Source organism: Nomascus leucogenys, chromosome 6 (genome assembly GCF_006542625.1).
Source record: "Nomascus leucogenys isolate Asia chromosome 6, Asia_NLE_v1, whole genome shotgun sequence".
Lineage (NCBI taxonomy): Eukaryota > Metazoa > Chordata > Mammalia > Primates > Hylobatidae > Nomascus > Nomascus leucogenys.
This window is the reverse complement of record NC_044386.1, coordinates 84,329,615-84,391,949: the sequence shown is the minus strand read 5'-3', so window position 1 is coordinate 84,391,949 and position 62,335 is coordinate 84,329,615. Positions and strand designations below refer to the sequence as shown.

Genomic DNA, 62,335 nt, shown 5'->3' with positions numbered 1-62,335 from the left:
AGGCAGGAGAATCGCTTGAACTCGGAGGGCAGAGGTTACAGTGAGCTGAGATTGCTGCGCCACTGCATTCCAGCCTGGGCGACAAAGTCTCAGGGCGAAAAAAAAAATTGGACCAGGTAGTTTTCAAGTAGTTAAACATTTCATTGAAAAATACCCTGAAGAACTATATTTTGATAATTGGTTTAGCTGTATTCCTAGTCTTATCTGCTAATGCATGACACTAACTTCCCAATTGGTTCTGTAAAAAAGGCCATTTTCTTACCAAGTTGTCTGATTTATTTACCATCTTTTTTTTTTTTTTTTTTTTTTTTTTTTTTTGAGATGGAGTCTCGCTCTGTCGCCCAGGCTGGAGTGAAGTGGCGCAATCTCGGCTCACTGCAAGCTCCACTTCCCGGGTTCACACCATTTTCCTGCCTCAGCCTCTTCGAGTAGCTGGGACTACAGGTGTCCACCACCACGCCCGGCTAATTTTTTTTTGTATTTTTAGTAGAGAAGGGGTTTCACCGTGGTCTCAATCTCCTGACCTTGTGATCCGCCCGCCTCGGCCTCCCAAAGTGCTGGGATTACAAGCGTGAGCCACTGCGCCCGGCCTTTTTTTTTTTTTTTTTTTTTGAGCAGAGTCTCAACACTGTCTCAAGCTGGAGTGCAGTGATGCGATCTTGGCTCACTGCAACCTCCGCCTCCCAGGTTCAAGCAATTTTCCTGCCTCAGCCTTCCAAGTAGCTGGGATTATAGGCATGCACCACCACACCCAGCTAATGTTTGTATTTTTTGGTAGAGACAGGGTTTCACCCTGTTGGCCAAGCTAGTCTCTAACTCCTGACCTTGTGATCTGCTGGCCTCAGCCTCCCAAAGTGCTGGGATTGCAGGCATAAGCCACCACACTCAGCCTTATTTACCATCTTTAATCCATTTTAGTATTATGGGTGAGTACATGGAATTGAAGTCTGGCTTAAATCTTCAGAAAGTTATATATCTATTTTATTTTATTTTTTTGAGACAGAGTCTCGCTGTGTCACCCAGGCTGGAGTGCAGTGGCACAATCTTGGCTCACTGCAACCTCTGACTCCTGGGTTCAAGCGATTCTCGTGCCTCAGCCTCCTGAGTAGCTGGGACTACAGGCATGCACCACCACACCTGGCTAATTTTTTGTATTTTTAGTAGAGACAGGGTTTCGCCATGTTGCCCAGGCTGGTCTCTCCTGAGCTCAGGCAATCCGGCCACCTTGGCCTCTGAAAGTGCTAGGATTACAGGCATGAGCCACCGCATCCAGCCAGAAAGATACATATCTAATTCTAGAAATAGCATGCAGTATCAGTCATAGTAACAGCCATGTGCTGACCTAAATAAAATTTCCTGATATTGTGTACTTAACCTGAAGTACTGAGCTAGTTTTTTTGTTTTGTTTTTTGGTGCTGAACATTTTGATCTGATTCTTTGGCTTCTTAGAACATTAAAAAATAATCTATGTTTTGCTATCAGCCAAAGTAAATGTGTTCACACTAACATATAAGTTACTAACCTTCATTATACAGCAAAGCTAAAAAGTGGTGGGATATTTGGGGTCTTAATGAAAATTCTATCATTTAATTCCATAAATATTAAAATATTTGGGTACCTTTTAAGCTTTTTTTTCTTTCCTTCTATAATGGTGGTACAAGTTCTATATTCATTCAGTTTAATCTCATTTGAAATTGTTTAAATCAGAGTACATGTAAATATTTGTTCTTTTTTTTTTTGGTTTATAGACTCTTGAGCTTTCCTTTTACAGAGTTTTTCTTTTAGGGAAAAACTGAAGCTATTAGGAAATTCTAAATCTTGATGAAGAATTGGGCTTTCTATGATGTAATTAATAAAAGGGATGTATGGTATTTATGGCTGGGTAGGACCGGAAATGCACTTTGTATTACAGAGTGTTAAGGCTGGTTGCTATAGTATGGAACAGAAACACCTCTCCTTGGTCTCCCTAGTAATGGTTTAAGTTCTCCCCAGGAAGTCTTGCATATTATAATTTTGTTCATTATCTTTCCCTTATAGCATCATTTTCCTTTTTGTAGAGTGGAAATCAGACTAGCTGCTAAACATATTAAGGGTAATCTTCCAGAAATGGACTGGGAGGCATTTTAGTCACAACAGCTTACTTACATTTGGCTTTGGAAGTTGTTAACAAAGCATAATCAATGTTTTTAAATCAAACACAATTTGTATCTTGGAACGTACATTTTGACATTTGAATAAAACAAAAAGACTAAATGAAAGCCAACGTGGTGGTGTGTCCATACTACAATGGTGCAGGAGCACTCTGCATTGACAACAACAAGCACAGCCAAACAGTGCCATTTTTAAAAGGGCACAGATGTCATATGAGCTGCTTCATTCTAGGGATTGGTTAATCTTTGGCACTTCCATATCAGATAAATTCTAGCTGTAGATTCCACAGACAATGTTTGTTAAACATTTATCAAAAATCCTTACTTAAAAGTCCCACATGGAACTTGACACTAGGGACACAGACCAAGCTTTTCAGGAATCTTACTAGTGTTGTAGGGGAAACAAATACAAACTAAAGTGTATTTTAATAGTGGAAGTGAGATAGGTACCAGGTGTGGTGACATAGAAAGTGATGGCCCAGTAAGTCTGGAAGAACAAGTAGAAATTTGCCAGAAAAGAATAATGAGAACTAAATCAAAATCTCAGAAGTGTAAAACAACAACTAGGAAGCTGTAGGAGGTAAGAAATAAGCAACAACTGTAACTTCTTGTTAATACTCTGAAATGACCATTTAATATTCTCCTCTCCATCTAGCTAAGGACCTTGCTTCACATTTCATTGAAAAACCATTGATGGAATTCATGATCCCACCATCTATAAATCTATCTACTCCATCATTCAACCTTTCTGTCTAGTTTCAACTGAAGTATCCCTCCTACAAGACTCAGTCACTCCACATATGCTCTGGGTCTCATCATCCCCTCTCATTTCTCAAGGCCTTTAATTCTTTTGATCATGTCTCTACTATAGTATCTGTGTCCTTCCTTCTGAATTATTCCCAGTGGCATCCAAACACTGCTTAGTATTTCCTGTCCTATAGCAAATCTCCCAAGCTTATTCACATATCTTTCCAACTACACCATAAGTTCCACAAAGATGGTGACCCAGCCTGTTTTGTTAACTATAACCAGCACCTACCATAGTGCTACATACATCTGGTACTCCATACATTTTTAAATAAGTAATGGAATGGCCAGGCATGGTGGCTCATGCCTGTAATCCCAGCACTTTGGGAGGATGAGGCGGGTGGATCACCTGAGGTCAGGAGTTCGAGACCAGCCTGGCCAAACGTGGTGAAACCCAGTCTCTACTAAAAGTACAAAAATTAGCACGGCGTGGTGGGGGGGCACCTGTAATCCTAGCTACTCAGGAGGCTGAGGACGGAGGATCACTTCAGTCTGGGAGGTGGAGGTTTCAGTGAGCTGAGATCGCACCACTGCACTCCAGCCTGGGCGACAAGAGCGAGACTCCGTCTCAAAAAAAAACAAGAATGGAATGTCTTGTATGCCAGGTTAAATTGTAAGTTTTTACAGAAGGTAGTGGGGGGTTATTGAAAGAGTTTTGGCAGGGGAGTTGAACATGATCAGATGTGCATTTTAAATTGTTGGGGGTAGGCTCAGGAAAATGAATGGAAGGAAACGTGACTGGAGGCCTACTTAAAAACATTTCTCCAGCACTTGCCCTTCTATCTCCTAGTTCAACAATTTCCTCCACTTTTTCAGGTTAGTTCTCATCAGCATACAGACAAAACAACTTCCTTGAACCCACATCCTCTCCATCTGTTGCCCAGCTGCTTCTCTTCCGCAGCACAACTAAAAGTTGGTCTTGCATTTTTCCAATTCCCTTCCGGGATTTGACTCTTCTTTTTAAGAGATGGCGGGGGAGAATGCGGTCTCACTCTCGCCCAGGCTGGAGTGCAGTTGGCACTATCATGGATCACAGCATCCTCGAACTCCTGGGCTCAAGCCATCCTCCCACATTGGCCTCCCAAAGTGTTGAGATTACAGGCATGCGCCACCGTACCTGGCTCCAGGCTTTGACTCTTAAATGAGAAGCTATCAGAAGGTTTTGCACAAAGAAGTGATACTTGGTTACAGTGTGAGAGAACAGACTAAGAGGACAAGGAAAAGATGATGGCTTGGGCTAAAGGAGTGGAAGTGGAAGAAGTGAATGGGTAGGTATTTTTGCAAATCTGATTAAAAGTGTTATCCTGTGTTCAGTGGGGAAATTCATTATTATAAAAATGTGTATTATCCTTAAATTTATAAATTTAATAGTCCAATAGAATGCCAATGTTTTATGTTATACACACACACACACACACACATATATATATATATATATATATTTTTTTTTTTTTTTTTTTTTGAGATGGAGTCTTTCTCTGTCACCCAGGCTGGATTGCAGTGGCGTGATCTCAGCTCACTGCAAGCTCCACCTCCTGGGTTCACACCATTCTCCTGCCTCAGCCTCCTGAGTAGCTGGGACTACAGGCGCCCGCCACCACGTCCATATAATATATTTTTTTTTTTTGTATTTTTTAGTAGAGATGGGGTTTCACCATGTTAGCTAGGATGGTCTCGATCTCCTGACCTCGTCATCCACCCGCCTCGGCCTCCCAAAGTGTTGGGATTACAGGCGTGAGCCACCGCACCTGGCAAGTAATATATACTTTTTATAAATTATAAATAATAAAATTATAAATTATTTTATAAATAATATATATAAGACGCCAAAATTTTACCTTGAAGTCAGGCAAGCTGATTCTCATGTTCATATGGAAGAATGGTGAACAAGCAAAATGAAAAAGTACACTTACATAGTGCTTAATGCAACAACTCCGAGGTGGATACTACAATCAAGTCTTCTCATAGATAAAGAAACTGAAGCCCAGAGGGGTTAAGTAGCTTCCCCAAGCTCACACAAAGTGACAGAGCCAGGATTTAACCCCAGGTAGACCAGTTCCAGAATCCTACGTGTAACAAGAATGAGGAGGGACTGCCTTTACTACCTTTTTAAAAAAATTTAATTTATGTAATTTATACCGGGATACATATGCACAACGTGCAGGTTACATAGGTATACATGTGCCATGGTGGTTTGCTGCATCCATCATCTAGGTTTTAAGCCCTGCATGCATTAGGTATTTGTCCTAATGCTTTCCCTCTCATTGCCCCCTCTACTAGCTATATTTAAAATACAAAGCTTTATAACTAGGTGTGGTGACTCACGCCTGTAATCCCAGCAATTTGGGAGGCCGAGGCAGGAGGACTGCTTGAGCCCAAGAGTTTGAGACCAGCCTGGGCAACATGGTGAAATCCTGTCTCTACAAAAAATTTAAAAAATTAGCCAGGCATGGTGGCATGCACCTGTAGTCCCAGCTACTTGGGAGGCTGAGGTGGGAAGACCCCTTGAGCCCAGAAGGCCACAGTGAGCTGGATCATACCACTGCACTCCAGCTTGGGCAACAGGGCTAGACCCTGTCTCAAAATGTGTGTGTGTGTGTTTTTGTTGTTGTTGTTGTTGTTGTTGTTGTTTTGAGACGGAGTTTTGCCCTTGTTGCCCAGGCTGGAGTGCAATGACCCGATCTCAGCTCACTGCAACCTCTGCCTGCCGGGTTCAAGTGATTCTCCTGCCTCAGCCTTCCGAGTAGCTGGGATTACAGGCGTGGGCATACCCAGCTAATTTTTTTTAGTAAAGACGGGGTTTCTCCATGTTGGTCAGACTGGTTTCGCTCCTGACCTCAGGTGATCCACCTGCCTCAGCCTCCCAAAGGGCTAGGATTACAGGCGTGAGCCATCGCATCTGGCCATGTGTGTGTATTTTTAAAGCTTTAAAAATTTAAATTTGTACCAGTGCATGAATGGACAAATAGAAAAGAATGGGCCAGGTGCAGTGGCTCATGCCTGTAACCCCAGCACTTTGGGAGGCTGAGGCAGGTGGATTGATTGAGCCCACGAGTTCCAGTTCAGCCTGGGCAACATGGCAAAACACCATCTCTATAAAAAATAAAAATTAGCCAGGTGTGGTGGCTCGCTCACACCTGTATTCCCAGCTACACGGAAGGCTGAGGTGACAGAATCACCTGAGCACAGGGAGGCCAAGTGATCGTGCCACTGCACTCCAGCCTGGGTGACAGAGTGAGGCCCTATATATTCTCCTGAGGCAGGAGAATTGCTTGAACCCAGGAGGTGAAGGTTGCAGTGAGCCTAGATCACACCACTGCACTCCAGCCTGGGAGATAAGGCAAGACTCTGTCTTAAAAAAAAAAAATTTTTTTTGAGATAAAAATTAAAGCCTTTGGCCGGGCGCGGTGGCTCACGCCTATAATCCCAGTACTTTGGGAGGCCAAGGCGGGTGGATCACAAGGTCAAGAGATCGAGACCATCCTGGCCAACATAGTGAAACCACATCTCTACTAAAAATACAAAAAAAAATTAGCCGGGCGTGTGGCGGTGCGGAGGCAGAAGAATCGCTGGAACCCGGGAGGCGGAGGTTGCAGTGAGCCGAGATCGCGCCATTGCACTCCAGCCTGGGTGACAGAGCGAGACTCCGTCTCAACAAAACACAAACAAAAAGCCTTTAAATATTATGTAGAGCCGGGCATGGCAGCTCACGCCTGTAATCCCAGCACTTTGGGAGGCCGAGGTGGGCGCATCACTTGAGGTCGGGAGTTCCAGACCAGCTTGACCAACATGGAGAACACCCCGTCTCTACTAAAAATACAAAATTAGCCAGGCATGGTGGCGCATGCCTGTAATCCTAGCTACTCAGGAGGCTGAGGCAGGAGAATGGCTTGAACCCAGGAGGCAGAGGTTGCGGTAAGCCGAGATTGTGCCATTGCATTCCAGCCTGGGCAACTAGAGTGAAACTGTCTCAAAAAATAAATAAATAAGTAAATAAATAAATATTATGTAGAATCACAGTAAGTTTCTGAGAAGTTTGATGGGTCCCTTGGGGAGTGGGGCCAGGCTCTCTGGTTCTTCTTGGTATGACCCAAGAGGTCATCTTACTTGAAGATAAAGAAACAACTCACCTTGCCATCTTCAGCTCCTGGTCATAGAAAATACTTAATAAATGACGAAAATATGAAATGGGGCATGTCCATCATCTAATTACTTTGCTCAGAGTAACAGTACTCAGAAAAATGAAGATCTAAGTGTGATGTTGCAGCAATTAGACATCCATAAGAAAAAAGAGCCTAACTGAAGATGGATCCTAAGCCAGGCATGGTGGCAAATGCCTGTAGTCCCGCCTACTTCAGAGGCTGAGGCAAGAAGATTCCTTGAGCCCCGGAATTCAAGTCCAGCCTGGGCAACATAGTGAGACCTAGCCTTTAAAAAAAAAAAAAATGGATGACAGACTTCAAAATAAACCTACAAATGGCCTGGTGCGGTGGCATGTGCCTGTAATCCTAGCACTTTGGGAGGCCGAGGCAGGTGGATCACTTGAGGCCAGGAGTTCGAGACCTGCCTGACCAACATGGTGAAACCCTGTCTCTACTAAAAAATACAAAAATTAGCCAGGTGTGATGGTGCACGCCTATAATCCCAGTTAATCTACTCGGGAGGCTGAGGCCCGAGAATCTCTTGAGCCAGGGAGGCAGAGGCTGCAGTGAGCCAAGATGGCGCCTGGGCGACAGAGCCAGACCCAGTCTTAAAAAGGCTGGGCATGGTGGTTCATGCCTGTAATCCCAGCACTTTGGGAGGCCGAGGCAGGCGGATCACCTGAGGTCGGGAGTTCGAGACCAGCCTGACCAATATGATGAAACCCCATCTCTACTAAAAATACAAAAATCAGCCGGGCATGGTGGCATGCGCATGTAATCCCAGCTACTTGGGAGGCTGAGACAGGAGAATCACTTGAACCCAGGAGGCAGAGGTTGCAGTGAGCAGAGATCGCTCCATTGCACTCCAGCCTGGACAACAAGAGTGAAACTCTGTCTGAAAACAAAAAAAAGTGGCCAGGCGCAGTGGTTCACGCCTGTAATCCCAGCACTTTGGGAGGCTGAGGTGGGTAGGTCATTTGAGGTCAGGAGTTGCAGACCAGCCTGGCCAACATGGTGAAACCCCACCTCTACTAAAAATACAAAAATTAGAGGCCAGGCGTGGTGGCTCACGCCTGTAATCCCAGCACTTTGGGAGGCCGAGGCAGGCGGATCACCTGTGGTCAGGAGTTCGAGACCAGCCTGACCGATATGGTGAAACCCCGTCTGTACTAAAAATACAAAAATTAGCCGGGTGTGGTGGAGGGCGCCTGTAGTCCCAGCTACTCAGGAGGCTGAGACAGGAGAATTGCTTGAACCCGGGAGGCAGAGGTTGCAGTGAGCCAAGATTGTGCCACTGCACTCCAGCCTGGGAGACAGAGCAAGACTCCGTCTCAAAAAAAAAAAAAAGAAAGAAATTAGCCAGGCGTGGTGTCAGGTGCCTGTAGTCCCAGCTACTCGGGAGGCTGAGGCAGGAGAATCGCTTGAACCCGGGAGGTGAAGGTTGCAGTGAGTCAAGATCGCACCACTGCACTCCAGCCTGGGGGACAGAGCAAGACCGTCTCAAAAAAGAAAAAAAGTAAACCTACAAAACTTAGAAAAAAACACAGGAGAAAATCTTCAGGATCTAAGGATAAGCATCGAGTTCTTGGACTTGACAGCAAAAGCACAATCCAGAAAGGGAAAACTGATAAATTGGACTTCATCAAAATTAAGAACTTTTGCTATGGCAAAAGGAAAACCCTGGCCAGGTGCAGTAGCTCATGCCTGTATTCCTGGCCTTTGGGAGGCAAAGGTGGGAGAATAGCTTGAGGCCAGGAGTTTGAGATCAGCCTGGGCAAGACCCCCTATCTCTACCAACATTTTTTTAAATTAGGGTATGGTGGTGTCTGCCTGCAGTCCTACCTACCCTGGAAGCTAAGGTGGGGGCCAGGCGCAGTGGCTCACACCTGTAATCCCAGCACTTTGTGAGGCCGAGGCAGGGGGATCACCTGAGGTCAGGAGTTGGAGACCAGCCTGATCAACACGGTAAAACCACATCTCTACTAAAAATACAAAATTAGCCTGGCATGGTGGCGCATACCTGTAATCCCAACTACTCAGGAGGCTAAGACAGGAGAATCGCTTGAACCCAGGAGGCAGAGTTTGCAGTGAGCCAAGATCACACCACTGTACTCCAGCCTGGGTGACAAAGCAAGGCTCCATCTCCAAAAAAAAAAAAAAATTATAAAAGTAGAGGATAGATTCATGGTTAAGGAGAAGACGGGTTAAGGAAGAGAACTGAATGTGGCTATAAAAGGGCAAATGAGGAATACTGGTAGTGACGGACATGTTTTGTATCAATGTCAATATCTTGACTTTGATAATGTAATAGGACTGCCAGGTTTGTATGCCAGCTACACAGCAATAGACATCTGACATACACTGACATCTGGGTTTGTACTGGAGAGTTTAATTTTTTTCCTTTTTTAAAAATTAAAAATAATTTGCAACACACAACTTTGCTCATGTAGTGAAGAGTTTAATAATCTCAAGATGCCAAACAAGGAAGCAGGAGGAATTCTCAAGCTTGAAATCTGTTTCCTTAAAGGGTTCTGGGCAAGGATTTTTAAGGGGGTTGTGGAGGGTGAGGGACTAGAAAATTTGGGGTCATCGATTGGTTGAGTAGGGTGGACGATATGGTTTTGCTCTGTCTCCATCCAAATCTCATCTTGAATTATAATAGACCCCACATGTCAAGAGAGGAACCTGGTAAGAGGTGATTGGATCATGGGGGCAGTTTCCTGCATGCTGTTCTGATAGTGAATTCTCCCGAGATTTGATGGTTTAAAAGTGTTTGGCAGTTCCCCTGCTTGCTCACCCTCTCTCCTGCCACCTTGTGAAGAAGGTGCTTGCTTCTCTTTTGCCTTCTGCCATGATTATAAGTTTCCTGAGGCCTCCCCAGTCATGCAGAACTGTGAGTCAAACCTCTTTATAAGTTACCCAGTCTCCAGTAGTTCTTTATAGCAGTGTGAAAATAACTAATAGGCCAGGGGCAGTGGTTCGTGCCTGTAATCCCAGCACTTTGGGAGGCCAAGGTGGGTGATCACCTGAGGTCAGGAGTTTGCAACCAGCCTGGCCAACATGGTGAAACCCCATCTCTACTAAAAATACAAAAATTAGTCGCACATGGTTGGCGGGCGCATGTAATTCCAGCTACTTGGGAGGCTGAGGCAGGAGAATTGCTTGAACCTGGGAGGCAGACGTTGCAGTGAGCCAAGACTACACCATTGCACTCCAGCCTGGGCAACGAGAGTGAAACTCTGTCTCAAAAAAAAAATAAAAAAGAAAATGAATTAATACAGGGGATAAAATCAGGATGTAGAAATTATTCTTTCGTTAGTCAGCTTTTTGCTGGGTCCTTCAGACTAGCTGGCATGGTAATTTTGTTGGTGTATAGAATCTAAAGGAGACGCTCAATGGAAAAATGTATCTAACAATGTCTTAGATTTTATCTATAGAAGAGGAAAAGAAAAAAGACTTTTGTGACAGGGGCTAGTTATCCTTGGGTAGTAAGAGTAGTGACCAACTACCAGGAACTGGGACAGAAGGCAAGCCGACTTAATGATTGTTGTTGATTGTGCTATAAGCCTACTTAGATTTTATTTTCCCTCCTATTGATTTTATAAAGCATTGCAGGTGAGCAGTGACTATCTGAGGCCAGTATCAGTGTGGGCAGTAAGAAGAATTTACCAAGACAGTTGTAGGTAAAGAAAGGCAGATTTATGAAAGAAAGTATGAAAATACATTGCAAGAGTGCAAGGGGCTGGTTAGCAAGAGAGGAGCGAGCTGTGAGGAGACAAAGGCTTGCTGGGGATTTTATAGAATGGTGTTTGTGCTGTGTGCTGGAGGGCTTTGTGCAGTACTGATTACTGCAACCAAGGTTGCAGTTAGCTAACTTGCATTTTTCTATAAGCCAAGGGTCTGGTGATAGCTGGGCACAGGAAGATTGTAAGATATGAGCACAGGAGGGCTATGTGTCCTGAACCACGAAGAAAGGCAGACTTGTAGCTTATCTGCCTTTCCTTTTTGCTCTCCCTCAGTCCTGCCAGCCCCACTCCTTTCCCCTAAACTCCACATAAGGTTTTTTTAGGGATGGTTTTATGACAGGAAAATATCTTGGGCCCCCAAGATCACTAAGGAAAACTCAGGCTGGAAACTGCTTAGGGCAAACCTGCCTACATTCTATTCAAAGTCACTTATCTGCTCACTGAGATAGATGCACATCTGATTTGCCTCCTTTGGAAAGGCTAATCAGAAATTCAACAGAATGTAACCATTTGTGTATCACCTGTGACCTGGAAGCTCCCTCCCTGCTTCAAGTCTTCCTGTCTTTGCTTCAAGTAGTCCCACCTTTCCAGACTGAACCAATGTACTTACAAATACCGACTGATGTCTCATGTCTCCCTAAATGTATAAAACCAAGCTGTGCCCTGACCGCCTTGGGCACATCATCAGGACTTCCTGAGGCTGTGTCACAGGTGTGTCCTCAACCTTTTTTTTCTTTTCCTCCCTGAGAGGAGTCTTGCTCTGTTGCCCAGGCTGGAGTGCAGTGGTGTGATCTTGGCTCACTACAACATCCATCTCCCGGGTTCAAGCAATTTTCCTGCTTCAGCCTCCTGAGTAGCTGGGATTACAGGTGTATGCCACCACAGCCAGCTAATTTTTGTATTTTTTTTTTAGTACAGATGAGGTTTCACCATGTTGGCCAGGGTGGTCTCAAACTCCTGACCTCATGATCCACCTGCCTCAGCTTCCCAAAGTGCTGGGATTACAGACATGAGCCACCACACCTGGCCAGCAAAATAAACTTTCTAAATTAACTGAGACCTGTCTCAAATTTGGGGGGTTTACAGTTTCAATATTGTTACTGGAAAGGGGTTCCAATCCAGATCCCAAGAGAGGGTGATATGATTTGGCTCTGTGTCCCCACCCAAATCTCATCTTGAATTGTACTCCCATAATTCCCATGTGTTGTGGGAGGGACCAAATGGGAGATAATTGAATCATGGGGGTGGTTCCCCCCATACTGTTCTCATGGTAGTGAATAAGTCTCATGAGATATGATGGTTTTATAAAGAGGAGTTTCCCTCCACAAGCTCTCTTTTTGCCTGCTGCCATCCATGTAAGATGTGACTTGCTCCTCCTTGCCTTCCGCCATGATTGTGAGGCCTCCTGAGCCATGTGGAACTGTAAGTCCATTAAACCACTTTCTTTTGTAAATTGCCCAGTCTTGAATATGTCTTTATCAGCAGTGTGGAAACAGACTAATACAGTAAACTGGTACCAGTAGAGTGGGGCACTGTTTAAAAGATACCCAAAAATGTGGAAGCAACTTTGAAACTGGGTAACAGGCAGAGGTTGGAACAGTTTAGAGGGCTCAGAAGAAGACAGGAAAATGTGGGAAAGTTTGGAACTCCCTAGAGACTTGTTGAACGGCTTTGACCAAAATGCTGATAATGATATGGACAATGAAATCCAGGCTGAGGTGGCCTCAGATGGCGATGAGAAACTCATTAGGAACTGGTGCAAGGGGGACTCTTGTTATGTTTTAGCAAAGAGACTGGCAGCATTTTGCTTCTGCCCTAGAGATTTGTGGAACTTTGAACTTAGGAGAGATGATTTAGGGTATCTGACAGAAGAAATTTTTAAGCAGCAAATCATTCAAGAAGTGACTTGGATACTGTTAAAGGCATTAAGTTTTAAAAGGGAAATAGAACATAAAAGTTCAAAAAATGTGCAGCCTGACAATGCAATAGAAAACAAAATCCCATTTTCGGAGGAGAAATTCAAGCCAGCTGCAGAAATTTGCATAAGTAATGAGTAGTTGAATGTTAATCTCCAAGACAATGGGGAAAATGTCTCCAGGGCATGTCAGAGACCTTTGCGGCAGCCCCTCCCAACACAGGCCCAGAGGCCTAGGAGGAAAAAATGGTTTCATGAGCCAGGCCCAGGGTCCCACTGCTGTGTGCAGTCTAGGGACTTGGTGCCCTGTGTCCCAGCCATTCCAGTTGTGACTAAAAGGGCCAAAGTACAGCTTGGGCTGTGGCTTCAGAGGGTGCAAGCCCCAAGCCTTCACAGCTTCCACGTGGTGTTGAGCCTGCAGGTGCACAGAAGTCAAGAATTGAGGTCTGGGGCCGGGTGCACTGGCTCACGCCTGTAATCCCAGCATTCCAAATGATTGTGAGGCCTCCCTAGCCATGTGGAACTGTAAATCCATTAAACCTTTTTCCTGTATAAATTACCCAGTCTCAGGTATGTCCTTTTTTTTTTTTTTTTTTTTTTTTTTTTGATACGGAGTCTTGCTCTGTCACCCAGGCTGGAGTGCAGTGGCGTGATCTCAGCTCACTGCAAGCTCTGCCTCCTGGGTTCACACCATTCTCCTGCCTCAGCCTCTCCAAGTAGCTGGGACTACAGGCGCCCGCCACCACGCCCAGCTAATTTTTTGTATTTTTAGTAGAGAAGGGGTTTCACCGTGGTCTCAAATCTCCCGACCTCGTGATCCACCTGCCTCGGCCTCCCAAAGTGCTGGGATTACAAGCGTGAGCCACCGTGCCCAGCCTCAGTTATGTCTTTATTAGCAGCATGAAAACAGACTAATACAGAGGGTCCTTGGATCTTGCGCAAGAAAGATTTCAGGGCAAGTCCGCAGTGCAAAGCAAAAGCAAGTTTATTAAGAAAGTAAAGTGGTGAAAGAACATCTACTCCATAGACAGTAGGGCATTCCTGAAAGTAAGAGGAGGAACGTGTCCACCCTAGGTAGAATGCTTGCTTATATATAGGATAAAAAAAGATCATGGGGAGATGTGCTCTGCCACAAGGGTTTGTGATAAAGGATTAATTTTTTAAATTACTATATTTTACAAGAATCAATATTATTATCTTTAAAGCAAAATTAGGAATGCTTCTATTCTCAAAATATCAGGATATCAGGACACTCCTAAGTACGGGTCTGTTTAGTAAATGTTATTAGTCTGTTCTCTTAACCATAAACATCTAGAGGCTAGGAATACCTAACTTCCTTGGAATGCAGCCAAGCAAGTCCCAGCTTCACTATTCCTAGCCCTCACTCAAGATGGAGTCACTCTGGTTCAAACGCCTCTGACAATATTCTACTACAGTTTTATAAGATGTTACCCTTAGGGGAAACTGGGTAAAGGGTACACAGAATCTCCCTGTATTACTACTTCTCATATTCCATATAAATCTACAATTGTCTCAAAATAGTTTAATTTTAAAAATCTAATCATGTGGCACAGCTTTCTCTTTACCTCTTGTTTAAAACCAATAGTTTCCCGCTGGTCACAGTGGCTCACGCCTGTAATCCCAGCACTTTGGGAGGCTGAGGCGGGTGGATCACCTGAGGTCAGGAGTTTGAGACCAGCCTAAACATGGAGAAACCCCATCTCTATTAAAAATACAAAATTAGTCGGGCATGGTGGTGTGTGCCTGTAATCCCAGCTACTCAGGAGGCTGAGGCAGGAGAATTGCTTGAATCTGGGAGGTGGAGGTTGCGGTGAGCTGAGATTGCGCCATTGCACTCCAGCCTGGGCAACAAGAGTGAGACTTGGTCTCAAAACAACAACAACAACAACAACAAAAATAGTTTCCAATTGTTCATAAGATAGGAGACCTCAGACATTAGGAGTTCACTTCCCCAGGATCATCAGACTCCTCTCAGAGCTCCATCCATAACTGACATTCTTTTTTTTTTTTTTTTTGGAGACAAGGTCTCGTTCTGTTGCCCAGACTGGAGTGCAGTGGTGTGATCTCGGCTCACTGCAACCTCCACGTCCTGGATTCAAGCACTTCTCCTGCCTCAGCCTCCCCAGTAGCTGGGATTACAGGCACGTACCACCACACCTGGCTAATTTTTGTGTTTTAGTAGAGACAGGGATTCACCATATTGCCCAGGCTGGCCTTGAACTCCTGAGCTCAGGCAATCCGCCCGCCTCGGCCTCCCAAAGTGCTGGGATTACAGGCCAAAACAGGCATTCTATCAGTCTTCCCACTAGACATAGTCCTGTAACCTAAGGCAGGTCCAGTTCCCTGCAGCTTGCAAATTCAAATAACAAGTAAGAGAGTGGTAAAAAGAAAGTGACTGCCACAGGCACGGTGGCTCACGCCTGTAATCCCAACATGATCCGAGGCAGGCGGATCATGAGGTCAGGAGATGGATACCATCCTGGCTAACACGGTGAAACCCTGCCTCTACTAAAAATACAAAAAAATTAGCCGGGCGTGGTGGTGGGTGCCTGTAATCCCAGCTACTCAGGAGGCTGAGGCAGGAGAATGGCATGAACCTGGGAGGCAGAGCTTACAATGCCCCAAGAACACGCCACTGCACTCCAGCCTGGGCGACAGAGGAACTCATCCAAAAAAAAAAAAAAAAAAAAAAAAATGGCAGGTGTGGTCACACTGTAACCCAGCATTGGAGCAAGGATGGATCACTGATGTAAGAGTTAGACCAGCCACAGCATTGAAACCCATCCTACTAAAAAACAAAAATTAGCAGGCGTGGTGTGGCCTATAATCCAGCTACTTGGAAGACTGAGGCAGGAGAATGTGAACCGGGAGGCAGAGGTGCAGTGAGCTGAGATTGTGACACTGCACTGCAGCCTGACAGAGCAAGCTCATCTCAAAAAAAAAAAAAAAAAAAAGAACGGCGCAGTGGCCACGCTTGTAATCCAGTACTTGGAGGCCGAGGCGGGAGGATCACGAGGTCAGGAGATTGAGACACGGTGAAACCCGTCTCTACTAAAAATACAAAAAATAGCCGGGGTGGTGGGGGGCTGTAGTCCAGCTACTCGAGAGGCTGAGGCAGGAGATGGCGTGAACCGGGAGGCAGAGCTTGCAGTGAGCGAGATTGTGCCACTGCACTCCAGCCTGGGTGACAGAGCGAGACAACGTCTTAAAAAAAAAAAAAAAAAAAAAGACTTTATTCCAGAGCTTAGCTGAGGAGAAGCAGTACAGTCTCCTGCCTTAAGGAAACCGCTTCAGCTTTCTCAACAGCAAGTGAAGGCTTAAAAGGGGACCTGGGGTTGGGGCCAGGTGCGGTGGCTCACACCTGTAATCCCAGCACTTTGAGGGGGCCGAGGCAGGTGGCTCACTTGAGGCCAAGAGTTCGAGACCAGCCTGGCCAACACTACGAAACCCCATCTCTACTAAAAGTACAAAACTACTAAAAATATAAAAATTAGCCAGGTGTGGCAGCGGGGTCCTGTAATCCCAGCGACTGACTAGGGAGGCTGAGGCACCGAGAATAACTTGAACCTGGGATGCAGTGAGTGGAGATCGTGTCACTGCACTCCAGCCTGGGTGACAGACGGACTCTGTCTCAAAAAAAGTGGCGGGGGGGGGGGCGTGGGATTTGGTTGACCTGGATGGCATGCAAGAGGTGGGGAGGGACCAAGGAGGTGCTGGGTCTATGGGACTTGCTCCTGTGTATCCATCAGTGATCTGGTTGGCGCCATGGAGGCTGGGGCAAAGGCGGAGGTGGGGGGGGAGGCTAGGCTGTAAATTGACAGTTGTCCCCAGGCAATCCCCTGGTATGGGAAAGTTCCAGAGGTGCCTGGTTTGTTTTAAGCTTCGGTCCTTGGAACTACTAAGCGAACACATAATTAGATAAGCTTACAGTGTAGAGAGTGTCTGGTGGAGAGAAGGTAAAGGTTAATTGGATTCTTTTTTTTTTGTTTGACAGGTGTCACTCTGTCACCCAGGGTGGAGTGCAGTGGCGTTATCGTGGCTCATTGCAGTCTTTACCTCCCAGGGCTCAGGTGATCCTCCCCCCACCTCAGCCTCCCCAGTGGCTGGGACTACAGGCCCATCTTGCCTGCCTCGGCCTCCCAAAGTGCTGGGATTACAGACGTGAGCCACAGCGCCCACCCCTATAATTGCATTCCTAAAGAGTTAAGTAGGAGGTGGGGGGAAAGGAGAAAGGTAAAAATAATTCATTTTTCTAAGAAAATGGGTAGTTGGTCACACTCCTATTTACTAGGGCCTTTGCATATGTTCCCATCTGCACTGTGCTTCCCTCTCTTTTTCTATTTAACTATTTATCTTCCAGATCTCAGCTGCAGCCGCAGTTTCTTAGGATAACCTTCTCCAACTTCTCGAAGATACTCATATGATTAATTGATTAGTGTGTTATACTAGGCAGGTAGTTCCACGAAGAGAAGCTCTGTATCTCTCAGTCTCACTGTATGCGGAGTGGGTAGCTCTGCACCTAGGATGCTCAATAAGAACAGTATGAACTGAACGAAGGAAGGTTGAACGAAGGAAGGTTGAACGACTGCCCACTTATGCACTGAGCCTTCCGGAGGGACGAGTCTACAGGGGTCGCGCGTCGTAACGACGTCACTTCCGCCGGAAGGTTCTCATGAGGAACCACTCAGATTCCTGTCACTTCTCAAGGCATCTCCGTCGTGAACATGGCCCTGCCACCCTTCTTCGGCCAGGGTCGCCCAGGCCCACCGCCCCCGCAGCCGCCGCCTCCTGCTCCTTTCGGCTGTCCGCCACCGCCGCTGCCCTCCCCGGCTTTCCCGCCGCCTCTCCCCCAGAGGCCCGGCCCTTTTCCGGGGGCCTCCGCCCCCTTCCTTCAGCCTCCGCTGGCTCTGCAGCCCCGAGCCTCCGCGGAGGCCTCCCGTGGCGGAGGCGGCGCTGGCGCCTTCTACCCGGTGCCACCACCGCCGCTGCCTCCTCCGCCGCCCCAGTGTCGGCCCTTCCCGGGGACTGACGCCGGCGAGCGGCCGCGGCCACCGCCTCCCGGCCCGGGGCCGCCCTGGAACCCGCGGTGGCCTGAGGCGCCGCCGCCGGCCGACGTGCTCGGCGATGCAGCCCTCCAGCGCCTGCGCGACCGGCAGTGGCTGGAGGCGGTGTTCGGGACCCCGCGGCGGGCTGGCTGTTCGGTGCCCCAGCGCACGCATGCCGGGCCCAGCCTTGGCGAAGTGCGCGCGCGATTGCTAGGGGCTCTGCGCCTGGTGCGGCGGCTGCGCGGCCTGAGCCAGGCCCTGCGCGAGGCCGAAGCCGACGGCGCGGCCTGGGCCCTGCTGTATTCCCAGACCGCGCCGCTGCGCACGGAACTGGCCGAGCGGCTACAGCCGTTGACCCAGGCTGCCTATGTGGGCGAGGCGCGGAGGAGGCTGGAGAGGGTCCGGCGCCGCCGGCTGCGGCTTCGCGAGAGGGCCCGGGAACGCGAGGCCGAGCGGGAGGCAGAGGCCGCGCGGGCAGTGGAACGCGAGCAGGAGATTGACCGCTGGAGGGTGAAGTGTGTGCAGGAGGTGGAGGAGAAGAAGCGGGTGAGAGCAGCGGCCGCGCATGGGGGTAGGAGTGGTGGTGGTTGGAAGCTGGAGCAGCAGGAGGCTTTAAACTTCCATTTCCCAGGGCTAACTCTGTCCTTACGCGCAAAATGAAGCGATAGCTAACCTTCCCAGCTCATACCACCATGTTAATTTTGTGTTAATGATGTATGGTACACAAAACAAAAGTTCCAGGTGCACTGTAAAGTCCTGTAAACACAAAGTATAGGATTACACGGTGGCATTGCACGAATGACAGGTCTCCCCTATCCTGCTCCAACATTGTCCACTTACTCTCAAAACCAGTAAGTGTCTAGTTCCTTGTATCTTGTACTGCCCTAGGTGATTTTAAGAATACAAAATATAGGCCGCGCGCGGTGGCCCACGCCTGTAATCCCAGCACTTTGGGAGGCCGAGGCGGGTGGATCACGAGGTCAGGAGTTGAAGACCAGCCTGGCCAAGATGGTGAAACCCCGTCTCTACTAAAAATACAAAAATTAGCCATGCGTGGTGGCGGGCGCCTGTAATCCCAGCTACTCGGGAGGCGGAGGTTGCAGTGAGCCGAGATCGCACCACTGCACTCCAGCCTGGGCGACAGAGCAAGACTCCGTCTCAAAAAAAAAAAAAAAAAGAGAACTTGGGGACCCTACCTTAAGGAATATATTTACTCTAGCTGATGGGGCAGTAGTGATTTCCCTAGGATTCCTTTGTTTACAAGTTTTAAACCATGTATCCCCAGGTTCAGCAATGATGTTTCGGAGCATTTACTCTCTCTCTATATATACATATATGTATATATATGTATGTATGTGTATATATATATATATGTGTGTGTATATATATGTATATATGTGTGTATATATATGTATGTATGTGTGTGTGTATATATATATAGAGAGAGGTGTGCTAAGGTCATTAAATATACCAGATCTTGAATCTTTGTAACAGCCTTGAGAAGTAGGAAGTATTACGCTAATTTTACAGGTTAGGAAGTTGCATACAGATGTTAACTTGCCAACAGTCACACAACCAGTTTGTGGCAGTTTCCCACATTTGATCCCAAGGTGTCTAATTCCAAAGCGTATTGATCTCAGACTCTTTAAGCAGGGCCAGGGTAAAACTGGAAATTGTTCAGATAGTTCTCTAAGGCATTTTCTTTTTTTTCTTTTTTTTCTTTTTTTTGTGTGTGTGACGGAGTTTCGCTCTTGTTGCCCAGGCTGGAGTGCAATGGCATGATCTTGGCTCACCACAACCTCCACCTCCCAGGTTCAAGCGATTCTCCTGCCTCAGCCTCCCGAGTAGCAGGGATTACAGGCATGCACCACTACACCCCAGCTAATTTTGTATTTTTAGTAGAGACGGTTTCACCATGTTGGCCAGGCTGGTCTCGAACTCCTGACCTCAAGTGATCCACCCACCTCAGCCTCCCAAAGTGCTGGGATTACAGGCGTGAGCCACTGTACCTGGCCGTCTAAGGCATTTTCATTACCTTTGAGTGCCTCTGGGGTTCCCTTTCCTCCTCATTATTTCTATTATTATTACATTGTAATACATAATGAAATAATTATACAGCTCACCATAATGTAGAAACAGTGGGAGCCCTGAGCTTGTTTTCCTGCAACTAGACAGTCCCATCTGGGGGTGACAGGAGACAGTGACAAATCATCAGTCTTTAGATTCTCATAAGGAGCCCACAACCTAGATCCCTCCCATGCGCAGTTCACTTCTTTGTGCTCCTATGAGAATCTAATACTGCTGTTGCTGATCTGACGGGAGGCGGAGCTCAGGCGGTAATGCAAGCAATGGGGGAGTGGCTGTAAACAGAGATGAAGCTTCACTTGCTCGCCTGCCTCATCTTTTGCTGTGTGATCTGGTTCCTAACAGGCCATGGACTGGTTCCCATCTGTGGCCTGGGGTTTGTTGACCCCTGGCTTAGAGATCTGTGGGAGATCATGTCAGTACAGCGTGGTGTGTGTTAGGAATTCAACTGTAGGTGCTGTAAAAGCCCAAAGATGGGACATCTAATTTACTGAGGGAATGCTTCCCAAATGATAGAATGACACATAAGCTGAGCCTTTTTTTTTTTTTTTTTTTTGAGGCAGAGTCTCGCACTGTTGCCCGGACTGAAGTGCAGTGGTGCCGTCTTGGCTCGCTGCAACATCCGCCTCCCAGGTTCAAGCGATTCTCCTGCCTCAGCCTCCGGAGTAGCTGGGATTACAAGTGCACACCACCACTCCTGGCTATAAGATGAGGCTTAAAGGAAAAGTCAACCAGGTGAAGGTAATAGGTGCAGTTCCAGGGAAACAGATAATCTAAACGGAGAAGTGAAACAGCTTGGTGTTGGCTGTAGCTGTAGTGGTGGAATTACAGGCACTACTTATTTGACAGATGGGGGAGAGCACTTTAGGCAAGAGGATTCTCTCCACCACCCACGGTGGATTTTTTATTTATTTTATTGTTTTAAGGAGACAGGGTTGGGGCCGGGCGCGGTGGCTCATGCCTGTAATCCCAACACTTTGGGAGGCCAAGGCGGGCGATTCACCTGAGGTCAGGAGTTCGGGACCAGCCTGGCCAACGTGGTGAAACCCTGTCTCTACTAAAAATACAAAAAATTAGCTGGGCATGGTGGCCGGCGCCTGTAAACCCAGCTAATTGGGAGGCTGAAGCAGGGAATCGCTTGAACCCAGGAGGCAGAGGTTGCAGTGAGCCAAGATCGCGCCATTGCCCTCCAGCCTGGACAACAGTGAGACTCCATCTCAAAAAAAAAAAAAAAGAGGGTTGGGGGCGGGTGCAGTGGCTCACTCCTGTAATCCCAGCATTTTGGGAGGCTGAGGCAGGCAGATTACTTGAGCCCAGGAGTTCAAGACCAGCCTGGGCAACATGGAGAAACCTTGTCTCTATAAAAAACACAACAATTAACTGGGCATGGTGATGCTGTGATCACACCACTACACTCCAGCCTGGGCAACAGAATGAGACCCTGTCTCAAAAAAAAAAAAAAGACAAAGTTTCACTCTGTTGCCCAGGCTGGAGTGCAGTGGGTTTGTCATAGCTTGTAGGTTTGTGATCCTCTCACCTTAGCCTCCTGAGTAGGAATAGCTAGGGACACATGCCATTATGCCCAGCTTCCATGGTGAGGATATTGGTGACAGAGTCTTAATGAGGAGTGGCTTGAGGAACTGGGGTTATTTAGTCTATATGTGAACTAAGTTAAGAGTAGGACAGCAATCTTTGATATTTGAAAGGCTGTCACGTGGAAGAGATCCTTGGGACTTTAGAGCAGTGGTGCACAAACATAGGTTGTCACTAAGAGACCTTTGTAGAGGTCTCAGCCTTTCCAACCACATTCCTTATCCCTCCTGGGAATCTGAATCTTCAGGTCTAGGGAGTCTGCATTTTTAACAAGTCTCAGCTTAACAAGGTAAGTTGGACACCTGCTCTCTGCACTACACTTTGAGAAACACTGAGGAAGAAACAAAACCAGTGCTATGTGGAAGATACAGAGAGGAGAGGTTCTCCTTTAAGATAAAGGTTGTACCATCAGTGGAGGGGGATAACCTCTTAGCTAGAGGGGAGTTGTGCAAGGCCTAGGAAATTGGGATGGAGATTCAATAGAGTCTCTCTTAACCTGGAGACTCTCTGACCCTTTAAAATCTAACCACTGGACAGCTATTCTCTGCTGTAAGTTTGTTCCTAATGTGAGATCTCATGGGCTTTGTTTCTCTTCCAGGAGCAGGAACTCAAAGCAGCTGCTGATGGTGTACTATCTGAAGTGAGGAAAAAACAAGCAGATACCAAAAGAATGGTGGACATTCTTCGGGCTTTGGAGAAATTGAGGAAACTGAGGAAAGAGGCTGCAGCGAGGAAAGGTAACTGTGGCTTTGCATTTCTTTCCTTGTTCCCTTCCCCTTCTTTACTCTAGCGCCTCCCACCCCAAATATTATTGAGGGAAAAATATTTGAAACTTCATGATTTTCACCTTGTAGGGTAACTGGGCTTGTCAGCAAGTAGGTCAGAACTTCTGAAGCAGGAAGCCTCAGAAGATGTTTAGCCTTTGGTAGCCCAGATTGAAAAGAGAGGCAACTGTGGGAACCCACTGCACTGTCTTCCCCTTGACTTACCATTTCTACCCTGGGCATTTCTGGCCACACTCTTCTGAGTGGGCTTGTCATGGCTAGTCAACTTTGCCTTGTGCCAAAGTGAAAGCTTTTCACCCTTACTTGGTGCTCCAGAAAGTGTTGAAAACTTGGCATGCTTCTTCAGATACATTTCAAACCTGAATTATTTCTGTTTGAAGAGGTGTGAATGGTTGGACAGGGCAGGGATTGCAGACTGTGTGGATTTCCCCACCTTCCCTGCATGTCACTGGTCTCTTGCCTCTGGAGGAAGCACCAGACACTATAGCCAGGCAGTTCAAGCTTTTCCACAGAAATTTGTTCCAACCGTGCTGGCTTTCTAGAAGTTACCCAATTGTGCTTTCCATTTGCCTGTCTGGATCTTAGCTGTTGTCATTCTGTTCATCTGGAGGGCCCTCAGTCCCATCTTTGCCATTTTAAGATCTCACTATTCAAAACCAAATACACATGCAGCATCCTTCATCCTTCCCTGATCTGGGCTGAGGTAACCTCCTGTTGCTTCTCACTTGCACCTGCTTTGGACCACATGCTGATTTATTTAGTAGATTGTAGGCTTTTTGTATTCACCAGAGATATTTGAGAGTGTACAAATTAGCAGATGCCACTCTAACAAATGATTTCCCCTGTGTTGTTTAAAATGTAAATGAAAACTGGGATTCTTTTAGACCCTTAAGAAAGTTGTGTTGGAATATGACCATTTTGTATTCACCCAGGCTCATTTGCTAGCTAAGTGATTGGCTTCTGCACACCAGCCTTCAGAGTGGCTAATTCACATCCAGACCTCAGAAACAGATGTCTCCATTGTGATACTCTCAGGGCATTTGTAAATCAGAGGGAAGTTAGCATCTGCTTTGTCTACTCATCTCTCTTTTTCACTAGAAGGCAAAACCTGAGAGCTATTTAATATTTCCCCCACCTCACATCCTCTATGAGGTGAGTGCTCAGTAAACTTCTGCCAAGTGAATTTACCAGCATTTCCCAATATTAATCTTCCTCACTTTGGCCCAAAAGGAGGAGGAAATTTTAGGAAAATCATGATCTATAGAAATAAACAGACTTTGTGGCATTAACTGACTTGAATGTAAAATGATTTGGTAAGTAGGAGCTGGTTGCATGCATACTTAAAATGAGCAGCTAACTTCTCTCTTCAAGATGTGTGCACCTCCAACTAAGTGCTAAATGATGAGGCTTGATGTTTAAGCAGGACCACGTTGCAAATTGTCTTATGGGCTATGCTAGAGTTCTCACTTATACTTAAAGCTTTGGGGAACCACTGAAAGTTTTTAAGTGAAATGATGGCAAAGATCAGTGCCAGTAGAGCAGAGAAAGTTTTGGAGCGTCCAGGAGAGAGAAGAGCAGAGAGACTGGTAAGGCTATTGGGCACGGATAGTATGGAAGCATAAGCTGAGTGACATCAGTGTGTAGGAGAATTGAGAGGTAGTGAGTCATTCAAGTGATAGTGAATAATTCAGTAATTCAAAATTATTAGTGAATAATTCTCAAGTCAAAGAATTGAGAGATAATAAAGGTATACGTGTATATACCCATGTTTGTATAAATAAATAACTTAGGGAACTCAGAGTACAGGACCTAAAGGGAAAAACAATGAAATGTCTTCCGGATTCTAGCCTCATCTACTGAATAAATGAAGATAGCTTTTTTTTTTCTTTTTTTTTTTTAAAGACAGGGTCTTGCACTGTCACCCAAGCTGAAGTGCAGTGGTGCAATCGTAATTCACTGCAGCCTTATACTCCCAGGCACTAGCGATCCTCCTACCTCAGCCTCCTGAGTAGTAGAGACTACAGGTGCATACCACCACACCTGGCTAATTTTTTAATTTTTTGTAGAGATAAGGTTTCACCATGTTGCCCAAGCTGGTCTCGAACTCCTGGGCTCAAGCGATTCTCCCACCTTGGCCTCCCAAAATTCTAGGATGATGGGTGTGAGTCACTGTGCCTGGCCGATACCATTCTGATTAAGAAGGAAAACAAGGGAGGAGGAACAGGTTGAGGGTTGACAAGTTCAGTTGGGGACCTGTCGAGTTTGAAGTGTGTGTGGTACATCCTGGATAAAAGTTCATTAGCATATAGCCATGAGTCAGAATGACCTTAAGGAGATTGTACAGCATGAGATGAGGGCCAAAAAGACAAAATCATAGGGAATGTCAAAATCAAGGTAGAAGATGAAGAGAGCAAAAAAGAGACCAAGAGAGGTCAGAGAGATGGAAGGAAAAGATAGACTCCCTGCTTCCTTCTGGAAAGTGGCAAGTTCTTAGAGAGAGATTGTGTAGTCTTGGTGTTATGGTTTGGCTGTGTCCCCACCCCACTCTCATCTTGAATTGTAGCTCCCATAATTCCCACATGTCATCAGAGGGACCTGGTGGGAGGTAGTTGAATCATGGGGACAGGTCTTTCACATGCCGTTCTTGTGATCATAAGTCTCATGAGATCTGATGGATTTTATAAAGGAGAGTTTCCTTGCACGCGCCCTCTTTACCTGTCACCATGTAAGATATGACTTTGCTCCTCCTTCACCTTCCACCAGCCTCCCCAGCCATGTGGAACTGTGAGTCAATTAAACCTCTTTTATAAATTACCCAGTTTCAGGTATATCTTTATTGGCAGTGTAAGAATGGACTAATACACTTGGACAGGTTACTTAAGCTTCTCTGAACCTTGGTTTCCTCATCTGCAAAAAGGGAGTAGTGATAGTACCTACCCATGGGGTGTCATGAGTATTAAATTAATAAATGTGTGTAAAGTACTTAAAACAGTCCTGGCACATAGTAAATGCTATATACATGTTTCATATTATTATTCTTTTTATTATCAAGAAATAAGGAACATCCATGGGAATTAGTATCCAACCGGTCATTAGTGACCTATGCTAGGGGCATTTCAGTGGAGTGGTGGGGGTAGAAGCCAGACTACAGTTGGTTAGAGAATGAATATGATACAAGAAAAGCAAACAGAGAATTCAACTTATTAAAAGATTGCCTGTGAAGAAAAGGAAAGAGCAAGATCAGTATCCGGCAAGTTGTGTGGTAGTGGTGATGGTGAGGGGTGTTGTGTGTCTTCAGGTCATGGGGAAAACTTAACGCATGTTTAAAATTGCTGAGAGGAGTGAGTAGAAGGGGAAGGGTCAAAGAGAAGCAGAAGAATAGTTGATGGCTCAAGGTCCCATGGAAGGTAGGATGATTCAGATCCCAGGTGGAGGGATTAACTTAAGTGAAGAAGGACCCATCTTACACAAGCATGAAAATGAAGGAGGTGAAGATGGGTAGTGATGCACATGAGTGCAAATGGGGACAGATATTTGAGGGATTTCCTGTCTGCTGGCCTGTTTTCTCTGGGAAACAGGGTAAATGGTTTGCTGAGCGCCAGTAGACAAGTGGGGCTTTAGGAAAGCATTGAAGGTTTGAAATAACTGCTGTGAAGAATGGGTGAGAACCAACAGAGACTTGTGGAAGATGGTTGCAGGGGGTGCTATGGGTCCAGCTGACATATATTGGCAATGGATCACACAATCAAATGACCTCTTCCAGTAGTACTCTAGCTGGCAGGTGAGCACAGAGCATGGGGCTGTTGGGGTTTTGCTTTGTGGGATGACCGTTAGTTTTGTGGCGAAGGAGTAGCAGAAGGATAGAATCTGATACATCAGGTCCGGAGGTTTTGATGAAGCTGCCAAATGCGTCTCTGGGGAGAAGGAAGTAAAAGTACTATAAGGGAGAAAGTTGTAGTCGGATAAGAGAATAATCAAGTTTAAGATTTAAGAGGCAGAAAGTTTTTTCCAAAGACTGAACAAGACTGCAAGCATGTGGCTAAAGGGGAATAGAGGCAAAGGCATTGGTGTCTAGGAGCTGCAGGACTAGGTGGGCAGTGAGTGGTAGAAGTGGAGGGAACCTAGATGGTGCCAGGAGGAAGAATGTGTGAGGAGTGCTGTTTCTTTTTCTTTTTCTTTCTTTCTTTCTTTTTTTTTTTTTTGAGACAGAGTTTCACTCTTGTTGTCCCTGTTGGAGTGCAGTGATGCAATCTCGGCTCACTGCAACCTCCGCCTCCCAGGTTCAAGCGATTCTCCTGCCTCAGCCTCCAGAGTAGTTGAGATTACAGGCATGCACCACCACACCCAGCTAATTTTTGTATTTTTTTTTAGTAGAGATGGGGTTTCACCATGTTGGTCAGGCTGGTCTCAAACTCCTGACCTCGGGTAATCTACCCGCCTCGGCCTCCCAAAGTGTTGGGATTACAGGCTTGAGCCACCACTCCCGGCCCAGAAGTGCCATTTCTGAGGGAATATGTTATGTTGACCAGGGAGTGATCAATGAGGAGCTGAGAGAGATGTGGTTTGGTGGCCCAGGCTCAGCAGCCTACATCTCTTCATGGGGTCTTTAGGCTAACATAGGATGATGGAGTATCTGTATTTCGCCATACACAGATTTTAGTAGTTGCAACAGAGACTGTGTGGCTAACAAAATCTAAAATATTTACTACCTGTAAAGGTAAAGAAATGAAACAAAACCGTTAGATTATTATAAAACAGAATGACAGCTTAAATTTGTCACTGTATAAGAATCATTGTGTATACTTGAAAAACACTGGCCTGGCAACTTAGTAGAAGATAATTTGAGTTGTAGCATTTCTGTAGTTGAGAATGAGTGAATGGAAACCTGTTGAAGCAAAGCAGTTATGAGAAAATCGTCTAGAGAAATGTTAGCCTTGAGAGTGAGTTCCACAACCACTTAGCTGTAGTGGTTGAAGGAGGAAAGAATCCTACCTCCAAATTACAACTTTACAAGAAACAGAACTACTAACCTTGAGAAACCATTATTTATGCCATTTATCAGCCCAAACTGAAAATAGTGCTCAAAGCTGGCACTATTGTGTAACACAAGTTGCAGCATAAATTGTTAAAACCCTGTTGAAGGGCTGGGCATGGTGGCTCATGCCTGTAATCCCAGCACTTTGGGAGGCCGAGGTGGGAGGATCATGAGGTCAGGAGATTGAGACTATCCTGGCCAACATGGTGAAACCTTGTCTCTACTAAAAATACAAAAATTAGCTGGGCATGGTGGCGCATGCCTGTAATCCCAGCTACTCGGGAGGCTGAGGCAGGAGAATCGCTTGAACCCAGGAGTCAGAGGTTGCAGTGAGGCAAGATCACGCTACTGTACTCCAGCCTGGTGACAGAACGAGACTCCATCTCAAAACAAAACAAACAAAACCTTGTTGAAAATCATTCATTCATTGAAGAAGTATCTATTAATTACCTTCTCTGTGTCAAGTGTTTGGTAACTGAGCAAATGTATAGCTTTTTTAGGAAGCAGTTTAGAACACATTTTGTTAGTCTTGAAAGTATTCACAAACATTTCCATTCTTGAGAATTTTTCTTTCTTTTTTTTTTTTTTTTTTTTTTTTTTTGAGATGGAGTTTCGCTCTTGTTGCCCAGGCTGGAGTGCTGTGGTGCGATCTCGGCTCACTGCAAGCCCCGCTTTCCCATTTCAAGTGATTCTCCTGCCTCAGCTTCCTGAGTAGCTGGGATTACAGGTACCCGCCACCAATCCCGGCTAATTTTTGTATTTTTAGTAGAGACAGGGTTTCACCATGTTGGCCAGGCTGGTCTCAAACTCCTGACCTCATGATCCACCTGCCTCAGCCTCCCAAAGTGTCGGGATTACAGGCATGAGCCACCGTGCCCAGCCAAGAATTTTTCTTATAGAAATCCATAGGAAGGAAAAAAGTAACATGCCTAAGAATATTCATTGTATCACAATATAATAACAGGACATTTGGAATAGCTTAGGTGTCCAGGAGTAGGGAACTTGATAAGTATATTATAGTGCATTGATTTGATGAAATAGGATACAGCCATTAAATAATTATGAAGATCAGAGAAGAACATACAGAATCAACAGAGAGAAGTGGAAATTACATGCATGTAACATTGAACTATATGAAGTTGCTAATACATGGACAAAAAGACCTGAAGAGAATGTGGGAAAGTATAAAATGGTTGATTATGGTAATGGGATTAGGATTTTTTTTTTTCTTTTCTTGTATCTGGTATTTTTTTTTTTTTAATTTATTTTTTTGGAGATTTTTTTTTTTTTTTTTAAATTTTTTTTTTGGAGATAAGAATCTTGCTCTGTCACCCAGGCCAGAGTGCAGTGGCATGATCTTGGCTCACTGCAGCCTCCATCTCCTGGGTTCAAGCGATTCTCCTGGCTTAGCCTCCTGAGTAGTTGGAACTACAGGCGCACGCCACCATGCCCAGCTAATTTTTTGTATTTTTAGTGGATTCGGGGTTTCACCATGTTGGCCAGGCTGGTCTTGAGCTCGAGCTCAGGCAATCCGCTTGCCTCAGTCTCCCAAAGTGCTAGGTTTACAGGTGTGAGCCACCACACTTGGCCCTGTATCTGGTATTGCTAAAATGCTTGGGTAACATATTTTCCTTTAAAATCTTCAAGGACTGACAGGATAGATCACATCCACATCACTCTACATTGATTCACCTGGAAGCTTTTTATTGCAGGGCCATTATGGTAGTGAGTGCACAATTGCAGTCCACTCAAATATTCATTAAGTTAAAATCTTTTTTCTTATGAAACTTTATGAAACATTTCACACATGTACAAAAATAGAATACATAAATACTTGTCAACTATGATACTGTTGTCACACCAAAAAAATTAGCAGTAATTCTTTGATATCACCTAATAACCAGACTATTTTCCCCACTGTGTCTTTAGATATGCTGGGTATACTGTTAGCTGACCTCATAGTTAAATCAGGATAATAGCCATCCCAGTTTTACTGGGACATGGGGCTTTCAGTGCTACATGCGGGCAAACCAAAACAGTTGGTTGGCCTACTGTCAGCAGCAGACTGCAAGGTCAGTGTGGTTGGTTTAAGTGTATCTTCCTCACCATCCAAGTGTGCACTCCCAAAATTTACACTCAGTCAGAGGAAGAATTGTTTATTAATTAGATCTGGGAGTTGATGCTGAGGAAATTTCACAAACAATGAAGTTAAGACAAGTTCCTCCCTTTAGTGAGCTCAGTGTTTCAAGTGGAGGATCAAGACCATTAGAAATAGACAAAGTTGAAGCCAGGTATGGTGGCTCACGCCTGTAATCCCAGCACTTTGGGAGGCCAAGGTGGGCGGATCACCTGAGGTCGGGAGTTCGAGACCAGCCTGACCAACATGGAGAAACATCTACTAAAAATACAAAAATTAGCCGGGTGTGTTGGCACATGCCTGTAATCCCAGCTACTCGGGAGGCTGAGGCAGGAGAATCGCTTGAACCCGGGATGCGTGGAGTTTGCAGTGAGCCGAGATTGCGCCATTGCACTCCAGCCTGGGCAACAAGAGTGAAACTCCATCCCAAAAAAAAAAAAGAAAAAAAAAGAAACCAGAGGTTAAGTGGTGTGATCCAGAGGGAGGAAAGTCAGGGTAGGGTCAGAGTAATTGAATACTCAGAAACATCAAATTGAGCCTTAAAAGATTGGGTAAAATTTCCAAATTTTAACCGATACATACTATAGCTAGGACTTTAACTTGCTCATTATAACACAAATTTTGGGACAAGAAAACGTGTGTAAAAGGCCATTTGGGCTGGATGCAGTGGCTCATTTTGGGAAGCCAAGCTGGTAGGATTGCTTGAGGCCAGGAGTTAGAGATTAGCCTGGGCAACATAGCAAGACCTCATACAAAAAAGTTTTGGTTTTTTTTTGGAGACAGAGTCTCACTCTGTCGCCCAGGCTGGAGTGCAGTGGTGTGATGTCTGCTCACTGCAAGCTCCACCTCCCAGGTTCACGCCATTCTCCTGCCTCAGCCTCCCGAGTAGCTGGGACTACAGGCACCCGCCACCATGCCCGGCTAATTTTTTGTATTTTTAGTAGAGACAGGGTTCACCGTGTTAGCCAGGATGGTGTCAATCTCCTGACCTCGTGAGACCTCATACAAAAAATTTACAAATTAGTAGGTAGGGCCAGGCACAGTGGCTCATGCCTGTAATCCCAGCACTTTGGGAGGCCAAGGCAGGAGGCTTGCTTGACCAGGAGTTTAAGACCAGCTTGAGAAATACAGGGATACCCTGTCTCTACAAAAATAAAAAAAAATTGGCTAGATGTGGTGGCACGTGCCTGTGGTCCCAGCTACTTGGGAGGCTGAGGTGGGAGGATCTCTTGGGTCCAGGAGGTCGAGGCTGCAGTGAGTTGTGATCATGCTGCCGCACTCCAGCCTGCACAACAGAGTGAGACCCTATCTCAAAAAAAAAAAAAAAAAAAAAAGGCCAGGCATGGTGGTGCACACTTGTAGTTGTAGCTACTTGGGAAGCCAATCGGTTGAGCCCAGGAGTTTGAAGTTGCAGTGAGCTGTGATCACACCACTGTACTCCAGCCTGGGTGATAGAGTGAAGCCTTGTCTCAAAAAAAAAATAAATAAATAAAATGCCATTTTGTTCTTTCTGCCCAGGGGTCTGTCCTCCAGCCTCAGCAGATGAGACTTTTGAGCATCATCTTCAGCGACTGAGAAAACTCATTAAAAAGCGCTCTGAACTGTATGAAGCTGAAGAGAGAGCCCTCAGAGTTATGCTGGAAGGAGAACAAGAAGAAGAGAGGAAAAGAGAATTAGAGAAGAAACAAAGAAAAGAAAAAGAGAAAATTTTACTTCAGAAACGTGAAATTGAGTCCAAGTTGTTTGGGGATCCAGGTATGTTGCTCTATAACCAGTGAAGAAAATGAAAATACTAGATTGACAGCTCTTCTCATCACGAGTGATCTCAAGCTAAGAGGTGGTAGGCAACAAATGACACCTTCCAGATGCAATTCTGTGTCATAGAACTCATGGATACAGATGAAACACATTTGCTCATTCTGTCATAATCATAGGCTCAGTCACCTTGCCTTGAGAAATACACTGTGGATATCAAGCATGATAATGTGGTATTGTGCTTTTCTCTTTCAGATGAGTTCCCACTTGCCCACCTCTTGGAGCCTTTCCGACAGTATTACCTCCAAGCCGAGCACTCCCTGCCAGCGCTCATCCAGATCAGGTCAGAGGGGCTGGCTCTCCATGTTGTCTTTCCCTTAGGTAGCAGGAAGCACTTGAAGAAGTGCTTATGTTGTTTAGTTCTATTACTGTCTTTTTTTTTTTTTAAGTTCTATAAGGAACTTAAAAAAAATTATGGTTTTATAATGTTTCTATGTTTCAAGGATGCTGCATACATCTTGTTTAGTCCTCATTAATCCTTGAGAAGTTAATGTCCCTATCTTTATAGATGAAGAAACAAACTCAGGTTGTGACTTGCCCTTTGTATTATCCCGTGTTATGGATGTTATAGCTGTTATATTGATTTAAAGCATTGGTTTCCTTTTCCAAATTATCTTCTGATGCTAACCAGACCCAGGAAAAAGAAACCCTTCACTACGTACTTGCTTGTGGAGACGGTTTAAGACCCTGGCTGACTTCTGAGCTCTTACAGGTCAAAGCCCAGAAACTTAGGAACAAGGAGGCTCATCTGAATCTGCAGTTCTTAAGGAGCTAGGCAAAGTTTTCAGCTCTCTGGGTCTCTCTTTCCTCACTTATAAAATGAAGGCAGTTGACTAGACTGTGGTCTTCAAACTTGAGCAGCAGCACTCTTCCAAAATGCAGTCTTTTGAGGAAACAATATGTAAGATAAATGAAATGAATGGGTTCCCGAGGCAGTATAAATCTGTTGTTGCCTAGAAGCACTTTGTTGTTTCTAGACTCCCCTAAACATCTGCTTGGGGCCTAGGGGTCTTCAAAGTGTGATTTGAAAATCACTGAACTAAGTGATCTCTGATGTCCCTTCCAAAACCTCAGCTGTTTGTGATTCTCATGAAGGAATGCTCTTTAGCATATCAAGTTTATGTTCTGGGAAAAGTTTATTTTTTGCTAGTATACAAGTTTTAGCTTTTAAACATAAGTACAGTCGATTCTCATTATTCATGACAGCTATATTCTCTAAAGTCACTGCAAACACTGATTTCAGAATACTGAACATCACTCCTAAAGGAAACGTAGGGTTAGGTAGATTCCTGTGAGCCTTGTGGTCACAGTGTTTTTGTCAGCTGATCAATACCTTGTTGTATGTGTGTTTCTGTTAAAGACACCTTATTTAATATACGTTGTCGATTTACTAACATTGAACTCATGACTAATAGCACTATACCTCATGCGTAAATGAAGCTTACCTGACACACTTTCTCCACAAAGCACATCACAGCCTTCTTGCCATTAGGAACACTACACTTAGGGCCATTTTAAACAGTAAAGTCATCAGTAAAAAGTGCAAAAGTATGGAAAATGTGGCACTAAATAGAGAAAGGAACCCATTTATATTAATAGTATGAGTTGAAAACAAGAAGGCAGAGTAACTATTGCCTTCTTTAATCTCAACTGGGAACAGTTCATTTTCATGACTCAGATTTTTTTGCCACTCTGTGTGTCTACGAGTATCCATGAAAGACCTACAAGTGATTATGTGGGGGCTACAAATAAATTTTAGTTAATAGGCACATATGCAAATACAGAATCTGTAAATAATGGGGATTGACTTTATTATTTGGTTATCCATAAGGTTATAAGTTCTTCAGAGTTTTTCCTCCTTTTATGTGTACGTTTAAGAAATATAGTCATTTTCTTGATTCCTAGAAATCAAGTTCTGTAATAGATTAGTATATCAGTCATTTGAAAGCTAAGTCTTAGAAATAGAATATGTAGTTGCTGAACATCTTATTTGGAATAAAACAGAAATAAATAGTTGTTCTATAATGTTCTTATTAAGGCATGATTGGGATCAGTACCTGGTGCCATCCGATCATCCCAAAGGCAACTTCGTTCCCCAAGGATGGGTCCTTCCCCCGCTCCCCAGCAACGACATCTGGGCAACTGCTGTTAAGCTGCATTAGTAAAGATGCTCCAGGAGTGTGGTCCAGCCAACGCTCTTTCCAGCTGTAAATATTAGCGATGGTGCCATCTTTTGCTGTAGACTAAACTGCAACTTCTAAATTCCATGTGGCATTCCCCTACCCTGAAGTTATGCTTTCTTTCTGTGCTCTGTGCTGGCCAGAGGTGCCTCTTGAATCAGATTAATGTGGTTCTTCAGGAAAGGACTTAGGTGAACTGAGGTTTTTACCACAGGCAGTGAATGACCTTGGTTCACCAAATTTGCCTCTGTTTTGAGGGGCTTGGTCCAGAGTGACTTGTTAATTTACTCTAACTTCCCTGTGTGTTGATGGGTAAGTACACTCAAACACTGAATACAGGTGTGCAATGGGTAGATTTCCTTTTTTTTTTTTTTTTTTTTTTTTTTGAGACGGAGTCTCGCTCTGTCGCCCAGGCTGGAGTGCAGTGGCGCAATCTCGGCTCACTGCAAGCTCCGCCTCCCGGGTTTCCGCCATTCTCCTGCCTCAGCCTCTCCGAGTAGCTGGGACTACAGGCGCCCGCCACCACGCCCGGCTAATTTTTTTTTTTTTTTGTATTTTTAGTAGAGACGGGGTTTCACTGTGGTCTCGATCTCCTGACCTCCTGATCCGCCCGCCTCGGCCTCCCAAAGTGCTGGGATTACAAGCGTGAGCCACCGCGCCCGGCCCGCAATGGGTAGATTTCACAGCTCTTCCACTAATAGTGAGTGTGAAGGCAAGTTTGATGCAAAACCTCCCGCCCTTCCTACCTGAAGAGCCCTTTGACTTCTAGGAAGAAAGGTCAAAAACGTGTTATCTTCAGTTTTGTTAATCCCAGTTTTAGTGCAGTTTAGGAGGCTGCTAGTTAGGAAGATGGCAGTGGCTGTAGGCTGGGTTGCCAGAAAAGATGGTGGCCTAGTCTTATTATTCAGGTGGAGAACTTAGAAAACCTGAAGAGTACCCAAATTGGGTTGTGTTTTAATGGACGATGGCTGTATTTTTTCCATGTTAGAAGGATCCTAATGAAAGCACCTGTTATTTTTAAGTTTCTAAGGGTCTAGTTGTTCAGAATCCCCAAGGATATTTCCCTAACCTCACTCAGTCACATTGTAGGAGCCAGTGTAGCTGTGGAATTATCTTAGGAACTCAAGCTTCTAAAACTACCCATGTAGTCAAATCTGGGGGAAAAAGCAAATAAAAATAGTAAAATTTGGCCGGGCGCGGTGGCTCACGCCTGTAATCCCAGCACTTTGGGAGGCCGAGGCAGGCGGATCACGAGGTCAGGAGATCAAGGCCATCCTGGCTAACATGGTGAAACCCTGTCTCTACTAAAAATACAAAACAATTAGCCGGGCATAGGTGGTGCACGCCTGTAGTCCCAGCTACTGGGGAGGCTGAGGCAGGAGAATGGTGTAAAACCCGGGAGGCAGAGCTTGCAGTGAGCTGAGATCGCACCACTGCACTCCAGCCTGGGAGACAGAGCGAGACTCCGTCTCAAAAAAAAATAGTAAAATTTCTTTTTTATATTCATTAATAAATGCTGTTGTGCTTGGAGATGATCACTCATATAACATGTCATTTTTTTGGTTCTGTTTTGGTTTGGTTTTTGCCAATTATTTTGTTATATTTCCAAAAACCTAAATAAAAATCATTTTTATTTTTTAGTTTGTGCCTTTGCTGCCAATTTGTTGCCTTCCAAATCACTTAACACACACTTTCACATTGTTGAAACATATTGTCATTCAAAAATTCAAATTTATTAAGCAGGCATTTGTTACAGGAATGTGAATCTTAAATGCTAAACTTTATCTGCAAAATCCAAGTCTGGATTGGTAAGGATACCATCAATTTTGGAAATAATGTTATGTACTGTAGTTGGAAGCTTTTGGGTGCAAGATACTAATGCCTTTGTCCCTTTTCTGTTGTTTAATTTGCATTAATTTATACATTATATGGAGTCAACAGATAGGGAATGAGGGCCACATGTCTCCAAAATGTATGTCTACACTTATAAATCTTAAAATCTGATATGATTACCCTCGTAGAACTCCGCAATCCTGTGTGCCTTTTTGTTAGATATCTCCACCATTTGCTCTCTGATGAGATGCAGGAAGAGTAGAAATAAGGTGAATTGTACGATGTGTGTTTGGTGTCTGGACAGCCTTGCCACTAAGATACCTGCTGTGAGGGCAGGGAATGTGCTGCAGGGACTCAGGAAAACTCGGACAGCAGAACCCAAGAAGGTGGCATTTAGCCACAGATGGAGAAAAAAAAAATCCCTTTTTCCTCTGGCCCTTGCAAGGTTTTAATAAAGTGAGCAGGCCGGGTGTGGTGGCTCACGCCTGTAATCCTAGCACTTTGGGAGACCGAGGTAGATGGATCACTTGAGGTCAGGAGTTCGAGACCTACTTGGCCAACATGGTGAAACCCCATCTATACTAAAAATACAAAAATTAGCCAGGCATGGTGGCAGGTGCCTGTAATCCCAGCTACTTGGGAGGCTGAGGCAGGAGAATCACTTGAAGCCAGGAGGCGGAGGTTGCAGTGAGCCGAGATCACACCATTGCACTCCAGCCTGGGCAACAGAGCAAGACTCTGTCTCAAAACAAAGAAAATTAAAAAAAAAAAAAGTGAGCATTACTCTTGTTGTTCAGTTTTTATTTGTAAGATTTTCCTGGTTTATTACCTGTGTGTAGTGGTGGTGGCAGTAGCCACTGGTTCTTTCAAGTTTAGAGAGACTCATGGTAGTATCTTTAATGAATTGTACTTTCAAGAATATGAGCAGCGTTATTGTAATCTTATCCCACAGTCTTTTTTTTTTCTTTTTTTAACTTGGGGAAAATTTCAAATACATTCAAAAGTAAAGAGAACAGTACAATGATTTTTTTTCCATGTACCCATCATCCAGCTTCAAATCATTATCAGCTTATGGCCAATCTTGTTTCATCTATACATCCTCCACTCACCCTGGATTATTTTGAAGCAAATCTCAGGCATCAAATTACTTCATCGGTAAATATTTCATTATGTAGCTTTAAGCGATTTAAAAAATCTAACTACAGGGCCATTATCACATCTAAATAAATGAGTAACAACTCCTCAATAGCACAAACCCAATCATTGTTCAAATTGCCCTCTCATAAATGTGTTTTACGTTTTGTTCAAATTAGGATCTGAATAGAATCCATACACTGTTGTTTGTATCCTTGTGATGCCATGTCCCTCTGTTCTTGTATATCCTATAATTCAGTAGTTAAACAGAGCTGCACTGTCCAATATAGTAGCCACATTCAGCTGTTGAGCACTTGAAATGTGATCTATTTGAGTTGAGATGTGCAATTACGTATGTGGATCACATGTTTCAGTTAGATAGTGCTGATCTAGAGGCTTGATCACATTCAGATTGGAATTTTCTGGCAGGAATACTTCACAGACATGATGTGTACTTCCTGTCAGGAGGCATTAATGTCTTGGCTTTTTTTGTGATGTTAGCGGCCACTAAGACCTAGATTCATTCATTGATGGGGAGGGGACTCAAAAATAGTAATAGTTTAATTCTGTCATTCTTCAATTATTAACTGGAATACTTTTAAAAAGAAAAACTGTACAAAAGCATTTGTTTTTAATAAATTCAGTAAATACAGAGAAGATTAGAAAGCTATGAGAGAAAGAGATTAGTTCTTAAATACTAAGGGTATTTAGCCCAAGTGGCTGAGTTTATGATGTCAAAGAATTTGCTGCTACAAGCCAACCAACTTAATCACTCTAAAACCATTCATGCTCCTATGCCCATGTGACATTTGTAACAAGAAGCTTAGGCTTATACCATCTGTTGTAGCTATTCATTTATACATGCTTTGTCTGCAGGGAAGTTCTCCTGGTAATTACAAGGTAAGTACAAAGTATATCTTATTCCATTTAAATAAGTATAATATGCAATATATGAAAGGAATGTGAACATTCTGAAATAGTAGTGATTTATGGAATAGTAATTAAATGAGACATTATCAACTAAATTTGTTTTTTGCCACCTATTTGTCCCAGATTTTTTGTAATGCTTAGAACCTATAAGCTATTTCCATATGATGAGCTCTTTACCTTTTTATGAATCCACATATTAGTTCCTGGCTTCCTGTATCTGGCCACCCATGAAGAGTATGTTTCCATTGCAGAGTTCATTTGCCTTTTGGAATAAATTTGGTTTTTCATAGCCTCCGAAGCAAAGATTAAGGTCTCTGAGGCAAGTGGTGTTAGAGTGCATAACTGTGTAGAACAGTGGACACTTTCCTCAGCTTTGTTAATTCATGCTGGCCACAGTCTGGATACCAGGATTTGAATTAATGTTCTATGGGAAATGATTTTTTATTTACCATTTTCCAGGTACTGTGGTTAGGTGCTAGGGATGTAAGAAGGGGTGAACAGACAGGATTCCTGACCTCCTGGAGTTTAGAGTGAAGAAGCTTAATGATTATAACAGATAGAGTCATTAGAGACAATTGTGATAAGTGCTACAAGGAAAAGTACTTATCAGCCAATTTATATATTTCATTCCAAATGTTTAAGTGCCTATTAAAGCTAAGCAAAATACCAAATACTCCCTAACCTCATACAGAATACAGGCAATGAGGAAGGTAGATATTAACCCAATAATCATAAAAAATATGCTGAGTGCTTTGAAAGAAAGACATGGTTCTGAGATTATGAATTAGGATTTCTCTTCAAAAGCGTTCTGTGACACATTTAGTTGAAATAATAGAAAATATATATCATATAGTAAGGGTAAGAATCATTATTCAGTTTACATATGTGTATGCTAGGAAATAAAAGTATACTATGGGTCACAGTTAAAAAAAAAAAAAAAAGGCCAAGCGCGGTGGCCCACGCCTGTAATCCCAGCACTTTGGGAGGCCGAGGCAGGTGGATCACAAGGTCAGGAGTTCAAGACCAGCCTGGCCAAGATGGTGAAACCCTATCTCTACTAAAAATACAAAAATTAGCCGGGCGTGGTGGCAGGTGCTTGTAATCCCAGCTACTCGGGAGGCTGAGGCAGGAGAATCGATTGAACCTGGGAGGCAGAGATTGCAGTGAGCTGAGATTGCGCCACTGCACTCTAGCCTGGGCAACAGAGCAAGACTTCATGTCAAAAAAATAAAAAATAAAAAAATTCGTAAAGGCCACTGTGCTAGGTAGACCTAACCAAGTTTGAGAGTCAGGGCAAGCTTTTTTGAGGAAGTGATGTTTCAGCTGAGCTCTGAAAAATGAACAGCTTTTTCTTTTCTTTTTATTCTTGAGACAGACTCTTGCTTTGTCGCCCAGGCTGGAGTGCAGTGGCGTGATCTCGGCTCACTGCAGCCTTCGTCTCCCAGGTTCAAGCAGTTCTCCCGTCTCAGTCTCCTGAGTAGCTGGGAGTACAGGCGTGTGCCACTACACCAGGCTAATTTTTGTATTTTTAGTAAAGGGGGGGTTTTGCCATGTTGGCCAGGCAGGTCTCGAACTCCTGACCTCAAGTGATTCACCCACCTTGGCCTCCCAAAGTGCTGGGATTACAGGTATGAGCCACTGTGCCCGGCCTTTGAGCAGCTTTTAATTGTGGGGAAGCGACAGGGAAGAACATAGCAAGTATCTGGAACAGGATATGCAAAGGTTCTGTGGGGGCTGAGAGACCATGGCAGTTGAAGGCTAGCATGACTGGAGTAAGATGGGAGGAGAGGAAACGGGTCAGACACCGCAAGGCTTCAGAAGTTTAATTTTTATTTTGAAAACAGCCAGGAACCATTGAAGAGTTTTAAGTAGGGGAGTGCCTTAGTTTTATTTCGTTTTGTTTTCTAAAGAAGGGGTCTTGCTATGTTACCCAGGCTGGTCTTTAACTCCTGGGCTCCAGCAATCCTCCCACCTCTGCCTCCCAAAGTGTTGGGATTACAGGCATGAGCCACCGTGCCCAGCCAGGAGTGGCTTAGTTTTGGTTTTGAAATGGTCATTCTTGCCTCAGTGTGTGGAACAGAATTATAATAATAAAGCATGTGAGGATACATAGAGATGAGTTGTCCAGGTGAGAGAGAATGGGGACTTGGATTCCCATGGAAGCAGTGGAGGTATCATGAAATGGCTGGATTCCAGAGATTTAGGAGATAAAAATTGACAGGGGATTTGAGATGGTGGTGGTAAAGGACAGGAAAGTATCAGAGATGAGTACTCGTGCACTTGGCTCAATGTCACCATTCCTTGAGACAAGGAACCCTGGGGGCGAGGAGCAGTTTGGGGAAGGGAAAAATCAGTTCACTTTGATATGTTGAGTTTGAGAAGTCTTGAGACACTGTGTAGGCAGTTGTGTTTATGAGTTTGATCTCAGAAGAGAACTGGAGAATTTAATTTGTGAATCATTGGCAGGTAATTGAAGCTCTGGGCAAGAATATAGTCTAATTTAGAGAGTATAGTAAAGACCTTTGAAAACAATAGTGTCATTGCCTGGGCCCCACTTAGATCAATTGGTGCCACCTTCACCTATCCCATTCTCTATCCCCATGCCCAGGTCCAAGCACATGGGCACCACCTCATGGGCTTGTGTTTGAGAGGTCCTGGCTTACAGTTTGTCCAAGCATGCACAGCCTGACTTTTCTAACATCCCCACATCCCTACCCCATCCCACCACCTCAGGCCTCTTCCAGACTTTGCCCACTACCTGCTGAATGGAGTCAGCACTCAGCCTGAAGTTCAAAGTTCTCCCCAGCTCTACCCCAGTCTTCCCTTTCAATCTTACTTCATACTGCTTCCCAGCACAGACCATCTGCTTAAGTCCAGCAACTTGTCACTTCACTCCACCCTGCAGATTCCTCTGCTCTCTTGCTCACAGGCTGTTCTCTCACCTTCCAGGGTCAAGGTCAAGTCCCATCTACTTCCTGAAGCTTCTCCAATGCCCATAAGGACTAGACCACTCACCTTCCTTTGGAGAATATTATTACATAATGATCTGTACCTCTAATGTTGTACCTAGCGAGGTGACCCTCATTTTAGAATATTTTCTAACTAGATGATATCTTTACTTTTACTGTAGCCCTTGCCATTCTTTTTTTTTTTTGAGATGGAGTCTCGCTCTGTCGCCCAGGCTAGAGTGCAGTGGCGCAATCTCGGCTCACTACAAGCTCCGCCTCCCAGGTTCACGCCATTCGCCTGCCTCAGCCTCTCCGAGTAGCTGGGACTATAGGCGCCCGCCACAGCGCCTGGCTAATTTTTTGGTATTTTTAGTAGAGACGCGGTTTCACCGTGGTCTCGATCTCCTGACCTCGTGATCCGTCTGCCTCGGCCTCCCAAAGTGCTGGGATTACAAGTGTGAGCCACCATGCCCGGCAGCCCTTGCCATTCATAAGAGATAGGGCCGGGCCCGGTGGCTCAAGCCTGTAATCCCAGCACTTTGGGAGGCCAAGGTGGGTGGATCACAAGGTGAGGAGATCGAAACCATCCTGGCTAACACAGTGAAACCCCGTCTCTACTAAAAATACAAAAAGTTAGCTGGGCGTGGTGGCGGGCGCCTGTAGGCCCAGCTACTCAGGAGGCTGAGGCAGGAGAATCGCTTGAACGTGGGGGACGGAGCTTGCAGTGAGCAGGGATCACGCCACTGCACTCCAACCTGGGCAATAGAGCAAGACTGTCTTAAAAAAAAAAAAAAGAGAGAGATACAGGCTGGGCATGGTGGCTCACACCTGCAATCTCAGCACTTTGGGAAGTCAAGTCGGGTGGATCACCTGAGGTCAGGAGTTCGAGACCAGCCTGACCAGTATGGCAAAACCCCGCCTCTACTGCAAATACAAAAATTAGGCCGGGCGCGGTGGCTCACGCTTGTAATCCCAGCACTTTGGGAGGCCGAGGCGGGCGGATCACAAGGTCAGGAGATCGAGACCACGGTGAAACCCCGTCTCTACTAAACATACAAAAAATTAGCTGGGCGTGGTGGCAGGCGCCTGTAGTCCCAGCTACTCGGAGAGGCTGAGGCAGGAGAATGGTGTGAACCCGGGAGGCGGAGCTTGCAGTGAGCCGAGATTGCGCCACTGCACTCCAGCCTGGGTGACAGAGCGAGACTCCGTCTCAAAAAATAATAATAATAAAAAAATAAAAAAAAAATAAATAAAAATTAGCCAGGCGTGGTGGTGGGCGCCTGTAATCCCAGCTACTCAGGAGGCTGAGACAGGAGAATCGCTTGAACCTGGGAGGCAGAGGTTGCAGTGAGCCTAGAAGATTGCATGCACTACTGCACTCCAGCCTGGGAGACAGAGCGCGAATCCATCTCAAAAAAGAAAAAAAAAAGATATGTTCCCCAAATCCTCAGTATCCTAGAAGCAAGTGTAGGGCTGAGTAGAAAATACCTATTAGGATGCAGATGCTGGGTGGAAGATGAAGAGAAGGGTGCCCTATACCTGCTAAGTGGACAGACAGTCTCAATAGAACTGTGTCCCTTCCCCGGAGATAGCTCAAAATTCAGATGATACCTGAAAATGTGAATAATAAATCTGAGAATGCCAAAACTTGCTGAACTTTCCTGTGTCTCCTATAACACCCTTGTACCTCAAAGGTCCTCTGTAAGAACTGGCTGATGGGGCAGATAATTTACTGGTTACAGTGGGACCTTTCTGATTCTGTATGGAAGGCAGCACAGAGAGCCACCTCCTGCTGTGCAGGGAGATCAGCTCTAGGCATGGAGTGGAGAAACCTTTTGAGTCTTATATATAGCAAGACACTGACAAGAGTTGACAGATGGGGCAGGAGATGAGGGAATTAAGGGATTTGCCTACCTGCCTTCATTTGACCTCTCTGCACTCAGATTATCCACCCTACCTCTCCACATGATGCTCTCATGGGAAGGGGATGACTGTAGTGACCCCTAGCAGGGCAGAGCTTTGGGTCATCCTGGTAGGGATGACAGATTGTGTTGAGCCAGAGGCACTTCCTGCTGCAGACTCCCTGATAATCCCTGATTGTTTGCAAAAAGGCAGACTGCGGTCAAGGAGTGTAGATTCAAGTGTATTATTATAGGCAGTCGTGAGCTTAAATTCTGTGTGAATGAGTTTTTTCTTTTTTTTTTTTTTTTTTTTTTTTGAGACAGAGTCTTGCTCTGTCGCCCAGGCTGGAGTACAGTGGTGCCATCTTGGCTCACCTCAACCTCCACCTCCTGGGTTCAAGTGATTCTCCTGCCTCAGCCTCCAAAGTACTTGGGACTACAGGTGCGTGCCACCACGCCCAGCTATTTTTTTTTTTTTTTTTTTTTTTTTAAGTAGAGACGAGGTTTCACCATGTTGGCCAGGCTGGTCTTGAACTCCTGACCTCAGATGATCCACCTACCTCGGCCTCCCAAAGTGCTGGGATTAGAAGCATTAGCCACCACGCCTGGCCAAGTTTGTTTTTTTGTTTTGTTTTGTTTTGTTTTGTTTTTTGGAGACAGAGTCTCACTCTGTCACCAGGCTGGAGTGCAGTGGCACGATCTCAGCTCACTGCAGTCTCCGCCTCCCTGGTTCAAGCGATTCTCCTGCCTCAGCTTCCCGAGTAGCTGGGACTACAGGCGTGCACCACTACGCCTAGCTAATTTTTGTGTTTTTCATAGAGACGGGGTTTCACCATATTGGCCAGGATGGTCTCGATCTCTTGACTTTGTGATCTGCCCGCCTCAGCCTCCCAAAGTGCTGGGATTACAGGTGTGAGCCACCGCGCCCGGCTGAGTTTGTTCTTTTTTAAAGGCAACAGACTCAATATTTAATGTAGTTTAAAATACATCAGAAATTAAATTCCTGGCTGTTGTGAGTATTACTAAATGAAGGACAGATACTAGTCTTGATCTAACCCAAAAGGCCAAGAAGTGATGTGTGAATGAGTTCTTAATTCTTGGCTTTCCGGTTTAGTAGATACTGTTGACTAATACTAAGTGACTTTATGACCAACAGTGAATAAGACTTATAGATGTTCCACATCCTCATCAATGTTTGATATTGTGAAGCTTTTTAATTTTAACCTTAAATTAATGGTTGTATGTTTGTGTAGTGGTATCTCATTGTTTTATTTTGCATTTCCCTGATGACTAATGAAGTTAAACAACTTACCATATTGGCTATTTGGATATCCTCTTTTGTAAAGTGTATATTAAAAATCTCTTGCCCATTTCTTATTGTTTATAGAAGTTCTTTGTATATACTGGATATGAGTCCTTTGTCATATAGATGTGTTGCAAATATTGTCTCCCACTCTGTGATTTGTTTTTGTTTTAACTCTCTTAATGGTGTATTCTGATGAATGGAAGTTTTTTTTTTTTTTTTGAGACAGAGTCTCGCTCTGTCACCCAGGCTGGAGTGCAGTGGTGTGATCTCAGCTCACTGCAAGCTCCACCTCCTGGGTTCATGCCATTCTCCTGCCTCAGCCTCCTGAGTAGCTGGGACTACAGGCGCCCACCACTATGCCCAGCTAATTTTTTGTATTTTTAGTAGAGACGGGGTTTCACCATGTTAGCCAGGATGATCTCGATCTCCTGACCTTGTGATCCGCCTGCCTCAGCCTCCAAAGTGCTGGGATTATAGATGTGAGCCACCATGCCTGGCCAAATGGAAGTTCTTAACTTTTCTTTTTTTTTTTTTTTTTTGAGACAGAGTCTCACTCTGTCACCTAGGCTGGAGTACAGTGGTGTGATCTTGGCTCACAGCAACCTCTGTCTCCCAGGTTCAAGCAATTCTCCTGCCTCAGCCTCCCTGTAGCTGGGATCACAGACTTGTGCCACCACGCCTGGCTAATTTTTGTATTTTTAGTAGAAACAGGGTTTCACCGTGTTGGCCAGGCTGGTCTCGAACTCCCAACCTCAAGCGATCTGCCTGCCTTAGCCTCCCAAAGCACTGGGATTACAGGTGTAAGCCACTGCACCTGGCGGAAGTTCTTAACTTTAATGTAATCCAGTTTATCAGAATTTTCCTTCATGGTTAGTCTCTTTTGGAGTTTTTGTTGTTGTTGTGTTTATTTTATTTATTTATTTATTTATTTATTTATTTATTTATTTGAGACAGCGTCTCATTTTGTTGCCTAGGCTGGAGTGCAACCTGGGCTCACAGCTCACTCATCCTACTGCAGCCTTGTCCTCCCAGGCTTAAGCAATCCTCCTACTTCAGCCTCCCGAGTAGCTGGGGTTACAGGTGTGTGCCACCATACCTGGCTAGTTGTGTATTTTTTATAGAGATAGGGGTCTTGCTTTGTTGCCCATGCTCATCTCAATCTCCTGGCCTCAACTGATCCTCCTGCTTGGGCCTCTCAAAGTGCTGGGATTATAGGCATGAGCCAATGTGCCTGGCCCGGTAGCCCTTTTGTAACTTAAGAAATGTTTTGACTATTGTGAGGCCATGAATATAGTGTTTCATTTTTATCTTTGGGCTTTATTATTTTACCTTTTACATTTAAATCTACAGTCCACCTGGAATTGATTTTTAGGTATGACATGAGGTAGAGGTCAATATTGTTTTTGTTTGTTTTTTCCCCCAGATGGATATCAAATTAATCCAGAACAATTTATTTAAAAGACTTTCCCTTTCCAACTGTTCTACAGAGCCAATTTTGTCATAAGTCAAAGATTCATGTGTGGATCTGTTTCTGGACTTTCTTTTTTGTCCTATTGGTCTCTTTGTAAGTCTTTAAGTCACTCTCTTCATTCCCATAACTTGAAGGTCTTGCTATCTGATAGTAAAAGTCTTCCACTGTGTTGCTTCTCCAAGAGTCTCTTGGCTTTTCCTGGTCCTTTGCATTTCATTTAATTTTAGAATTAGCTTGCCAATTTCTACCAAAAAAAAAAGTGATGGAATTTTGATACATGGGATGAATAAATTAATTGGAGGAGAACTGCTATCTTTACAAGATTCAGTTTTACAATCCTTGAACGTGGTATGTTCCTCCATTTAACCAAATGTTTTATAGTTTTCCGTGTAGAGGTCTCATACATCTTGTGTTAGATTTAGTCCTAGAGAACTATGCTAATATAAATGGTAATTTTTAAATTTTCCTTTTTTTTTGTTTTTTTTTTTTTTGAGACAGCGTTTCCCTCTTATTGCCCAGGCTGGAGTGCAATTGTGTGATCTTGGCTCACTGCAACCTCTGCCTCCCGGATTCAAGCGATTCTCCTGCCTCAGTCTCCCAAGTAGCTGGGATTACAGGCACCCACCACCATGCCCAGCTAATTTTTGTATTTTTAGTAGAGACGGGGTTTCACCATGTTGGCCAGGCTGGTCTCCAACTCCTGACCTCAGATGATCCTCCCACCTCGACCTCCCCAAGTGCTGGGATTTGGGATTACAGGTGTGAGCCACTGCACCTGGCTTAAAATGTTCCATTTCTAATAAAAATTTTAGAAGAGTCCATTTACATGATTTACTATTTATATAGAGAGATGTAATTCGTTTTTTTCTTTTTCTTTTTCTTTCTTTCTTTTTTTTTTTTTTTTGAGACAGCATCTTGCTCCATTGTCAGGCTGGAGTGCAGTGGCATGATCTCAGCCACTGTGTGATGTGTTAGAGATACTCTTTATTAGTCAAGAAAATTCCCTTCTATTCCTAAGTTGCTGAAAGGGTATGAGTATTGATTTTGTCATGTTTTTTTCTGCATCTATGAAGCTATATAATTATATAATTTTTCATCTTTATTCTATTGATATTTATCTTTATTCCCGTTTATTGATTTGGGAATGTTAAGTCAATCTGTCTTTCCTGAAATAAACTTAACTTGACAGTGTTATATTATTCTACCCATAATTATTTTTAAGATTTTTTTTGCATCTGTGTTCATGAGAGATTGGTTTCTAATCTTCTTATCAAGTTTGGTATCAAGGTTATGCTAAAAATCAGCCGGGTGCAGTGGCTTACGCCTGTAATCCCAGCATTTTGGGAGGCTGAGGCGGCCGGATCACCTGAGGCCGGGAATTTGAGACCAGCCTGGCCAATGCAGTGAAACCCCGTCCCTACTAAAAATACAAAAATTAGCTAGGTGTGGTGGCGCAAGCCTGTAATTCCAGCTACTTGGGAGGCTGAGGTAGGAGAATCACTTGAACCCAGGAGCTGGAGGTTGCAGTGAGGCAAGATCAGGCTACTGCACTCCAGCCTGGGTGACAGAGCGAGACTTCGTCCCAGAAAAAGTAAAAAAAAAAAAAAAAAAAAAAAAAGGTTATGCTAAAATCAAAATGAGTTAGAAAGTATTTCTTACTTTCTTCTTCCCTGGAAGAATTTATGTAAATTAATGCTGTTTGTTTCTTAAACATTTGGGTGACAATTGTTTTGATGAAATGCATTAGAACTAGTTTTGTGGACCACGTTTTGGAAAAAACAGTGGGCTAGAGCATGACTGAAATATGAAATAGTGAATTCCTGTCCGTGTGAATGCTCTTGTTTTTATTCATCTCCTTCCTTTATGCAGCACTGGCCCCCTCACCTTTTCCTTTCCAGCTGTTTGGGGCTCAGCTAAGTGACCACACAGGAGAGCAGTGAGGCCATTTGAGGCCTGAGCCTGGTCCTCAGGACTCGACTCTCTCTCCCTGCCATCAAGCAGCCTGCCCCAGCCCTGCCAGCCATCTCCACACTCCTCTGACAGAATGAATGCCCTCGATGGTGTTCCCTTCAAGTTGCCCAAGGGCTTTGTGATAGGCACAGAGCCTCTCCCTGGGCCAGAACTCAGCATCCCAGCCTGCGGGGAGGTTCTGCTGGGTTCTATGGTAAGTGTGTCTCTGTGTTTCTGTCTTCTGGGTCTGTGGGTCTGGGGCTGAGTCCATGGGGCCTTGTTCCTTGAGTTTAAAGGACAGCTAGCCCTGGCCAACATGGTGAAACCCCGTATCTACTAACAATACAAAAAATTAGCTGGGTGTGGTGACGCGTGCCTGTAATCCCAGCTACTCGGGAGGTGGAGGCATGAGAATCGTTTGAACCCAGGAGGTGGAGGTTGCAGTGAACCGAGATCGTGCCACTGCATTTCAGCCTGGTGACAGAGTGAGACTCCATCTCAGACACAAATTCAGCACTCTTTTTGGGCCACCGACCTTGTATCCAGCCCCACTGCTTGACCTGGGCACACCTACCAACTCCACCATTGTAATGTCAGAGTGGTACACACTATTTCTGTAAAGTGACATCTTTCAGATACTTAATGGCTTTTCGTATATGCATACCCTTGATGGCCTGGGCAGTTTCACGAGTGTTCTTAAAGTGAACACGAGGATTTGAACCTCTTGATTTGCATGATTTTGTGGGGTTCTCCAGGTCAAACGAATGGTGAACCATTTTCACAGATTACCTCAGGCCACTTAGGGAAAGAGCCGTTTTTGTTTTTTTCAGGGTCTCGCTCTGTCGCCCAGGCTAGATGGAGTGCAGTGGTGCAATCTCAGCTCATTGCAACCTCTTCTAGGGCTCAAGTGATCCTCCCACCTCAGCCTCCCAAGTAGCTAGGACTATAGGCACATGCCACTATGCTTGGCTAATTTTTTTATTTCTTTGTAGACATGAGATTTCACACCATGTTGCCCGGGCTGGTTTTGAACTCCTGGGCTCTAGTGATCCTCCCACCTTGGCCACCCTAAGTGCTGCAATTACAAGCATGAGCCACTGTGCCTGACCTGCTTTTGTTTTTGTTTTGGGCCTCACTCTGTCGCCCAGGCTGGAGTGCAGTGGCATGAACATGGCTCACTGCAGCCTCAACCTCCTGGGCTCAAGGAAACCTCCCACCTCAGCATTCCAAGAAGCTGAGACTGCAGAAAAGTGCCACCATGCCTAATTTTCATTTTTTTTTTAATTATTTGAGACAGAGTCTCGCTCTGTCACCAGGCTGGAGTGCAGTGGTGCAATCTCGGCTCACTGCAACCTCCGACTACTCAGTTCAAGTAATTCTCGTGCCATAGCCTCCCGAGTAGCTGGGATTACAGGCATGCACCACCAAACCCAGCTAATTTTTTGTATTTTTAGTAGAGACGGGGTTTCACTGTGTTGGCCAGGCTGGTCTTGATCTCCTGACCTTGTGATCCACCCGCCTCAGCCTCCCAAAGTGCTGGGATTACAGGCGTGAGCCACCACACCTGGCCATTTTCAAAATTTTTTGTAGAGGCAAAGTCTCACTATGTTGCCCAGGTGGACTTGAATTCCTGGGCTCAAGCAATCCTCCAGCCTCAGCCTCCCAGTGCTGGCATTACAGATGAGCCACTGTGCCCAGCCTAACACTATTTATTGACCAGAACTTTATCGTTCTCCTATTGCTTGAGATGCTACCCTTATTAGTTACTAAATCCCTGTAATATATTAAGGTCTATTTCTGGATTTTCTATTATGTACCTTTAATCTGTCTGTGCCAGTACCATAGTTTTAATTATTGAACTTTTATATTTTAATAGATGGTAGGGCCAGTTCTCCTTATTTATGTTTTTGTCTCCAGAGTTTCTGGCTATACTTTTTCTTTTCTTTTCTTTTCTCTCTTTCCTTCCTTCCTTCCTTTCTTTTCTTTTTTTTCCCTTCCCCTTCCCCTTCCCTTTCCCTTTCCCTTCCTTTCGACAGAGTCTCACTTTATCGCCCAGGCTGGAGTGTGCAGTGGTGCAATCCTGGCACATTGCAACCTCCACCTGCCAGGTTCAAGCGATTCTCCTGCCTCAGCCCCCCAAGTAGTAGGGATTACAGTCACGTGCCACCATGCCCAGCTAATTTTTATAGTTTTAGTAGAGGTGGGGTTTTGCCATGCTGGCCAGGCTGGTCTCAAACTCCTGACCTCAGGTGATCCACCTGCCTCAGCCTCCCAAAGTGCTGGGATTACAGGCATGAGCCACTGAGCCTGGCCCTTATATGTTTTTATATGAAGTTTAGAATCATCTTGCATAGTTCCAAAATCAAGTGTTGGCATTTTATTGGGTCTTGGTATTTTTTTTATCCCTCTGAGTGCTGCTGGCTATTTCTTAGCTTCTTTCTCTCCAAGTATGCCTCATTAGTTCTGAAGTCTTTTTCCCTTCTCTGTCCTTCACAACCTATCTATTTTACTCCAATCTCTAACCATTTATTCTGCACATACTTACAAATGTCCACTCTGGGCCAGGCCTGCCCTGGGCCCTGAAGATACAGAGAGGAACTCAGGGAGTCACACTGGAGCAGCTAACTTATGCTCCTCTCCCCAAGGTAGGGTCATGGGTGAGAGGGAGCAGTGCCTGTGATCTAAGTGTCTGAGTGTCTGTGCCTGTCTTTCTGCCTCGCTCCCCCACCCCTAGCCTCTTTCTTCCTTAACTGGCCATGGTAGAACAAATTGCCTTTAAAACTTTTACATATTTTTGATGGAATCTTATGTTTGCTGTTCTTAATTTTAAAGGTAGGGAAGAGGAATATTTCATTTTTGCCTCATTTTATAAACTCTAGAGTTAGATTATTTATGTGGACTCCAGATTGCTTTTTTAGGTGGTCTGAAATGAAGTGGAGAAAGCACTACAATCAGGTCCACGGACAGGAAAACCAGCTCAGCCACTCACCGCCAATCTAACTTCTAGCAAACTCAATGTTCTGAGCTCCATTTTCATAATATGGAAATAGGAATGACACTAGACCATACTAAGTAGAGTTCCACAAAGATTAGTGGTTATGACATTTCCAGGACCCCAAAGTAACCTCGGTGGCAGCAAAGGGGCTGCGGACAGGTATCACTCCATAGGGAGGTTTGTCTGCCCGGGCGGGCCTCCAAGGCGGACTACTCAGTGGCAAACTGTGCTGGGCTCAGGTGAAAGCTTCTTTGCTAAGAATAAGCTTTACTGGAGAAAATTTTTAAGTAGTTTTTGCTCAACTACATACTGAATGGCAAAGGGATTTAGATGTTGGGTTTCATTACATTTCATTCGATTCACGAATTCATCACTTTGTCATTTATGCCAGTTTGCCATTAAACTGTTATTGGTATCCATCGACCACAGTGTTAGCTAAAACCCAGGGTAGAGTGGGCTGTGATGGAAGCCCAGGGCTCAGAATCTGACGCTGTCCAGGCTTAGAGAGTCTCTGGCTGAATAGGGTCCCCCAGGCCAGGGGTTAGTGTTGTGCCCCCGGGGTCCTGGTTTGCCCCGGGCTTTACATCGCTTTCTTTCCGCAGTACGACTTCAGCCTGGAGAGGACGGCACTCTTCTGGGTGGAGGCCGCCGGCCAGGGACCCAGCCCGTACCAGTGCGGTGACCCGGGGACAGCGTCAGCCCCTCCAGCCTGGCTCTTGCTAGCCAGCCCCGAACATGGGCTGGCGCCTGCGCCTACCACAATCAGAGACCCAGAGGCCGGACACCAGGAGAGGCCGGAGGAGGAGGGTGAGGACGAGGCAGAAGCCTCCTCTGGCAGCAAGGAAGAGCCGGCCCCCAGCAGCCTCCAACCGGGTTCCCCGGCGAGCCCCGGCCCCGGCCGTCGCCTGTGCTCGCTGGACGTGCTGCGCGGCGTGCGGTCGGAGCTGGCAGGAGCGCGGCGGCGGCTCTCCGAGGGGAAGCTGGTTGCCCGGCCCCGCGCCCTCCTGCACGGCCTCCGCGGCCACCGCGCGCTAAGCCTGTGCCCAAGCCCCGCGCCGTCCCCAAGGTCCGCATCACCCCCGGGGCCCGCGCCCCAGCACCCCGCTGCCCCCGTGTCGCCCCCGCGGCCCTCCACGGCAGGCGCCATCCCCCCACTGCGGAGCCACAAGCCCACGGTCGCGGTAAGGATTCTGCCCGCCCCTCCAAGGCCGCCAATCAACAGCCCAGGCCCCATAATCTGGGTGTCCAGCCTGGCCCGCAGCCTCGGTCCCCTGCTCCGTGCGCTCCTGCATCCTCCCTTGACCTGCTCCCACCTGGGCCTGTACCGTGTTGTCCTCCTGTGGCCCTTTGACAAGAATAGAGTAGTCCCTGCTCAGAAGCCCCCATTCGCCGCGTTTCCCACTGTGCCTGCCTTGCTTTTTTTTTTTTAGAGCGCAGGTCATAGTGGTTTTAATTATCCAGGACCTGTCAGTCTCTTCTAACCGAGGTTGAGCTCTTTTAGGGCAGGGACTGGATCGCACTGATTTTTGTTTCCAGAGCACCCAGCTGCCTACTTGACCCATAGGGGGCGCTCAGTGGATGTCTGTTGAATTGATGAACGCAACGCAAATCTAGGGCTTCCCACTGGGTGAGGTTTGCTATAAGCTGGGGGAGCTGAAGGCTCAATCAAGGAATATTCAATGCACAGTTACTTCCTGCCAGACACTGGGTTTGGGAATGTCAAAACCACAGGACATGGAGAGTTGGCCAAGAGGGTGTGGGACCAGGCCCTGAACTGTATAGCAGGATCAGGTGTTGAGGGAGCATCAGGGCTGCAACAGGCTTCCAGAAGGCTTCAGGACGGAGGAAGTGAACCCTGAAGAGCAGGGAGAAGTGACCCTACAGTGAAACCACAGAAGCTTAAGCCTCAGGCTCCTCCCTTTGTCTCTTCCAAGGTCTTGTGCCCAATTTTGTATTCATAATTGTGTGTTCTTTTTCTGTGAGGTGCCTTCCAAATTATATAAGTATCAGACTCCACAAAACATGGGGTGGGTCAGGATTGGCAGCAGAAGGTGGCAGCGGGGCACAGCTTTCTGCCCCCCAGCAGCCCCACAGTCAGGCCAGGAGATGCTGCAGAATAAGGCCAAGGTAGAATTCAATCTGAAAGACAGAGACCTGAGGTCTGGTTTCTTACATGCACCGGCTTGAGACCTTAGGCAAGTCACTGAACCACCCCTTCTCTACCTGCACAGTGAGCCAGCAACCCTTCACACGGTTGTTTAGAGCATACATAGTAGAGAAGAGGCTCTGTAAGCGGGATGAGCCATGCCCACATCCAAGACCAAATGCTGATGCCAGGATGGCTCTTCCCTGGCCAAGATGAATTTAACTCTCACAACAACCCTGTGGGGGTGGGACAGTATTCTGTAGATGATGGAAATGAGGCACAGAGTGGCGAAGAATCTTTTTCAAGGACACAAGAGTAGACTCAGCTCCTAAACTTTGATGTTCTCCACCCTGGAGGTAATAAAGGGTAGACCCTAGGGTGAGGTCGTGGCAGGGACAGCCCTGAGAAGATGTGTATGGGGGGAGAATTCATGTGTGTTACATATACACTCCAGCCCAGGAGCTAGGTGGCAGCTGTGTTTTCCTTGGGAGGAGGGGACAGGATGAAACGTTCAGGGCTGGCAGAGAGGTACTTCCTCATGGGAGAAGGTTCGGGGCGACGCTGGCCAAACCAATTGAAATGCCTTCAAGTCACCCTCCTTAATCCAGGGTCTGTTTCGGTTTCTCCAGCACCACAACCAAAGGGCTGGTGTGCCCAGTTCCTCCCCTGCTCCATGCCCTGCCAAACCCCAGCCCAACCAAACTCAAGAAGGAGGGCCTGGTTGAGAAGACCTATCCCTGCTCCTCCCTCACCAAGGTGTGGGGCAAAAAACCTAAGTAGGGTTGAGGTACCAAGCGTGTGTTGCTTAATCTGGTCATTAACATTTCTGAACCTTGATTTCAATGTCTATAAAATGGGATAGTAGAATGGACCTCATATTTCTTTCACTAGTCACTTTCCTGACATTGTTTGTTTTTTTTTTTTTTTTTGAGACAGAGTTTCGCTGTTATTGCCCAGGCTGGAGTGCAATGGTGCGATCTCTGCTCACTGCAACCTCTGCCTCCCAGGTTCAAGTGATTCTCCCGCCTCAGCCTCCCAAGTAGCTGGGATTACAGGCATGTGCCACCATGTCCAGCTAATTTTGTATTTTTTAATAGAGGCAGGGTTTCACCATGTTGGTTGGGCTGGTCTCGAACTCCTTACCTCAGGTGATCCACCTGCCTTGGCCTCCCAAAGTGTTGGGATTACAGCCGTGAGCCACCGCACCCAGCCCCTCACATTGTCTTATTTAAGTCTCCTAACAGTCCTGTGAAGTAGCTTAGGGATTGCCCTCATTTTTCATATGAGTATACTGAGTAAGCATTAGAGAGCTGGGGTCTGCAGGACTCTAAGCCCTCCATAATATTAGCCCCTCCACTCTGTACAGAAGGTGGTACATAAAGGCATTTTTTAAAATGTCCAGCCCAACTGAGTGTCACTTCCTGTGGTAACTGACATGTCCAGTCTGTCTGTATTTCAGTCCCTCAGCCCGTACACCTGTCTGCCACCTCTTGGGGGGGCACCCCAGCCTCTCAACCCCCACAAGTCACACCCTGATACTGCGGCTGACCTGCTGTCTGCCCTGAGCCAGGAGGAGCAAGACCTCATTGGGCCAGTGGTCGCCCTGGGATATCCCCTGCGAAGGGCCATCATAGCTCTGCAGAAGACAGGGAGGCAGAGCCTGAGCCAGGTGAGTTGGGGGGCCCAGAGCTGATGAGCTGTGATGCTGGAGCCAGGTGAGTGGCCACACGATTTTCACCTTTTGAGCTGTGACATAGGTCCAACAACAGCATCAGCCAACCCCACAGCTCTGGAGCATCTATGGCCCCTCAGGGTTGTCCTAAGTGGGGCTGAGATAGTCAGGCCTTTATACCCCTGCCTCAGTCAGTCATTGCATGTCAGAAGGGGGTGACCTGAGGTAAGTGGATCTCTGCAGTTAAGGTAATCCCTGAAGGGGCAGACAACTGAAGAGTGTCTCCCAGCTCTCCCAGCATCTGGGGCAGTAAGTCCTGCAGTGAAAGGGTATGTGGATGGAACATCACAGAGTCTACCACACCCAGGTTCTACTCACCCATGTTCTATTCTTCTAATAGAGTTCACTCTATTGGAAGTATGGTGGAGACTCACGATGACACTTCAAGCACAGCACTCTGAGCCACGCTATTATTTGGAAGCAGGTCTTGACCCTTGATACAAGCCAAGAATGTAAGAGCACCTGCAGAGGAGTGAGGGCCCCCAAAGTGCCTAAAAAGAGGTGCTAGTGGCAAGATACCTGGGAGAAGAAGTGGTATGAGTGTTATAGGGGTGTTTCTGTCATCTCTTTCTGTGTAACAAACTACCCCAAAACTTAGTGGCTTGAGACAACCATTTATTTGCTTATGATTCTCTGGATTGGCAGTTTTAAGGTGGACTCAGCTAGGGGGCTCTTCTGCTCATCTCACCTGCAGTCTCATGTGGCTACAGTTTGGTGACTTACTTGGGGCTGAATGATCTAAGATGGCCTCATTCACTGGGTGGTGATACTTGTCAGCTGGGCCACATATTTCCAGCAAGCCACCCTACTGGGTTCCAAGAGTAAGGCCTCTTGAGGCCTCTTGAGGCCTTGGCTGAAATTGTACATAGTCACTTCCGCCTCATTCTATTGGTCAAAGCATGTTGTTGACCCCTCCAGACTTACACAGGGGAAAAATAGATTCCACCTCTTGGTGGGAGAGACTGGAAAAAATTTTATGATCATTCTCAATCTACCACAAGGAGGTTCCAGTGATCAAGAAAGGCTTCATAGAGATACCAAGCATTGAGCGGGACTTCAAGGATGGATAAGATCTGATGCTGAAGGAAGGAGAAGGGATGATATTCCAGGAGGGAAGGACAGTGTGAATAAAGGAATGGCGGTGGGAAGGAAGTGTTTGGGAGGCCCTGATCTGACCAGTCTTGTTGGAGGAGAGGGTGCATGAGGCAGGCTGGTAGGAGATGAGAAAAAGAATTGGGGGTAGATTTAGGGGTCTTGAAGGCTGGCCTGAGAATTTGATAAATGACCCAATAGGTAAAAGGAGGCATGGAAGGATTGTAAGTAGGGTCAAGAGATGACATTGAATGCCATTGCCTACACCCCCATGTCCCCACCTGAAAGTAACATCCCTCGTTGTGTGGTTTTCTAAACATCAGGACTCTTCATGGTTTGATAGCTGGTCCCAGGGTAGCTGGCACTTTTCATTTTTCTCCCATTCCTGCCCCACCACCATCAGAAGGCTTGGACACCTCCATCATCACTGATGAGTACTGAATGTTGGGTCCCTGCGGTCCAGAGCTGCCTGCTCCTGCCAGAGGGAATGGCAGAAGGAAAGTGACTTTCTTTTTTTTTTTTTTTGAGACGGAGTTTCGCTCTGTCCCCCAGGCTGGAGTGCAGTGGCGCAATCTCGGCTCACTGCAAGCTCCGCCTCCCGGGTTCATGCCATTCTCCTGCCTCAGCCTCTCCGAGTAGCTGGGACTACAGGCGCCCGCCACCACGCCCGGCTAATTTTTTGTATTTTTAGTAGAGACGGGGTTTCACCGTGGTCTCGATCTCCTGACCTCGTGATCCGCCCGCCTCGGCCTCCCAAAGTGCTGGGATTACAAGCGTGAGCCACCGCGCCCAGCCGGAAAGTGACTTTCAAACGGGAGCCGAGGTGGGGCTGGGCAAATGCACCTGGTCCCCTTGCCCACCCACTCCTGCTTCTACTCTACTCTGGGTTCATCAGTTCATGCCCTGTCCTGGAGGAGAATTTCCAACATAGTGACCCCCATGTGGCTAAAATGGCAGGGAGGGGTGCTAACATTTATTGAACATTTTCTTGCATGAATCTCTGTCTCTGAGGGTATTCAGTTAGGTCTTCTCAATTCTGCAAGGTTGCTATTACATTATGACCACTTTGCAGATGAGGAAACTGAGGCCAGGGAAGTTCATACAGCTAGTCAATGGCAGCACTGGGGTTGAGGCCGGCTGGTCTGACTCTGCATCTTGGTTGCACAATGCCTTTTATCTCATTTTCTGTGTGAGAACCTCCTAGGACAGCACCACAGTTTGATCTGAGATTTAAGAGCAGATCTAAAGTCACGCCTACCTTCGGATGATACTGAAAAGCCAGAGTCCTGGCCAAAAAGCTGGCCAGGAGGGCTGTGAGGGGCCAGGTGCACAGTGGGGCTCTGACATGCCTCCCCAGTCCCTTCAGGCCCTGTGACAAGGCTGAAGTCTCACGCCATCACTCTGGGGGTCTGAAGATGAGTCAGAGCCAGCCTGGGGCCCTGGCCTCCCAGTGGGTGAGCTGGAAGGATTTCACTGCATTGGGAACATTGTGTTTCCAGCTATAGACTGGCCACCTGCCTGGCCCCCTGGATCTCTGGGTGGCCTTCCCCAGTGGGCAGTCAGGAGCCAGGCCCCAAGGGGTGGGTCTGAGGGGCCTTTGGATGACTTCATCTATCCTCCCCCACCAAGTTAGTATTTCTGTCTGTTCTGTGAAGTCCTGGTAACTGAACAAGCCCTTTGGGTTCAGATTCCTTCTCCCACTGAAAGCCGCATATTGCAGTAAATCCTTTTTGGCCAAGATAAATGACAGATGGCCCAGGAGGAAGGGCATCAGGTGACAGAGACAGAGCAGCTAGAAGACTCAGGGAGAGAAGAAGATACAAAAGAAATTGTGCATCACTCCTTTCCTTTCACAAGGCTTGATGTGCCCACACTGCCTCCCTTCAGGACAGGCATGGGTGCCACATGAGGGTCCACAGGCCAGGCCCCCTCTTTTGCCTCAGTTTCCCAGTTCACAGGGTGGAGGAGGAATATGTGTTTGGAACCAGTGACTTCTGGGGGCCCCCTCCTGTGGCCTGAAGGTGACATCCTCACCTGGGGGCCTGAGGCAAGCCTGATAGCTTCTACAGTCCTGCAGGCCCAAAAGCTAACCAAGCAGCAGAACCTTTGCAAATGAAGATTCTCAGGGCTTATCCTGAGATAAGTCACCCCAGTCAGTGGATCTGGGGTGGACCCAGGGGCCTTTAATTTTAGAAAATTTGCAGATGGGTCTGATATTCACTGTGGCATAGTATAGATCAAGGTCAGCTGTTCCCATTCACTGATTCTTAGTCTTGGGTGCACATTAGAATCACCTGGAGGGCTATAGGGAAAAAATTCCAATGCTCAGGCTACACCCCAGACCAATTATATCGTAACCTCTGAAGGTGAGGCCCAGACATCAGTAATGTTTAAAGTTCCCAAGGTGGTTGCAATAAGCACTGAGACTGAGAACCATTGCTATGGATGAGCCAAAAGGTGGAGGCAGCGTCCACCATCCATCCTTGCCCGCCCTCCTTCTGAAGGTGAAGCTTTCACCTTTGGAAACCCTGTCCTCCACCAAGACAGCTCAAAGCCCTTCCTCTAGCAGCTGATCCCTCTGATGGACAAGGCATTAAGTGACAGGTTACATAATTGGGGGCCTAGTCCTGGGACCCTGGACAAGGCAGCTGCCTTGCCTGAACATCAGTTTCCTCAACTGTGGAAGGAGGGCATAGGTGCATGGTTTTTAAAACGTGCTCAGAGCAGGTCTAGCTGTACTGGGCAGTACCTCAGGCAGGAGCACTGGACTCCGGGCCCCCATGCCCCTGGCCCTGGTTCTCCCAGAGCAGCTCTAATCTTAGCCTGTTACTGCTGAAGCCTCTTTGTGCTAAGACAAACAATTCAGGAGCCAAAAACAATTTGGAAACTGTTAGTCTAGATGATCTGCACTTTCATCCCAGCTCTGAAGGTCTACGGAAACCCCACTTTCCCTTCTCCACATATACTCATAATTCCTGTGGTCTGGAGCCTTCATTTGGCACCTACACCCTATAAATCCTGCTTTGATTTGCCTGGCACTGATGTGGTCCTGTATCTGGTTTATCTCCCCCACTAAGCTGTGAGTTCCTTGAAGGCAGGTCTTCATTCGTTTTATAAACACAGCACACATTTATTGAGCTCCTTCTGCCACCATGCTGGATGCTGGGGACACTGTGGTGAATGAGACTGACACAGCCCCTCCCTCATGGAGCAAAAACTTCGTGGATGAGAAAGATTGAGTGAAGCAATTACAAAGTCATATGTGCTGTAATAGGGAAGCACAGGGTGCTATGGGGGCATGAGGGACGGCACCCAGGAAGACAGAAGGGGCAGGAAGCTTCCCAGGGACAGGGAAGGAGGCCGGCCTTGGCTGAGGGAGCTGCATCTGCAGAGACCTGGAGGGTGAGGGAGGGGCCAAGGCTATAGACAGGGAGCAGACCTTTGAGCCCTGCCTGGTAAGGAGCCAGCATTTTATCCTGGGCCCCTGATGACATAACCGTGGGGTGACCTGAACAGTTTTTCCTACCTGTGGAATCCTCCTCTTTGCCTACCCTGTACCCCTTCTCCAGCACTGGTGCAGGAGTTGCATAGTAGTGGCTCAGGAGTCCTGGATGAGAGAGATGCGTCTGGGGGTACAGTAGGGGTGCACAGGTGTGGACGGATGAGGAGGCACCTTCACACGAATGGGTGCTCCCAGGCAGGGGTGGGTGGTGCATGAATGTTGAATTGTGTTGGGTGGTAGGTGGGATGTCTGTGTTTGAAGCCTGTCCTCCCCACCTAGGTTCTATGAACACCCTAGCCCACCCTGACAGCCCTTTTCCTGGAGTCCAGCCCCCAACTTGGCATAGTTGGTGAAGACCCATTTTCCGCCTGTCCCCAGGCACTCAGAGAAAGCCTCTATCCCCCTTCTGTGGGTTCACGGGATCTCTGGGCCCACACTGCAGGTGGTGGCTTTCCCTGTTACCTGGCCCTCAGCTCAGGCCCTTGGAGTGCCTCTCTGCCCTGTCTGCTGTCCCTGCTGCTCCTCTTACCCTCCCTCCCTCTCTGCCCCCTTCCGGTCCAGTTTCTCAGCTACCTCAGTGCCTGTGACCGCCTGTTACGTCAGGGATATGAGGAAGGCCTGGTGGATGAGGCCATGGAGATGTTCCAGTTCTCTGAGAGCCAGGTCAGCAGGGCTTCCTGCCAGGGCTCCAGGGGATGGAAGGGATGGGGGTGTACCCAAGAGCCCGGTGTGCAGGGCCACACCAGTTCTCAGAGTCAGCCTGTGGGTCCAGCCTGTGGGTCTGTCAGAAGATTGCCTGACTCCTCAGCTCTGAGGAGGAGATGGCCCAGGGAGCTACAGCAGGGACAAAGGTGAGAGGCACAGAGGGAGATCAGGAAGAGATGGGACGGGGACAGGAGGCAGAGAGCAGCAGGGTCTTTGCTTTCTTAGACTCAATCAACACAGCCTCTATGACTAAATGGCCACTCTTTGTTGGACACCCAGATAGGAGCCATGGGCAGCACAAAGATGCACGACCTCTCTACTTGGGGAGCGTGCCGCCTACCCCAAGTGCATGCAGCTGTAGGCCCAATAGTCACATCTTGTTTTTTGAGACTGAGTCTCACTCTATTGCCCAGGCTGGAGTGCAATGGCACGATCTTGGCTCACTGCAACCTCTGCCCCCAAGGTTCAAGCAATTCTCCCGCCTCAGCCTCCCAAGTAGCTGGGATTACAGGCGCCTGCCACCATGCCCCGCTAATTTTTTTTGTATTTTCAGTAGAGACGGAGTTTCACAATGTTGACCAGGCTGGTCTTGAACTCCTGACCTCAAGTGATCCGCCCGCCTCGGCCTCCCAAAATGCTGGGATTACAGGCGTGAGCCACCGCGCCCGGCCCCAGTGGTCACTTCTAAGTGCCCCATGGCAGAGCAGCTCTTCACAGAGGCTGAAGGAGACAGAGGGTTGGGTGAGGCCCCTAGGAGAGAGTGAGCAGAGGTGGGGAAGTTTCAAGCCCCGGGATTGGAGGGGAAGGAAGGTGCAGGCTGCGCTGTGAGACCTCCACAGTGTTCAGGGCCTGGGCAGGGACCTTGGTCTGTTTGTGCTCCGGGTGCCAGTGTACAGTCTGCCCCCCTCCTGCCCTAGCAGAAAGTTGACAGTGAGTGGGAGGAGTGGGAAGAGAGTCAGGACAGAGCCTGTGGCCAGGCTGGGGCCTTCTTTCCTTGGCAGAGGAAGGGAGGTCGGAACCTACATCACCCTACAGGTACAGAAAAGTGGCAGGTGCGGCCCAGGATCAGGCTCACGTGGCCTGGGGGGAGCCACAGCTTTTTGGGACGAGGTGCAGTAGGCACTGGAGCTGGGGCTCCCCATGGCTGAGGCCAGGCCCAGCAGAGCCCCCAGCACCATCCCTGTCTCCTCTTCCTCAGGCAGGGGAGTTCCTGCGCCTCTGGGAGCAGTTCAGTGACATGGGCTTCCAGCAGGACCGGATCAAAGAGGTGCTGCTGGTCCATGGCAACCGCCGAGAGCAAGCCCTGGAGGAGCTGGTGGCCTGTGCCCAGTGACCATGGAGGCACTCCACGATGCCTGGGCATCCAGGCCCAGTGCCAGACCTGGTGACTCATCCTAACTGTATTATTAAAACCAAGTAAGAGTAACAAAGTGATGCATGCTTATTGTAAAAATACAAATAATACCAAGGGTGACAGTTAACAGCAGCAGAAACTGCTGAAAGAGTTGAAATAGTTGCCTCTGCAGAGGGGCAGATGGGAGAGCCAGACGGGGGGCTATGTTCTTCATGCATGCCTGTGAAACCACCTGATTTGACTCTTTACACTGTGTGCATTAGTAACCTGGATTTTAAGAAAATTAAATAAATAATGGGCAGTTCTTTTGAGTCCTGTAGGCGCCTGGTCTTGGTGTGGAAAGAACATCAAACTGTAGGTCAGAAGACCTCATTTCTGATTTTAGGTCTGCTGATGTCTGGGTCAAGGCCCTGTTGGGCCTCAGTTTCCCTAGGAAAAGTAGAGAGATCTGACCAGGTCAAAAGCTTCCAGGCCTGGCGGCTATCCATAAGAATCCTTGGGGTGTTTATTCAACAGTCCCAGGCCCCACCCTTGTATATTCTGATTCAGAAAGCCCAGCTTGGCAGCCCCCAGGAATCTGTTTTGTTTTATGTAAGAAGATCTCTGGGGATTCTTTACTACATAACAGGCCTATGGCCAGTGTGTATGACTTTCAGCCAGTCTGGGGCCCCTTCTGCTCTGACAATCTGTGATCGTATGACAGTCTTTCCTCATTTGCAGGGTGGGGAGGTTGCGACCAGAGTTGTCTCCAGTCACCCAAGGCCTATCGTTCAGAAGTCCCCAAGCATTGAGGGGACCAGTTGCTGGAGCAGCCCATAACTCAAGCAAGCAGAGGCCAGGGGCCAAGACTCTGGTGCCTCTGTCCTCCCCAGCCGGCCCTGCGCAAAGACCTGAAACAATTACCGCAGAATCAAAACATCTCAGCCCCCTCCACCCTGCAAACAGGGCTGGACCTGGAACTGAGAGGCCTATAAAAAAAAACGAACAACTTCCACGTTTCTCAGGGCTTCAACCCCAGAGACTCATCTGAATGTGTAATGGGGACTTCTGCAGGCCTACACACAGCAAGCTTGCAACTAGAACCAGGTCTCCAGAGGCCCAATAGCCCCTCGGTGGTTTCCACTAAGTCTCAATGCCTGCCAACTTGAAATCACAATAAAAATATTCTTTGGCCTTAAAACTTGCCTTGAATAACTTTCAGGCAGCACAAAACCATTAGAGAAAATGGGCAAGATGTTGTAAAGTTGGAAATATGTCTGTCTGTTGCCAAAAGTAAAACTACACTTGAAAGAGACAGTAAAATTAAAGTTCAATTTCTAAGATGCAATGTTAGGTCCAAAGCTATTTATGTTCTGATTAAGGTAACCTGGCCTTGGTCCACCACTTTACTAAGTCCCCTTGATTAGAGGCGACCAGTTGACAGGCCCATCCATTATTCCTATCTTTCTCCCACATGCCCCAAATCTGCCCATCCCTAGCAAACTGTTGCTTGATTAAAAATGTGACATCTCGCCAGGTGCGGTGACTCACCCGTGTAATCCCAGCACTTTGGGAGGCCAAGGTGGGCAGATCATTTGAGACCAGGAGTTCGAGACCAGCCTGGCCAACATGGCAAAACCCCATCTCTACTAAAAATACAAAAATTGGCCAGGTGTGGTGGTGCATGCCTGTAATCCCAGCTACTAGGGAGGCTGAGACGGGAGGAGAGCTTACACCCGGGAGGTGAAGGTTGCAGTGAGCCAAGATCATCCCACTGCACTCCAGCCTAGGCAACAGAGAGAGACCCTGTCTAAAAAAAAAAAAAAAAAAAAAATTGGGTGGCTGAGGCAGGTGAATCACCTGAGGTCAGGAGTTCGAGACCAGCCTGGCCAACATGGTGA

General features: G+C 46.5%; 2 protein-coding genes across 6 annotated transcripts; both read left to right on the top strand.

The window, feature by feature from the left end:
- Positions 1 to 17,456: 17,456 nt before the first annotated feature.
- Positions 17,457 to 46,958, top strand: PDCD7 (programmed cell death 7). Of its 3 annotated transcripts, none has more exons than XM_030814568.1 (6): positions 17,457 to 18,372; positions 22,103 to 22,241; positions 30,980 to 31,216; positions 31,472 to 31,559; positions 33,315 to 33,483; positions 46,878 to 46,958. In XM_030814568.1, the coding sequence occupies exons 1-5, from the start codon at positions 17,506 to 17,508 to the stop codon at positions 33,436 to 33,438; spliced, it is 1,455 nt and encodes a 484-aa protein (XP_030670428.1). In that variant the 5' UTR covers positions 17,457 to 17,505; the 3' UTR covers positions 33,439 to 33,483; positions 46,878 to 46,958. The 3 variants fall into 3 exon arrangements, with proteins under 3 accessions (XP_030670428.1, XP_030670427.1, XP_030670426.1); XM_030814567.1 differs by having other exon boundaries at positions 46,849 to 46,930; XM_030814566.1 differs by lacking the exon at positions 46,878 to 46,958 and having other exon boundaries at positions 33,315 to 33,809.
- On the top strand, positions 46,849 to 61,981 carry UBAP1L (ubiquitin associated protein 1 like). Of its 3 annotated transcripts, XR_004030539.1 has the most exons (6): positions 46,849 to 47,143; positions 50,527 to 51,105; positions 53,530 to 53,739; positions 58,958 to 59,059; positions 60,300 to 60,517; positions 61,176 to 61,981. XR_004030539.1 is itself a non-coding variant. In XM_030814569.1 (5 exons), the coding sequence occupies exons 1-5, from the start codon at positions 47,024 to 47,026 to the stop codon at positions 60,432 to 60,434; spliced, it is 1,146 nt and encodes a 381-aa protein (XP_030670429.1). In that variant the 5' UTR covers positions 46,849 to 47,023; the 3' UTR covers positions 60,435 to 60,766. The 3 variants fall into 3 exon arrangements, 1 of the variants encoding a protein (XP_030670429.1); XM_030814569.1 differs by lacking the exon at positions 61,176 to 61,981 and having other exon boundaries at positions 60,300 to 60,766; XR_004030540.1 differs by lacking the exons at positions 58,958 to 59,059; positions 60,300 to 60,517; positions 61,176 to 61,981 and having other exon boundaries at positions 50,527 to 51,551; positions 53,530 to 53,543.
- Positions 61,982 to 62,335: the final 354 nt, after the last annotated feature.

What these genes read in the sequence shown, in the direction of transcription:
- UBAP1L (XM_030814569.1), top strand. Translation starts at nt 47,024, where the DNA reads ATGAATGCCCTCGATGGTGTTCCCTTCAAGTTGCCCAAGGGCTTTGTG. An exon ending in GCCACAAGCCCACGGTCGCG is followed by an intron (nt 51,106 to 53,529) that starts GTAAGGATTCTG and finishes TCTGTATTTCAG; the next exon opens with TCCCTCAGCCCGTACACCTG. An exon ending in GGAGGCAGAGCCTGAGCCAG is followed by an intron (nt 53,740 to 58,957) that starts GTGAGTTGGGGG and finishes CTTCCGGTCCAG; the next exon opens with TTTCTCAGCTACCTCAGTGC.
- PDCD7 (XM_030814568.1), top strand. Translation starts at nt 17,506, where the DNA reads ATGGCCCTGCCACCCTTCTTCGGCCAGGGTCGCCCAGGCCCACCGCCC. An exon ending in AGAGGCTGCAGCGAGGAAAG is followed by an intron (nt 22,242 to 30,979) that starts GTAACTGTGGCT and finishes CTTTCTGCCCAG; the next exon opens with GGGTCTGTCCTCCAGCCTCA. An exon ending in CAAGTTGTTTGGGGATCCAG is followed by an intron (nt 31,217 to 31,471) that starts GTATGTTGCTCT and finishes TTTCTCTTTCAG; the next exon opens with ATGAGTTCCCACTTGCCCAC.